Source organism: Trematomus bernacchii, unplaced genomic scaffold (genome assembly GCF_902827165.1).
Source record: "Trematomus bernacchii unplaced genomic scaffold, fTreBer1.1, whole genome shotgun sequence".
In the NCBI taxonomy this organism is placed as follows: Eukaryota; Metazoa; Chordata; class Actinopteri; order Perciformes; family Nototheniidae; genus Trematomus; species Trematomus bernacchii.
Genome location: NW_022987733.1, coordinates 1197189 through 1269277, shown reverse-complemented (window position 1 = coordinate 1269277; position 72089 = coordinate 1197189). Strand labels below are relative to the sequence as shown.

The following is a 72089-nucleotide window of genomic DNA, read 5'->3' as shown; positions in this document are numbered from 1 at the left end:
TCTTTATTCAGACTGATTAACTGCAGTTTGTCAGAGATCAGCTGTGCTGCTCTGATCTCAGCTCTGAAGTCCAACGCCTCCCATCTGAGACATCTGGACCTGAGACTCAACAAGCTGAATGATTCAGGAGTGAAGCTGCTGAGAGATCTTCTGGAGAGTCCAGACTGCAGACTGGAGACTCTCGGGTCAGTAAGGGTTCACTCAGTCTCTGCTGGTTCAGCAGTATTGTAATAAACACAGGGAGATGGATGTGTTTCTCACACTGGCTAATCTCTCCAGTTCCACCTTCCAGGCGTAGCCTAGCTTAGCACAACAAATCAGTGATGTTACCGTTTATCTGCAGTTTCTCCTTTTCTTTCATCTTATGTTTCTGTTCTTGCATTCTTCTACAAGCAATATAATACAAGCTGACTATGCAAAGCCACATGTCAGTCAGGTGCAACTCATTAACAGACAAATGGGATTTTACAGTTAAAAAGGTAGTCTGTTTGTTTTTCCTATGAAGTTTTTTTGTTCCTGGACTAATGCCTAGTTAACTCTCTAATGCAGCTGAGATCTGCGGACAGTCAGTCAGTCGGAGTGTTTGCAGAGAAGATATGATGTGATGTGATAAAGCATTCGATCAGTGAGGACTCTGAAGCTGACTAACTCAAAGAACAAACACTTATTTTAACTTGATCTATAACTGTTGGATTGTGTTCATCCCTACAGGATCAATGACGAGACAATCACAGCCAAGATGCAGAAGAAATGTGAGTATTTAACCCATGTCCTCTATTCATTAAACTATCGTACATGCAATCAAATATTTATGTATCACTTATTTATGTATTGATGAAACCTGTGCCTCACGTTTATGTCTAACAGTGGCTAACCTGCTACAACAGTCTAAAACACTTACATTACAAATACGATGCAATATAAAAATACAAATGTGCCAAAACACATGCAAATGAAGAAAAATCTTCACCAACTTGACAACACATGCACAGCATTTAGAAAATATTTACCAACTTAACCCTTCTCTTGCGTTTCGGGTCAAAAGTGACCGAGTGACTTTGTTTTTGATCATAAATATTGTGTTTTTCATCCAATTGCCTCAAGACCTTATGTTATCCTCCACACTAGTGATTTATTCAACAGTGAAACACCCATGATGTTTTCGGTCAGAATTGACCGCCATAGGAAATGAATGGGTTTGAGTGTATTATGTTCATCCTGCAGATGGAAAACATCTGCACGCACGCACGCACGCACGCACGCACACACACACACATAACATACATCCATGGCTCCTCCGCGGATGTATTTCCGGCAACAGTGATGTTTAAAAGAGTCGTGACGCACTGCCGGACTTATCTCAGCCAATGACAGCTCTGCATGCATCCCCTGGATATTATTTTATCAAAGAAATGAATAACCTAGTCTATCCGTCTGAGACACAGCAGTATATGACTTTCAGCACAAATCTTTTTGTCTAATTAATAAATTAAAACAAAAAGGTGGCTTAGTAAACTTTATTTTATTTTTTAGTACATATAAAATAGGTTTTAATCAGATCATAGGGTTAGGGCTAGGGTCGGCAACCCGCGGCTCCCGAGCCGCATCCGGCTCTTTAAGCCCTCTGCTCTGGCTCCCTTGAGTTTAGACAAAAATAAGGAGGAAATAAAATAAAAGTATTTGTAGGACTATTTAAATGTTGTTGCATGGTTGAAAATGTTTCATAAACAAAACGGTTTTAATTAGGTCAACTGATATATGCGTCATATCCTGCTACAGTCCCGCACCAGCGCCTTTTCTTGCAGGTGAATAACCTGACCCCCGGCTCGATGAGCGAACTATGGATAATTCAAAGAAAATAAAAGTATCGGAGGAACACAGAGGGTTTGATTCTGCGCACCTAGCACGGTGCAGAGAGCATAATGAATAAGGGCTATACAAAGGTTCATACTGGGTAGTTTATTTGGTTAAAAAAAATTATCCAACGATTTACAGACCACTCTTTTCCAATGTTAGTCAATGGGAAAAAGTATTTCCGGGCCCAGGGACATCACGGACTGATACGGAAGTTGCAGTACTGCCGTTTGGACACAACGAATATTTTCATCAGAGTCCGGCGCACTTCCTGGGGGCTTGGCAGGGACCTGTCCGACTTCCTCTAGTCATGTCAGTGTATATCCGTAGTTAGTTATACAGTGTAACTCAATAAGAAATAATTTATCAAAAAAAATAACGTCCTTTTATGTAATCAAAATATCTGTGGTTAAAAAGGTAAGCTCTTTACATTCATTCATATGCAGACCTTTGAACCCTCCCTTGTGCTTTCATAACAATTTAATATACGAGTTAAACACGCATTAATTGAACATTATTAAACGTACAATTTAGCACTAAACGAGAACTGTGGACTTTGTCTCATGATAAACATTAAAAATGTGTTAAGTCATTAGGACTCTCATGCCCAAAACCAAGCTCTGAAATTAGAAAACATGACAAACCTCAGGAAACCTGTATGTCAAACTGTAATTTCATTATATTACTTTCTAACTTCGTTTTCTTTGTTATTTCAGTGGCAGTTGGTCAATGCTCAGAACCTGGATCCCGTAACAGTGAGTTGATTTCCTGTTTTACACAAACAAACAAACAAACATCCTTTTATGTATTCAAAATGACCTTGACAGTGCCAGTATAAAAAAGGAATCTTACATTTCCACATTGATTGACCATATTTTTGCTATGTTGCTTTGTGCAGGAAAAAAAAGAAGCATAAACACCAAACCTTTTCATTTTAATTTAATCGTTTATTTGAACCGGGACAGTGCACATTGATGAACACTTTAAAACAAAAATAATGCTTACAAGTGTAAATGAGCCGGATTTTAGCTTTGAGCTAATTTCCATGTAAACATTTATAAAAAAAAACACATACTTTTAAAAGACTTAAAATTGTCAAAACTCAAGAAATTGTGTTTATCAAGGATGGTAGTGGTGGTATGAATATGGCTTTCTGTCAAACACCTTGATAGCTCTCTTGTACAGCTGTTCTATGGGTTTCAGGTTTGTGGCACAAGCAAACGACCAGTTTGTAAAACAGTATTCAATGTGGGATAGAATCATACAGTGGAGGTATGACTTTGCAGCATTGACAGTTAAGAAAGGTCTAATTTGTTTAAAATGTTGCAAGTTGAATTTAACGGTATTGGATACTTTCTTAATATGTTTCTTAAAAGTCAAGTTCAAGTCCAGTATGACTCCAAGATACTTGAAGTGGGAGACTACTTCTATTTCTGCTCCGCTTAAAAACACATTGGATCCTTCGATTTTGACTGGTCGTTTACTGAACATCATGCATTCAGTTTTTTCTGCATTTAACTTAAATTAAAGTAAATGTTGTTCAGCCAGTGTTGAACCTTGTCCAAAGCTTTTGAGAGACAGGATGAGATAATTTCAGTGTTTTTCCCATGTACAAAGATGACCGCATCATCGGTATACATTTGCACATTCAAATCAGGACATACATTAGGCAAGTCATTCATGTACAGAGAAAACAGTAATGGTCCAAGAATGGAACCTTGTGGAACCCCAACAGGGTTCACAAGGAAGGGGGATTTGGCACCGTTGACCAAAACACACTGTTTAAGTTTAAGTAACTGTAATAAATAAGACCTAACCCACTGTATTGAATCTGCAGAAAAATTGAAATGAGTCAGCTTTGTAAGGAACACTTGGTGGTCAACATTGTCAAAATCCTTCCTGAGATCAAGGAAGACAGCACCTACATATGGGTTTGTGTCCAACATAGATTTAACCTTTTCCACAAAGACACAGTTAGCTGTCTCAGTGGAGTGGTGAGCACGAAAACCAAAACTGCATTGGGTGGAGTGGAGCGAAACCTTTGTCTAAATGTTTGGTGATTAGTTTTGACACCCATTTCTCAGCTACCTTAGAGACACAGGGGAGGATGCTGATTGGTCTGTAATTGGACATTATTGCCTTATCCCCAGATTTAAAGATCGGTGTCACCTTGGCCACCTTCCAGGACGATGGAACTTCCCTCGTGCTGATAGATTGATTTACTAACATAGTAATTGGTTGTATTATATATGTGTTTTTATAAAGTTGGTGTCTAAATCATCTGCATCCCTAGCCTTAGAACCTCTTAACCCTCTTTTTAAAAATGTCCTATATAAATAAAACTTGATTTGATTTGAACCCTAAGATTATATGTTTTACCTCAACCTCTGTGATTTCCTCCAGGTCAAAAACGGGGTGTGTATCCACAATGAGATGGCGGGAAGAGCTTTGTAATGTCCAGAGCACTATTTATGAAATACTCATTTAGAGAGTTGGCCAACACTGCAGGGTCTTTTATCAGCGCATCATTGATTTTTAATTCTAGAACATTATTTTCCTGTTTTGTATGTTTACCTACTGTAATAGTTTATTTAAAGTGGACCTATCATGCTATATTTAAAAGATATATTGTAGGGCCATACCTATATAAGGTATATTTATACGTTTCTGTTTTCAAAATACCAAACAGATCATGCATTTTAGCCATGCCTCATTTCGCTCTATGTGCTGTTTGCTGTCTACGGGTCTGATTCTGCTGACCACGCCCCCCTGCAGGAGAGGTGAGCCGTGCTCTGATCAGCTGCTGGGCTGTCAGAAGAGGGGGAGAAAAAGAGATCTCCGTGTTTTATTATATAGAGTCGTTATTCATTTGTTTTAAAGCTCAATAAATAACAAAGAAGACCTTTGACCGGCACTTTTCTAATTTTGTCCGGAAGATTTAAACTTTAACGGACATCTTGACCGGCGAAACAAACTGAAACTGAAACTTGGTCCCCTCGTTCCTTGGAAGAGGCGGAGAGGTGGGTGTTTGTCATCTGCTGGTGGACTAACCGGAGAGAATTACAGTGCTTGCCTCGACGGGGAGGGATTGCATTGAATTAAAGCAGCGGGAGCAAACGCTTGCCTCGGGGAGGGAGAAAAAAAGCCACAGCGGAGAATAAACAGAAGGGTAACCATGGTAACTATGGGCGGGAAGTCTTCTTCGCTGCTTTTGTGGCAGACTACAGCGCCACTTACAGGCCTGGCATATGTACTACAGCGTCTCCAGCGCTTTCGAACGGCAATGGCTGTGGCTGTCTCCTCCTGATTGGTGGAGTTGGCCCAATAGCCGTAGCGCCACCGTCCTGACGTCAGGACAGTGTTCAAATCTGGATCAGTTTTTATCAGATCCGTTGCAGCCCCTTTTTTAGAGATTTGGGTATGGAGGAAAATAGAGAGGGTTGTGTTTTCTGACACTTGGTGAGTTCCCTGGAACACCAGGGACACATATTCATGTATAAAAGACGTACAAAAGTGCATTTTGCATGATAGGTCCCCTTTAAGATTTGCCACACTTTTTTACCATTACCTTTCGCACCTTCAATTATATTGATGAAAAAGTTTGCTTTGGCCTGTTTGTGTTACCTTGTTACGAGCATGAGTGAATTCTGCCTGTCAGTGGATAGTCCGGATTTCAAGCTCTGCTTTAATAGTTGGTCTCTAGATTTCATTAAATTCCTGCACTGTAGATTCAGCCAGGGAAGATGACGTTCCTTCCTGTCCCTAACTGACCCTCTCCTTGAGAAGGAAGACATTGTATCATTAATTTGAGATATAAACAGATTACTGTTTTCACCAATATCTTCAGAGGACAGAGTGTCCCCCCACTTAATAATGTTCACTGCCTCCATAAAACGTTGTTGCAGGTTTTTGGGGATGAAGCGTGAACCGAAGGCAGGGGTTTTAGGTGTGGCCATGAACCTTTTTTTTGTGAGTTTCCTGGCAAAAAGAACAAGATTATGGTCAGAAAGACCAGTCAGGAAGTTGTATGTTTTAACTATTCTGTCAGCTTTGTTAGTAAATACTAAATCTAGGTTTCGGTTATTCTAGTCGGTTGATCCATTAGTTGTATTAAGTTGTGTTTATCCGTGATCCGTTTTAAGTTCTTTCTGTTTTGTTTGTCATTCCAGTTTATGTTAAAGTCTCCTAAAATAATTAGCTCTTTGTTGGTGTCACAGGAATTCAGCATGAGTTTTACCTGGTCATAGAAATCCACCTTATCGGTGGGTGGTCGATATCGGCAAATCATGGTGAGGGACATTTCCTCAGATAGTGTGATTTCCACACCAACACAATCAAAATCAACATTAGCTGGAAGAGCAATCTCCCTACAAGTAATGGTATTCCTCACATAAAGCAACACACCCCCTCCTTTTCCCTTCAGTCTGTCCTTCCTAAACACATTATATCCTGACCCGCTGGTGGTGCTAGCTGTCCAGCTAGCCAGCCTCTTCGGAAACTGGCCGGAGGCGTGTGGAGCTGTGACAGCTGGCCGGGCCGCCAGCTGTCAAGTCGATGGAAGCGACGCCGGGACCCGGGTGGATATCTCCCGAGAGCAAGAGACACAGTAGAGCCAATAGCCCAATATTCTCCTTTTTTCGTTTGTGTCCCTTTTTTGTGTTGGAGAGAGTCTGCCAGGAGTGCCAGATGAATGTACTGTATATTACTTGCCGACCATGGCCGAAGTGCTTGATATTCAGCCATGTTGCTGGTGCAAATAATGATGTATCCCCCGCGTGTGGTATTTATCAAGGGGGCAAGATGAGTGGTGTAGCCAAACAGAGGCCCGAGATTCAGAGCAACCATGCACAGATAGATCGCTGCCACTGCGCCCGAAATGCCCGCCGCCATCTTGCCACGTCACGTCAACTTGTCCATCATTAAGCAATTTAAATGTTCCCTCAATTTGTTTCGGCTGCGAGACCCTCAGCTAGAGAGACAGCTCAATACACCATTGTAGACGGCGGGTGCACACCTGATTTTGGTTTTGTGATCCCCGTGGATCAGTCACTAATCAGATTTTACTAGGAACCCAGACTCTGACTATAAAACATACACTGTAAAATGTTTTACAGTAAATTAGAATAAAAGTACAACTAAATACTGTGACTTTACAGTTGCCATGCCCATGGAAGTACTGTGATATAGCAGTATAGAGCTGTGGTATTATGGTACCTTGCTGTACATAAATTACAGTAATTACCTGAATTTTCACACTTTTACTGTAGAAGTAATGCAACACAGTAGCCAGTAATTTACTGTAAATATAAAAATGTAAATAATACGATAATATATTGTAAATTTGACTAGTTAACTGGGATTTTACCATAACTACCAATTCAATCAGCTCAATCAACAAAGAAAAACAAAGAAAATGCCCATTTTAACTTGTTGGACATGTTGTTTCGGCCCTAACCTCTACTCCGCGGTAGTGGCTCGTGCTGAGACCCGCAACATGAAAGGATACATGCAATAACCGGTACTTGGTAACGAGCATTTATTGATAATCAGCCGTTTGCTCACACAAGCGAAACGGGAAACAAAAAGAGGTCTGGAGGACTGGCCAAAAGGAACAAACAGAAGGAGGGAACCCGAGCCAGCCACACCACGGACCGTAGGACCCAGAGTTTCCCTCCCCTAACCAGAAATCAAATATAAACCCTATGGGAAACAAAATAAAGCCGCGAAAACTGGACCATCAGGTCCTCCAGGCTAAACATAAACACATCTGCAAAAATATGGCCTACAGCTCAAAATGGCAAAGAGGTATTCTGAGGAGAGTGTCTCCCGGCGTTAGGATAGGCGAGACATCCTTTTCCTCCAGCTTCTCTTTATATATACACGGCTGAGTGGAATTTGGAACACCTGGGCAGAGGAGGAGCCAGGGGCAGACCAGGGGCAGACCAGGTGCACCTGGGCAGAGGCGGAGCCAGGGGCAGACCAGGTGCACCTGGGCAGAGGCGGAGCCAGGGGCAGACCAGAGGCCTGTACTACGAAGCCGGATTTTCGCTTAGCCGGCTAACTTCAGGGAAAACTCGGGCTTTCCGGTCCTACGACGCTGGTTCTCTTTTTAGCGGGCTAGATCTCCATGGTAACTTATGCTGAGCGGCTAACCTCCTCGGGAGGAGGTTAGGTTGCAGGCTAAGAGATCAACTCAGTGAAAGCACCGCCTGCTGACCAATCAGAGCTCCGTGTGCGGAGTTTAAAGCTATCAAGTCATATTACAGGATAGAGGAAATACAGAAAAACTGCCGTTGCAGGAAAGACGGCCGGCCAAAATCAACTGACTGTGTGAACGTGAAAATTAATAGAATATCCCCTCCCATCTTCAGAGCAATCTGACTATTATAACATTAGCGTTAAGAAAGCTTAATTAAATATCTGCCACAACATAAGTAACCGGATCAGAGTAACATTAAGTACAGTCCGCGGCACTGTGAGTGCAGACGTCGATGTGTCCCATTATCATTCATATCATATCACATCATAATGTATCATATATTTCCTTATCTGAGTCAGCTTCTTGAGCCGTATCTGGCGTGCAACACTCACAGTGTCACATACTGTATGCAGAAGTATTATTTTAAGCAACACATTAAGTTGACGAAACACTCGAGTCAAATTTAATTAAAGTCAGATCCACTCGTGTCTTAGACGGGGCAGTGATATCATAAACCTGTTAATGTACGCATTCAAACACTTTTTCTTTTACCAGCTGTATTCACCTTGCAGGTGCAGCTATGTGGCTTTTATCCTGGATAAAGTGTTTAAGTCATGGATGTTTAAAGTTTAACTTCTTCATATTTGACTAATATTAAAGTTCACTTTTCATTCAGGAAGTATGACGCTGCGCTGTCAGTACGCTTGTCCGTGTTTGAGATTGGTCGAATGCTCCAAATACCACCCCTTTCATGTGAACGCGCACCTAACTAGATAGGACACGGCTGGCTTGAGCGATCCACTTGATATCCAGCGTCGTAGTACAGCTTAGCGAGAGCGCGTATGTTTTGGATTGGGCCAACCGGCTAACTCAAACATATCCAGGTTAGGTTGAACCAGCTTCGTAGTACAGGCCTCTGGTGCACCTGCAGCAGGGAGACAGAAAGAAAACAAGGAGGGGAGCACGTAACACATGTCTACACAGACATCCACTCAAAGTCAACAAGTTTTCTGAAGAATGTGCTGACATGGGGGTTTAAATTGCCATGCCTCTTTTTGGCTTTCGAGCCCGTCTCAGGATTAATGCCCAGGAAGCACCTGAAAACAATAAGCCAAGACAACACTTTCAATTTTACATAGATGTATATTTTGCATCGTTTATTTTAAGGCACATGCAGCGGTGCCCCTTTCAATTTAAGTAAAACCTGCACCAAAGAAAGAAATTAGTATTTAAAGCCAAGCAAGAGCGATAAAAGCAAGAAAATCACTTAATTTGTTGTGTTATCACAGAGGATGGTCTGGATACAGTAGTTTACTATGAAATAATACAGTAACATGTTGTGAAATCCTGGTAATCATTTATCCTGTACATTCACAGTAATTAACTGTGCCTGCATTGCAGTGGCGAGCCGTCAGGGCCCTCTAGGCCCTCTGTGAGGGCCTAAGATATTCCACAAAAAAATATTTAAAAACATTAAAAAAAAAAATATTTTTTTAAAATATATATTTTTTTAATATTATTTTTGTTATATTTTTCATTAGTTTTACCGAAAAAAAACTTGATTTAATAAAATAACATTTCCAAATAAATAAATCCTTCGAATCTGCCTGTTCAGTCTCTGTTTGAATGTGGGTTACATGAAAGAAGCTCATCTGTATGGGCTCAGAACAGTCTCATAATACACACATGCACACAGAAGGATTCACACTTGTATTTCATGATCCGCAAAAGGATTCACACTTGTATTTCCGGATCCACACTTGTGTTTGTCAATGCACACACAAATGTGTTCCGTTTCATATACATGTAAATAAAATCCAAATACAGAAAAAAGTTTTACATATGTATTTTTGATCCTCACATATTTGTTTTCCGTTTAAAACCGCTGCACCTACAAACACAAACCGCTTTCTGTGCATGGATCGCTGTGCATTCGTGTGTGTGTTTTTTGAGACTCCCCTGACGGTCACCCGATTCGTACTTGTAATTTTTTCTATCTATAGCCAATCAGATGTCTCCTCAATTCTAAGCCAATCACATGAGCGCGCCCCCACGAGGGTAGATTTCTTGCGTTCATGACGTAGCGCTTCATGTACGCATTTTGCGCTGTCCGGAGCTGACAGGTCCATGGAGCCTGCCTGCAGGCGCTAATCTCAGGACACTTCCACTCTCAGTACATTGCCACTTTCCGAGCAGGAAATGCACGCAAATACAAGCCTTTATATTATTAAGGTACAGTGCCACTTTCCGAACCATTAATGAATGCTTGTGTACACAAAAACGGCAGGCAAAACCGTTTTAAATGTGTGTTTCCTGTATGGCGAATACAGCTGCTTTATGTATGTCTGTATGAAGTTGTTGTGAGTGTGGAGGGAGCAGCTACAGGTTAGCTTAGCCTAATCGATCAGTGCACTACGAAGCCAGTGCTAGACAGTGAACTGTCAACGGGGGGGAGCCCCGCCGGTCATTATCGGCCGATATTCACTCTTAATAGTTTGATCGGTGCTCTCTATAAAGGCCGATCAGGAGAGCTGGATCTGATCGATATGGACATATACGCGAGTGAAGTTTTAGCGAGCTGCATGAGAAACTGGCGGGCTGTCAGGAGAGAGGGAGGGAGAGAGGAAAAAAGAGATGATCCTTACTCCCGTGTTATTAGCCATATCCGGTCATAGTCCGGTAATTACCTACTAACGGAAACTCTGCTTCTTCTTCTTCTTCTTATTATTATTATTGAAACATGACCGGTAAGTTTCAAATTTGTCCGGTAAAATAAATTCTGTCCGCGGAAACCCTGCTCCGAGTCCGGACAGCGCAAAATGCGTATATGAAGTGTCATGAACGCAATAAATCTACCCTCGTGGGGACGCGCACATGTGATTGGCTTAGAATGAAGGAGACATCTGATTGGCTATAGATAGAAAAAATTACAAGTACGAATCGGGTGACCGTCAGGGGAGTCTCAAAAAACCCACACACGAATGCACAGCGATCCATGCACAGAAAGCGGGTTTGTGTTTGTAGGTTCAGGGGATTTAAACGGAAAACAAATATGTGAGGATCAAAAATACATATGTAAAACTTTTTTCTGTATTTGGATTTTATTTACATGTATATGAAACGGAACACATTTGTGTGTGCATTGAAAAACACAAGTGTGGATCCGGAAATACAAGTGTGAATCCTTTTGCGGATCATGAAATACAAGTGTGAATCCTTCTGTGTGCATGTGTGTATTATGAGACTGTTCTGAGCCCATAAAGCTGGCCCTCTCTGCGATTCACAGAGGGCCCGCTATAGGAACTGAACGAGAGAGTAATGTCAAATGACAGTACAATTGACCAATCATATCTTCCCTCTAAATGGGTGGGTTTTATTATCGCGGACTTTATGACAAGTTCCGCCCGCTGTGAAACTTTTCTTGTTTCCATAGCAACAACAACTTCCTGTCAACAGCGTGAACTCGCCTTCAAAATAAAAGCATGCCAAATTACACTTAAGACATACAACTGCAACGAAAGTAACAAACACAATGCAATATCATTTTCAATGTCAAAGAACACAAATGGGGTTCACAGGTGTTGTTTTGTGTGGTAGAGGGTCGCTGTCATTGATGCGTTTTGCACCCTGGGCCGTTGTTTTGATATTCCGCTGAAGTATACGCTGTGACGTAATAACTCTTTTTTCGAGGGAAGGGGTGGGGGTCAGAGGGCCTAGGTATAAAGCTCACGGCTCGCCACTGCTGCATTGATTTCACTGTGAAATTCAAAATTACAGTATTATATTGTGAACATTACAGGTAAAGACTGTAAAGTGGTAAAACAGTAATTTATTGTAAAATATTACAGCTAAATATTGTGAAATCATGGTAATATTTTACAGTGAATGTATCAAGTTGGCTTCATGGTATCATCAACACTTTACTCATTATTCCCTCCTTCCTCAGGTGAGCACTTTGTGGATAAACATAGAACCGAGCTGATCAAGAGAGTACACTACGTTGCAGACATTTTGGATAAGCTCCTTGAGGAAAAAGTCATCACACCACCGATTTATGATGAAATCATGGCAATCCGGACCACTCAGATGCAGATGAGCGAACTCTTCAGTGGTCCTCTGAATGCAGCAGGGCTTCGTGGCAAAGAAGTCTTCTACAGAATCCTTGAGGAAGAGGAGAAATATCTCATTGATGAGCTAAAAAGCTTGGATCTTGAGGGTATCGAAATAATTACGGTAATTCCTTACATTTTTTGTACGTGTTCAGTTATTTGTTGATCATTTATGTAATTCTTCCAAAAGTCACGTCTTCACTTATTTGTAAAAATTATTGTCCTCTGCAGAAGGACTCCAGTGGCTGGACTGAACTTGAACCTGAGGTGAACGGTACAGATGAAGATGAGGCATCAACTTACAGGTACAAAATAAATTCCTAAATACTGCATATTATCAAACTGGAAATATAGTAAACACTGAAGCTTCGGTCTTGGGATTTCTTCACAGAGAGAACACAAAGATCTGCTACAAATATTTCCCCAATAGTATTAATGCTACATTTTGTACCAAATACAAACTCTGTATTTTTTTCATTATATTTTAGCCTAAAGTCTGAAGCGGGAAACTTTGAATGTAGTGTCTCTGGCTTGCGCTGGGTCTGTCAGGAAAAGGTCAGCTTTAAGTACCAGTTTTGCTCTTCGGAGGAACCCATGAAGAGGATGGAAATGATGAAATACATGCCTGCAGGTCCCCTCATAGACATCACAGTGATTTCTGGGAAGTTATTTGAAGTGTACCTGCCACACTGGATCTGCATAGGTAAGTGATCATGGAGGAAAATAACAAAATAATCAATGCAATTGTTTTATTCACATTAATTTCTTGTGCTTTATACTATGCAGATGACATCCCTGAAATATTGCAAAAGTTTGCAGTCCTGCACATAGATGACTGTGGAGATGTTGTGGAAAAAGTGTCTGAAGTCACATCGTCCCATGTCAAGCTGTGTGAACCAGTTTTCTCTCAAAGAGCCGTCCTGATCAAAAATGGCATTCCAGTCAAAATACAGTGTAACGTGTTGATTTATTCAAAAGCCTACGCATCCTGCACCGTTCTTCATGTTTACCTGACCCCGCTCGATCCTGCTCTTAAAGAGGTTACTGAATATCTTACTGTCACACATTCAAAAATTAAAGAAATGTTTTCTCGAAGGTATGACTTCTTATCATGACCTTTTCCTCAGTGGCCATTCTGAAATAACAAAATCTAAAAGAAATATTTATTTTTCTAGATACTGACCCTAATACTCTGTTGATAAAACCTTATTGTTTCATGAATGCATTTTAAACACAAATGTTTCTTACTGTAAACTTGTAGCAGGGTTGTGCTTAGATTTTTTTTTTTTCCAGACCATCGACAAGGACAATAAAGAATACAAATTCATCCGAAAGCCACGCCCAAACGATTACCTGACGCTGCACAAAGATTTCAACCTCAAAGCAGACATAGAAACGGACAAGATTTGCCCAGAGGTACAGTTTGCATTGCCAGTCAGCAATCTGATCTGTTCATTGTGTTTTATTATGGTTCATGTAGATGGGCCAGGTTCCTGGTATTGTTAATGCTGACTAGACTAGAATGGATGTGACACTAATTCAAATGGGACAGTTATTCATTTTGTAAATAACACCTGTGTCAACCTTGCAAGAGACGTCAAAATGGCTACAGTTTAATATATCAATATCAAGGGAACTCACAAATAGTCAGAACCTCAAGATCTCCACTAGACTTAAACACCCCACTGAGGTGGATTACATTTGCACCATCAGCTTTTTAATTACCAACCACCAGGCATTGGAATATGTTTCGAGCTGAGCGTAAAATATGCTGGTATTTGTATTTTACAGATCAGCACTTTTGTTGATTTTTATATATTTACCTATCATGGGACTGCAGATAGAAATTAGCTAATAGCTACTGTAAATGTTACCATACGTCATCTCTTCCCTTTGTATAATTAATGTATTGTTATGTATGTTCCTTGTTTAATAAAGATATAATAAAAAGATTTGCCATACAGACAGAAGAATTAGCTATGGTTCAGTAGCCAAAATGTGTTAATCCAGAGGAGCCAATCTGAGAAAATTGATGCTTGTAATTCACCAGTGGCATATCAAATTGTGGATTTAGTAAAAAACTGGCATGCATATACCATCAAACTTAAGTTAAACAATAAGGACTTCTCCATTTGAAATAACCAGCATCATTGTTTCTGTTGGCCATGTGACTAATTCACTTTTTTTTAACAACTGAAATCTTGAGTTTATTCAATATTGACCCTCACATCTAATTTTGTCATCTCTCTGTTATTTCTTTTTTTTTCTTTTCACACAGAAAATAACCCTCACCAATGACAGCCAAGAAAAGCAACGCTCAATATTCTTTGACGTTGGCTTTGAGAATCCAAACAGTAACTTCCATCTTACACTCTCTCAACTTAACAAAGGGAAACGCAAACCACAGTGTGAACCAGTATGGAGCTGTGTGATTCGAAAAGGTCAGTGGGCATTATTACTTACATTAAAATCTGTCTTTTACCTTTAATTAACTAAGGTGTTATGCAAAAGGATTATATTAAATTAAAGAGAGCCCAATCCCATTGTATAACCAAACATATTAGAATAGAATGGTTGAGAAACAACCAGACGTGCAATCACCGCTAAATGCACTTTAATACAGGGGTATCATCTCTTGCACTTTATGTAGCACTTTTATCTTTTCTTGCACTTTATATTTCGTTGCTGCTACATTGTATTACCATGTGATAAATACTTGTGTATGCTGCTCTTGCTCTCTTGCACTTTTTGCATATCATGTATTTGTTTCTGCTACTGTATATTTGTAAAATGTCATTTTCTTAAATGTTTTATGTGAGAGACTGCGGATGGAAATTAGCTCAAAGCTAAAATCTGGCATATTTACGCTTGACACATTTTATTGTTTTAAGTGTTCATTGATATTGTCCCTGCTAAATAAACGATGAAATAAAAATAAATAAATAAAATAAAATATTAAAAATTAACTTTATTTTAAAGGTGGGGTAGGTAATTTTGGAGAAACCAGCTCGAGATCGCTAGAATTTGAAAATACACAGCCGGAAAAAATCTGCCATTTCCTTATAGAGCCCCTCCTAGAACACACGAACGCGCACATGAACAATGAGGGCACGAGATAAGTTTGTGCGCAGATGGAAGGCTGACAGGCAGGTAGGCCATCCAGTTATTTTAGCCAGGCCGGCTAAAATGATTGGTCGTACTTTTTACAGTACTACGGCTTCCACAGATGACATTTTTTTATGGATTTTTTGTCAAAGCACTTAAGATATTCATTGCTATCGGGATGTTAAGAGCATTCCATGGAATATAACAAAAAGTGTATCTCGAGCCGGTTTCTCAAACTTACCTACCCCACCTTTAATGTGTTGATGAGAATACAATACATGAAAAAGAAATATGAAAAATCCATATTTTGTATTTTCTGTATTTCAGTTGAGTTACGAAACTCTGGTGATTCAGATGGTAAGATGCTGCGTATTAAAAATAAGTTTTTCAAGAATGTTTGTTTTTACAGTTATTGAAATTATATTTCCATTACATCTATAAGAATCTTAACATACCAGTTTTTTTTTCTTTGTATTAATGCAACACTGCATATTCCTATTTCTGCAGTGAAAGAGACAGGTGGACCACCCTCCATTACTGGTAAGTTATTTTCTGTTGTCTGACTGTGAAGTGCTACAGAAAAGCTGTTTTTAAAGCAACCTTTGATTCAAGATTCAAAGGTTTATTTTCATAACATATACACAAATATGGTGTAGTTGAGGATGAAAAACTTAGATCGCAGGTTCCTCAACAGTGCAATTACTATATATAAAAATATATTTGAAAAACAACAACAAAAAAAAAAATTCTGCAAGCTCAGGTGTTGAATATTCTTATGGCATCTGGGATGAAACTGTCTCCGAGTCTGGTGGTTTTGTCCTGATGCTGCGGTACCACCTGCCATTCGGGAGCAGACAGAACAGTTTGTTGCTGGGGTGATGGGGGTCTTTGATAATCCCGAGGGCTTTCTTCCTGAGCCGCTGGGAGTAAAGGTCCTCCATGGATGGCAGCTCCGTCCTGGTGATGTGCTGTGCAGTTTTCACCACCCTCTGTAGAGTCTTACGGTTGAGAACGGTGAAACTGCCATACCAGGCCGTGATGCAGCCATTCAGGATACTCTCTATGGTGCACCTGTAGAAGGTCAGGATCCTCTCCTGTCGAAGGTCAGGATGCTCTCTATGGGGCACCTGTAGAAGTTTCAGAGTCTCCTTGAACTTCAGCAGCCAGCGGAGGAAGAAGAGCCGTTGTCGAGCTGTTTTGGTGATAGTCCATGTCAGGTCCTCAGTGATGTGGACCCCAAGGAACCTGAAGCTGCTGACTCTTTCCACAGTAGTCTCGTTGATGGCGATGGGGGCGTGTCCCTCTCTCTGCTGCTTTCTGTAATCCACAATTAGCTCCTTGGTTTTGCCGACGTTAACATGGAGGTTGTTATCCTGGTACCAAGATATCAGGGTTTCGACCTCCTCTCTGTACACCGTCTCGTCGCCGTCGGTCATCAGGCCGATGGCGGTCGTGTCGTCGGTAAACTTCACGATGGCCTTGGAGCTGTGTGTGGCCACGCAGTTGTTTGTGAACAGGAGTAGAGGAGAGGGCTGAGCACACAGCCCTGAGGGGCTCCGGTGTTGAGGATCAGGGTGGAGGATGTGATGTTTCCCATCCGCACTGCCCGGCGTCTGCCCGTCAGGAAGTTCAGGATCCAATCACAGAGGGCGCTCTCTGAGCATTCTCACATATGTGTTCCTGTTCTTCGGGTCCAGGTGTGAGAGGGCAGTGTGGAGGGTGAGGGATATGGCGTCGTCTGTGGACCTGTTTGCTCTGTAGGCAAACTGCAGGGGGTCCAGAGAGTCAGGGAGGGAGGAGGTGATGAATGATTTGACTAACCGCTCAAAGCACTTCATTATGATGGAGGTGAGTGCTACTGGGCGGTAGTCGTTGAGGCTGGTGGTTTTTGTCTTTTTGGGACAGGAACAATGGTGGAGTGTTTGAAACATGCGGGGACTACAGACTGCAGCAGGGACCTGTTGAAGATGTCTGTGACACCTCTGCCAGCTGAACTGCACACACCCTGAGAACACTTTTGAGCAATTCTACTTCAAATTAGCCTGGATTAATCAATATAATATGATTAATGAAAGTAATTTGTCTGCTGTGTCAAAATGGAGAGCAATAAATCTGTACTGGCTCCTGAAATGTACGCAATCCGCTAGAGAGAAGATGTGTCTCTGTTGGAGTTTTTAGAACTACAGAAACACAGGACAGGAAAGAGAACATAAACACAACTAGCTACACTTGGGGTTTTTATTAAATTCCTCAAAACAAAATTAGTGAAAGCTCAACTGCTGTGAAAATTGTTGATAATTCTGTGATAAAGTCCTTGTATTTTGTTTATATGAATGAAAATAGTCTGATACAACGTGTTTGAAGTAAGATGTCAATATATGCACAAGAGAGGAATTACAAAACCCAACAAATTATTATCATACATTTCCTTTAACATGTTTTAATTAGCGTACCATAATCCCCTTGTGTGCAATTTTAATGTTTAGACATGCAAATCAAGCTCCCAGTTTAAAAAGCCAATCACAGCATACAGTATTAGTGTGTCCTACATTAAAATTGTATGTCAAATTGTCATCCGTCATATTTCTTGCTAACCATATCTGTCTATTTTGCAGTGGAAGCTACGGGTGGACCGTCCTCAGAAAATGGATCAAGGGACAGTGAGTTGTTTATCTACATTAGGTTTTCTTGCTATTATAAAATAGAAGACTTGAAAAGGATACAATTATTTTCCACCAGAGCGAAAAGTCTTTAGTCCACAAAAACCTAAAAGCCCTACACAAAAGACATTGGAGCGATAGAGCAGGGTTTGCAGCTTGGAAAAAATAATAGACCAGCAAATATTTTCTACAGAATTTGCAGGTTAACATTTCTCCTCAAACTGCACCCTTCACATTGACAACGACACTGTCTTGACACTGAATTGTGATTGCGTTATCCAAAATGTAATACAAAGTGTAGTCTGACATCATGATTTCGCTATGATATCCATATATGGCCCAGCCCCAATTCATTCACTTGAGATAGGAATTACCTTGGACACAAGCTGGTGTGCTACAGCACATAGCATAGACTTAGGAAGCTGAACAGTATTGAGAGACGTGGAGTAACACATTGTTGCTTTTAATCTTTTAATTTTGTTGAATATAATAACATCAGTCTTATTCTTAGGTATTCTATTAAACTGGCAACCAATGACAGTGCATGTATCATTGTCACATTGAATGACCGTATTTTGCTATGTTGCTGTGTGCATAAAAAAAAAGCATAAAGACTAAACCTGTCCATCATTAAGCAATTGTAATTTTCCCTCAATTTGTTTCAGCTGCTGGACCCTCAGCTGGAGAGACAGCTCAAAACACCATGGTAGACGGTGGGTGCACACTTGATTTTGGTTTGTGATCCCAGTGGATCAGCCACTTCTCTGAATCATTCAGATGTCCATTGGCAAACTTCAGAGGGGCCTTTCATGTGCCTTCTTGAGCAGGGGGACCTTGCAGGCGCTGCAGGATTTTATGCATTATGGTGCAGTGTGTTACCAATAGTTTTCTTGGTGACTGTGGTCCCAGCTGCCTTGAAATCATTAACAAATTCCTCCCGTGTAGTTCTTGGCTGATACCTCACCTTTCTCATGATCATCAATACCCCACGGGGCCATCTTGTGTGGAGCCCCAGACCGAGGGTGATTGATGGTCATTTAATGTTTCTTCCATATCCGTATAATGGCACCAACAGTGGTCTCCTTCTCACCAAGCTACTTTCTGAGTGTCTTGTAGCCAATCCCAGCCTTGAGCAGGTCTACAATCATGTCCCTGAGGTCCTTAGACAGCGCTTTAGTCTTGCCCATGGTGGAGAGGTTGGAATCTGATTTATTGATTCTGTGGACAGTTGTCTTTTATACAGTTAACAAGTTGATATTAGGAGTACTTTTTTAAAGGAAGAGGACTTATTTAACCGGTCTGTGGGAGCCAGAATCCTTGTTTGTTGCAAGGGGATCAAATACTTATTTCCCACAGTTAAATGCAAATCAATTTTTATCTTTTATATAATGTCAATTTCTGGATTTTCTTTTTGATATTCTTACTCTCACTAAATAAACCTACCATTAAAATTATAGACTGTTAATTTTTTTGTAAGTGGGCAAACTTACAAAATCTGCAAGGGATCAAATACTTATTTCCTCCACTGTATTTAAAATAAAGAAGTCACTGTTATAGAAAATAAAATATTAGTTTAGAAATGTATCAAGTTGGCTTCATGGTATCATCAACACTTTACTCATTATTCCCTCCTTCCTCAGGTGAGCACTTTGTGGATAAACATAGAACCGAGCTGATCGACAGTGTGCACTGCGTTGCAAACATTTTGGATAAGCTCCTTGGGAAAAAAGTCATCAAACAAGCGATTTATGATAAAATTAGGAAAATCCCAACCACTCAGGAGCAGATGAGGGAACTCTTCAGTGGTCCCCTGAATGCAGCAGGGCCTCGTGGCAAAGAAGTCTTCTACAGAATCCTTGAGGAAGAGGAGGAATATCTCATTGATGATCTAAAGGGAAAGAAGTGAATGTTGTGGAGAAATCATTTTTTAGACTAAACGTACATTGTGCCTCAAGAAAAAAACAGTCTTAAACGATTACAATGGGGAAATAGTAATGTAAATGTCTCTGTAGGGGTTCTATCAAATATAGCTTTTGCACCTTCATGTTTGATCATAGCTCTTGCCCTTTTTTTACTCTTTGACCAGTCATATTTTTAAAATGTATACGTTTTCCTGTAAGGTTAAAACCAGATTCAGCAAACCATGTAAGTCATTCATGTAATGTAATGATGTAAGAAATGATTTAGCGTTCTCACCTGACATGTAATGTTTTAATCCAGCAAATCCCAAATGGATTGAGTCTGCTTTTAACCTATTTTTTTATAAATTAAAGGATGCTTGATCATGAATGATTATCCTTAGGTTTTGCATGCAGATTTTAATTTTGATTATTGTCTTATGTGCTAAACGATTCTGTTGTTGTTTTTTCCCTCATGAAAATATGTTTACTTTTGGAGGCCAATGTTTTCTATTTTGAAATACATTTTCAATAAACTCTTATAAATATTACACATGTCGAGTGAATAGAGTGTTTTAAAAGTTGAAGCAGACATAATGATGTAATAAAGTTAACAGATTTAGGAACGTCGCTTTCCTCCTAGATTTAAAAAAATGTTTACATATTATTCTTATCATTTATAAGGTTGTTCAGAGGGATACTGGAAGAAGGTAGTATTCTTTTGACGTTATCCACAAACTTTGCTTTATTAACCAACCTCAATTTGTATGAACTAATTGTTTAGCCTTACCTTCTTGTATGTTTGGATGAAGGGAGGCAGGACTTTACTTGGTGATGAAAGTACAGTTCATACATTTAAAGGGGAACTACAGCAATGTTTAGATATCCAGTCTGTTTAGGAGTCTTGTAAAGTAGCTGCCCCATGAGTAAACAAAGTTATACAAAGCCTTTTGTAGCTCTAGGGAGTTGTCTGAGAGAATGCCTGTTGGAGTTCAATACTACACATTTGGAAATGTTATGTGTTTGTGTTATGTTAGATTTTCTCATTTCAGTTGTAAATTCACGTGTGGGATGTAGGTCATGAAATGCTTTTTAAGGATTCATTTTAAAGTGTGTTGATCCCCTCTGAAGCACTCCAGTCACATGGGGCTCTGAACGCGTCCCTCCGTCCTAACCACTGCACACCCAGATGTTATAAAAGCAAAAGTGCAGCTATGTAATGTCTGTGTGACGACTGAGTCTGGCAGAGTCAGTGACATTCTTTAAAATACTGGTAAGAAATTATCTGTTTATTTTGTTGTTTTGAAAAGTGCTGTATATTAAGTTGATATTAAGTATTTGCTGGTTAAATTCAGTCCACAATAGCTCTTCTTTAATATAGGAGTTCACGGCTTCGGCATTAAAGACAACTCACCTGTTTTAAACTTCATGTTGAGTATGATAAATATTGTGAGTCTGTATAATTGTTTTCTATTGTTTTAATTTTGTCAGAGGAGTACTCACAAGATACACAGTAATGGTTCTTCATAGCACTTGTGGGAGTAGTCTAACTAGTACTGATTCCTACAGTATCAATATCTTTAAGAATGTATGGCAGAATAATTTTTCATCCCTCATAATTTAATATCATTTTTATTGTTAGGAAAAAGGGCGATGGTTTGAGGAGTAAAGAGAACCACGTGACTTCAGAGAAAAGGACACACACGTTTAACTTCCTCTTCAGGGGCCTCATTTATAAAGGGATATACGCTCAAAAAATGGCGTACGCCAGTTTCTACGCAATGTTTGCGATTTATAAAATACTAACTTGACGGGAAAATGTGCGGTCCTCCACGCAAACTCTAACCCATGCGTACGCACTAAGCACAGAAACGGGAGAGACGAGAAACTGCGGTTTATCCGAGCGGGCTGGGGCAGCGCCGGCGGCGACTGCGGCACCGGGAGCGGTGCGCCCAGGAAGGCACCCGTAGGAACGGCGAGGTCAGAGGACGCCTCATCAGCAAGCGCCGGTGGGGAAGCGCCCATAGCCGAGTCGCGGGGACCATCAGCCGGCCGCTGAGCAAGCCCTGGGGCGTCGCCCAGCCCGGGCGGATAGGTGGGGGCTGATGTCCCAGGGCAGCGGGCGGCGGCGGTGGCGACGGCGTGGTCGACTGCTCATGGGCGCAGGATGTGGCCGGCGTGTAGGCACGGAAGAACCGCCGGTTGCGCAGTGTCAGACGTCCCGAACCGTCAACCCTGATCCGATAGTGGTCATGGTCCAGCGACTCCACCACGATCCCTGACCTGTCCCATTTGCGGGGGCTCGGGCCTTGCTGGTTCTGGAGGAATACCCTTTCGCCGAGCGCCAATGGGCGGAGCGGTCTTGAGTGAGTCCCCAGAGACTCGGTGGTACGGGACATACGGGTCCGAAGGGCGTCCTCCTTCGCCGCCCATGCCTCGCGCCATAGCGGGCGGATATGCGGGTTCGAGAACTTCTCGAGGCGGTTCACGAAGGAGAGCGAGCCACGAAGGGGGCGGCCGAAGATGATCTGCGCCGGCGAGAGGTTGCAGTCGGGGTCAGGCGTGTTCCGCAACTGCAGCATAGCACGCAGGAAGCGGTCCTGATCAAGGCTGCCCGACGGGCCGGTGTTGGACATCAGGAGGCGCTTAGCAGTCTTAACCGCAACTTCCGCCCTCCCATTCGACTGTGAAAAGCTAACGGAGGACACACGGTGTTTGACGTGCCATAAGCGGAGGAAGTCCTCAGTGTGGCTCGCCTTGAATTCCGGACCACCGTCGCTCGAGAGCTCCTGCGGTACGCCGAAGGTAGCGAAGAACGAGCGGAGGTGTTGGACCAGGCCAGCTGAGCCCGCCAGGGCAGTACCCGCCGTAGAACTCAGGACCTCTACCCAGCCCGAAAGCCGATCCCCGACAACTAGGTAGTGGCGGCCCCCATAGTCGAAGAAGTCAGCAAACACCGCCTCGAATGGCGTGGACGGGGGTGGTGACGGCAGGGGGGGGTGTAGCCGCCTGTGACGGAGCATTGCGGTTGCAGTCTGCACACCCGTCCCTGGTGGCCTGAATGTCCCCGGACATCCCGGGCCAGTAAACTATGGCTCGGCCATGCTGCCCCATCGCTGAGGTCCCCTGGTGAGCGGCATGGAGATGCCGAAGGACTCTCCCACGGAGGGATGGGGGGACCACGACGCGGTCCCGATAGAGCAGGACGCCGTCCTGTGCGTAGACGGACTCACAGACCGATGACAGACTCGCCAGGGCAGGGTCGTTAACGTCATCCTGCTCGATGAGTTGGAGGAGGTGGCCGAGGCATCCGTCAGCCGCTGTCTCCCGTGCGAGGAGGGGCCAAGAGACGGCTCCGATCTCCCGTGCGTCGTCGCGGATGGAGGCCATGAGTGCTGACTCCACAGCGTCAGGCCCGCTCGGCAGCCCCAGTGAGAGGCCGTTCGCTGAGCCCGAGGGGGAAGGATGCCTTGATGTGGCATCAGCGGCATAGTTGCTCTTGCCAGGCAGATGCACAATGTCGAAGCGCCATGGGAGGGTGCGCTGCTTGAGTCTAAACAGACGCGAGTTTGTTATCTCATCCAGCGTACGGTCACCAAAGATCTTCACCAATGGCTTATGGTCGGTGACCACGACGAGGTTGTCGGACCCCTGCGTGAAGTACCGCGTCTGTTCCAGACCCCAGGCCACAGCTAGGGCCTCTCCCTCGACGGCCGCATAGCGCTGCTCCGCAGGGGACAGGAAACGCGAACCCGCGAGGGTGATCCTCCATCCTCCTGGACAGCAGTCCGGTATGCCCGAGGCACAGTGACAATGTTGCTGGAGCAGGAAGTAGCCAATGCCACGCATGGACCAGTCAGGGCGGAGGCAGGTACGCTTCTGCATGTCGTAGATCTCCACGCCCTCGCGGATGGCCTCCATTATGGCTTGCTTGGACGTCTGGAAGGCCTCCTCCAGAACGGGGGACCATAGGAACACACAGCGCGGGCTGAGGAACGGCTTAAATGGGGCCATCGTGTCACGCAGCTGGGCGTAGTTAGCCACCTGGTTGACGAGGCCAAACCAACTCCTGATGTCCGTCGTGGAGCCTGGGGTGGGGAAGTCCCGGATGGCGTCCAAGTATTTCGGGAGCGGTTCGATGGTAGATTCCGACACCCTGAAGCCGGCGAAGTCGACGCACCTCTCCGCGAACTGAAGCTTGTCCGGGTTCAACACGATGCCCGACCGGCCGACACGCGTCAGGAAGTCGATGGTCCTCCACCATTGTTGCTCCAGGTCGGTGTCATAGTGGATGGTGTCATCCACACAACGTTCCTTGCGTTCATAGTCCGAGAGTACGGCGTCAAACCGACGGTTGTAGCCATCCCCTGATGACAGGAAACCCTGTGGTGCCCTGGTGTAGCGCCAACGGCCGAAGGGCGTGATGAAGGTAGTGAGGTGGCGATCCGACTCACGCAGGGGGACGCTGTGGTAGCCGTTCCAGGCATCCGTGACGGTCTTCCAGGTGCCCTTCGGGACGCGGCGTGCAAGGTGGAATGGGGACTCAGTGGCAAAGGTCTCACGTTGGCAGAACTTGTTGAGGGGGGAGAGGTCCATGGTCCTGCGGGGGGAACCGTCGTGCTTCCGAGTGACTACCACGCCACTGGCTCGCCGTATGGTACGCGTTCAATGACCCCGAGGGCTTCGTCCCGCAGGAGGTCATCGTGGACCCTCCGCTGCCAGTGTAGAGGCACTGTAGCCGCGGTGTGGCATGCCTTAGGCGTAGCTGCGGGGTCCACGTGCATCTCGATAGGTGGCCCCTCCATGCATGGTAGTGCCCGATGGGGGCAAGTATTGAATGTCGACGAGGCATATCTCCCGAGCAGCCAACCTTTCATCCGGCTGTTGTTCTCTGGCGTACAAGGGAACGGCAGAGCTGCGGGGCACGCCGGGGGGACCGTGCGCTGAGGACATGAGCACTGGGCGTCCTGGGGGTCACCTGGCCCCACGCAGCCGCCGTTGGTTGACCTCGTCGCATTGACCTCGTCGCATTGACGGATAAGGGCTGGTCTGGCGTGTCAGCCATGGTGTCGTCATGAAGAAACATACTCCTCAATGTCAGTTTCAGTGTTTTAATGACAAAGATGACGACACCCTGAAACAGAGTAATACAGCGAGGTAAGCTGACAAAGTATTACATACATGCATGTCATCATTAACACAACACAAATATATGCTACGACACCACGTATATATACACCAACAATAGTGGGAACAGTCTTACATGTGTGAGTGGATGAACGTCTCGACACGAGGCGGAGTGAATGAACAATGTTTGAACTAAAATGGCCGCTCAGTACTACCGGGTCAGAGCGCGGCATATCCGGTGCGACAGCAGTGAGACGCTGCCCTCTAGTGGCCGGCGATAAACTCTTCAGAAACCTCCTTTCCTTTCATTTAGAGAATTCGAACGGCACTTATCATGGCTGCCACTGAGGGACTTCCGGGTCATTTCACTCCGTTAGGAAGGTTCCTAAGCTAAATGGACTATTCAACCGCAACCCGAGCTGTCCGACTTCAGGCGAGCTTTTTGAGACCTCCCCCGGCTGCAATCGGCTATTCTCGTCTACTTTGGAGGCGAGCCGCAGCTCGTCTCAAACAAGCCTACTGTCTCACTGACAAATCTCTTACGCTTCTGTTTTTTTAGGGTTTCAATTTCCTGCCGCCTAGTTTTACAAAATAGTGTCTGAAACTGTTATGACAGGTTTCATGTGTTAGAAAATTACAAAAAGGCTACTTTTAGTATTGTGGAGTTTGTGCTGTGTGGAAATGACCTTTTCCTGGGCTGTAAAGCTTTTAACCTATAAATACATAGATTCAAAAAGCAGTTTTTAATTGGAGAATTTGTAGGCTACTTGTTTGAGCCATTTTTAAATAACAAAATGGCAAACAATCTGTTGTGTCAGCTTCTCAAATGATTTCCTAAATAGTTTTATATCAATGGAAATTGAGCCTCTTTAGATTTGGACTGAATTAGCTCAAAATTGTTCGTTAAGCTACCACAAACTGATTTTAACCTTTCATGATGGCTCAAAGCTGTGCATGAGAAGTTCTTAATGAGCCTTTAACTTTACTTGTAGCTTATCTTTTTTGTTTCAATGACTTGTCTGTTTCTGATTCACACATGTATTCATAATACTTTTTTTCTTGGGCTGAACATTTGGAGTTGTCATTAACTGAGCCTCACAATATGTAGTGTAGACTAAGCAGGGGCGGATCTAGAAAAAATATTCATGGGGTGGCAGGAGAATTTCAGGGGTGGCATCCCCTGGCAGAAGTATATGCTGATTTAATCGCAGTCATATCAATTCATGTTAACTTGGAAAGCCACAATATTTATATTTTAACTCAATAACATTTGGTGACATTATTGTGGCACATCAGTAAAGCCTTAAGGCCCTGACACACCAGGCCGATATCGGCCGTCTTCGGTTGTCTAGCGACAACGCGTTCCTTGTCGCCCAAAGTCAATTTGGTGTGTCCCGAACCCTCGGCCGTGACACGCCTTATTTGGCCTTTCACGATCGACACATGGCCGATTCAACATGTTGAATCGGCCATGTGTCGGACACAAGCTATCGGGCCAAGAAACCACTCTGATCAGCTGTTCAGCTAGCAAATGAGAAGCTAAACGGAAGTGAGAGACGTAAACAAACGATTTAAGAAGGCACAGGACAGCAGCTAAACCCCAGCAGGTGATACTTAAAGACATCAAACATAGCCCTTAAATGTCCTCTCTTACCTCCCACACATAGCAGGGACATCTCTGATATCGGCGGGAGCGTCCCCGGCTGTCCTCTGCTGAGAGCTCCGTGATTTGTTTGGTCAAGTCCGGTTTTTCATCTCATCAGTTTATTTGTCAGTATAAAGTTGCAGGATTAGTCTCAAGTACCTCAACATTGTCCTTAAGTACAGTGTCTAAGTAAATGAGATACTGTCTACTGCTGTTCATTTACCTATTGTGAGTCGCCTCGGATAAAAGCATCACATGGAAATGTAAATTTAGCAAGAAGTGGCCATTATTACATTGCATACATTACTACATTGCTGACTCAATAAACTACACACCCGCCAGAACACTGCGATCATCAGATGCAGGTCTATTAACTGTGATTTTATAGTATGTCTGCACTTTATGTGCTCATTTCATCATTCATGTATTTTATATTCTAAAACATGTTTTCGATGGACGAGAGTGAAAATGGAACGCACACGCTATTTGCTGTTTGTTTATATCACAGTCTGTTCTTCTTCTCTTTCTTCCGGTTGTTGCCTATTTTGAATGACGAATACACACTACCGCCGCCTGCTGGTAAGGACAGTAATTGCCACTCACGCATGCGCAGTTCGTACGTGCTCGGCTGAAGTCTTTGTGGTGTGTTCCAGTGCGACACATGGCCAAGACGCAGGAGAACACGGCGATGGAACTGTCTGTGTCGGTGTCGGCGAGTTCTCTGGTGACGGCCTGGTGTGTCAGGGCCTTTAAATAGAAACATATAAGGTGGCAGACATCATTTAATGCATTTTAACTGAACAATAACTGAATGAGTTTGTTTCACTCTTAGACCAGCAGGGGTAACAAATCTATGCAGACTGCTGCAATAAGTACATTAATTAACTGTCTCGTCGATGTTTGTCTAAATGAATATGATACTATTAACAATCATATTATTCCTATCAGCTGTCAATCACTGTTATGATTCACATATTCAGTGTTATTATTAAATAAACTATATTTTTTGGAGGAGTTAATGACGTTTTATAATGATGTTCCTGAAGATGCTTGCTCACCCTCCTTCAAATTTGAAAGACAAGTAATTACTATCATATATCAAAAGATTAAAAGGAACAGTTCAGCGCCCCACAACTTCATTGCAAACAGTTACAACCTTGACTTTACATCAGAAAGAACAAACATTAAAGAAGTGACTAACTGCATCAGTTAGGGTTAAAAAACGTGTATTCAGCAAAAACATATACGTCTCACGGTAGAAATACTTTATTCCTTATCGGATCTGCACAAAGAAGATATCAACTAGCAAGCTGAAATTCTACAGATTCTAGATATATAAGTATCATCACTGAGCGATCAAAACTCGCGACAGGGGAAGCTAACCCAGACAACACACAATGTAGCTTTATGGAGCAAAAACGCTAAATAGTCTTACCTTTGCTATTCTTCTGATCAAAAGTTGTGTTCAATGGCATTACAACGCATAAAACGCTGCTGAAGGTTAATCCATAGGTTAATCCATTGGTTAATCCAATGTGTCTGTGTGACTTTCAAATGATTACTGACGTGAGTTCTGTGCTAAGTGTGTTAGCATTCTTTCGCTCAGGGCTAATTTAGACGCTACTTGTGAGACTTCTGTTTTGTTTCGGTAAAAATTGTTCATATCGTCAGTTAGCTGAGTTTCTTCCCGTTAAGTGGGTATGACACATTAATAGGTTGTTAAATGTTAAGAAGCCCTGAGACACAGTTTCGGTACCTGGGGGCTGCCGGGCTTAACCGAGGATTTGAGGTGTCGTCCCATAGACACTGCACAGCATTCGCACTAATAAGTATGTCGAATTCTAGACTGTGTGTCTTCGCCAGTCACACAGAATAATAAAGATGGCTAAGAGTTTAGCACAGAGCACGAGTCAGTTCATTTATAGACCAACAAACAAAACTTGTGTGTGTGTGTGCTCACTTTTGTATTCTCTGTGGCGCTGCAGCAAACAAACAAACAACAAACAACAAACAACAAACAACAAACAACAAACAAACGGAAATAAATGAATACTTTAGTTGAAGTTAAAGTGAACAAAGCGGAAGTGGATCCGCGCAGCCGTGGCAGAGACAGTTTCTTCCCGCGGGCAGTGAGACTGTTAAAAAATTGAACTGTTGAAACAACTTCAAACATTCATCTGCTACTCAGTAGTATGTATCTAATACCTAATATATATATATCATTCCAATAACTTGTATATAGACTCATACTGCACTATTCCACATCATCACTTTATTTTATTTTATAACTATTATTCTTTTTGTATTGCTCTTGCTCTTATTGTTATTATGTTGCATTGTTGGAGAAGCCTGTGACATAAGATTTTCAACTACATAATTACTCTGTAGCTATGTCAGATTGACAATAAAGAACCTTGAACAATCCCTTGAACAGAGAAACTTCAGAAACTGTGTGTTTTGTGATATTTGGCAGAATAAATAGAAAAAGAACGACATTAGGTAAATTGTATGTGCGGTGTTTATTTTATCGTGAAGGTGTGTTTTATTATTATTATTTTATTATTATTATTGTATTATTATAATTGTATTGTTATTATTATTGTTGAATTATTTGATTTATTTACATTATTAATGTCAACACAGGTCAGTTTCTTATTGTATATTAATTAATTGAGAGAGGGTTAAATAAAACTTTATTGACCGATTAAACAAATAGACAAATAGCAAATCACAGAGCTCCGTTTGAGAGCGTCACTTATTGCTAACAATAATAATGAAGCTAATGATGTCACTTCCTGCCCGGTCCGAAGGCGTCAGAGGCCGCCCCCCCCGCCATCTCATCCCCACGCTGCAGAGAGGAGCCCAGGTTAGCAGTGAGACAGGTGGAGAGGAAACATCCTCGTGTGTTGAACCGCCTGCTGGGGAGAGACAGGTGAGAGACAGGTGAGAGACAGATGGGAGACAGGTGAGACAGGTGAGAGACAGGTGTGAGACAGGTAAGAGACAGGTGAGAGACAGGTGAGACAGGTAAGAGGCAGGTGAGAGACAGGTAAGAGACAGGTGAGAGACAGATGGGAGACAGGTGAGACAGGTGAGACAGGTGAGAGACAGGTGTGAGACAGGTAAGAGGCAGGTGAGAGACAGGTGAGACAGGTAAGAGACAGGTGAGAGGCAGGTGAGAGACAGGTGAGACAGGCGAGAGTCAGGTGAGCAGTGAGACAGTACGTACATGGGGGGGATGAAAGCGGTAACCATCACTGTGGAGTTCATCCTGATTCTGCTGAAGAAATACATCATTATAATAATAATAATAATAATAATAATAATAATAATAATTGTATTATTATTATTATTATTATTATATATATAGCTGATTATTATTATTATAATTAAACATTATTATAATTCATGTGCTATTTAAAACTATTATTTTAGTTTGATTATATTATTATTATTATTAATAATGATTAATATATATTCACCTTGACAGTGTGGAGTTTATTTCCTCGGTTATGTTCTGCAGGCACAACGTCTCCGTGCTGTTCCCATCACACCTGTGTCCGGAAAGAAATCTAATTATATATCCTGTTTTTATTATTATTTTTAATTGTGATTATTCTTCCAAACAGCTTTAAACTAATAACAATAATAATAATAATAATAATAATAATAATAATAATAATAATAATAATAATATTATTATATATATATATGTATATATATATATGTGATCAGGGAATAATTTCCATAGATGTTTACCTTTCACCCTCTGACGCAGATGCCCAGCCTTGAGCAGCCGCTATCTCCCATAAGGAGGGGCTGCCCTAGCATTTTGTTGTTGTTACCAGTTTGTGACCGGGCAACTCTCTGTCAGAGATAGTTATTGTTGTGGGACACCTGGAACACATCCTTCTCGGGGTGTAGATGACCCCGAGCCATAAGCGACAACAAATGTGATTCAGTGTCCTCAGCTGTTTTGTCTAACTAATGAAGAATGTTGATTACCCTTAGCGAAACTAGTTAAAACATCATACGAGAGGAAGGTTTCTTCAGAATTGATTGTGGCATCTCAACCGTGTGGTCAAACTGTGGCCCGGGACATGTCTTGTGAATTCTCCGGCCGAAGCTCCAAATAAACCATCAGTGTTTGCCATCAAAGCTCCAGCTCTCCATCGTGTTTCTCTTTGAGTCCTGACTCCCATTGCTTCAGAAGTTTCCCCCACAATATGTATATATATATATATGTATATGTATATATATGTATATGTATAAATAAAACTAATGATAATATATTAATGTGTTCACACAGACCTGGGGGGCGGAAGGGTGGGTTGTCTCCTGAGTTCACATCAGGGAAATATATTTATAATATTTAATGACATATATATATATATATATATATATATGTATAAATGACATTAATATATATATATATAAATGAATCAGAATACCTTTATTAGTCCCACAGAGGGGAAATGTACATTGTTACAGCAGAAAAGAGCCAAAGACAGCTTAATGTTGGCGTGCATAACATTTACAAAATACACATACTGTAACAAATGTTACATAAATATGTAAATGGCACTTACATATAATACAAATGACATCAATAAATAATATATTAATGATAGAGCTCTACAGGATAGAGTTTATTTAACTTTATCTGAGAAGTTAATATTTAAATCTCACCTGAGGAGTGAAGGAGGAAGAGGAGCAGCAGAGACCATCATTACCATCATCACCATCACCATCATCATCATCTTCATCATCATTTTAATTTTCTTCATCATATTGTGGTCTTCCTCAGCAGGAGCCTGTCAGACCGCGTGCAGGGCGCCCCTTATATAGCGTTGGAGTGACGTCATCAGACCTTCACCGGTCAGGCCGTCAAAACAGAGAGTTTAAAATAAATACATATAAATATAAAGAAACACAAATTGGTTATTTAATATTCTAACAAGGTTTATTTTAGTTTATTAATGAGGTTTATTTTAGTTCATTAATGAGGTTTATTTTTGTTTATTAAGGTTTATTTTAGTTTATTAATAAGGTTTATATGAGGTTGTTTATATGTTTAGTGTTGGCTGAGCTGCCTCATGGTTAAATAAATAAGATAAAGACTGAAGGTCCTCTCTATATTTACATGCTCTTCATCACCTCATCACCTCATCACTTCATCTCTTCCTCTCCTCACCTCTGACAACATGAATAATGTTTTATATATAATGTATATAGTATACATTATTTTATATCTACTGTAACTATCGCATAATTGAATGAAAAAGACGGCCCAGACTACTTCCAATTTGAGGCCTTTCATGTAATCTGAATTACATCAAATCATTTGGTGCAACTTCCAATTTGATTAAACCAAGAACACAACATAACTAACATGTCAAAAAGGATACATTTATATAGTTACATCATACCTATCATTTTAAGTTTAATTAATTCCTTCATTACAATCCTAAATATAAATGTATGTAGCTCATTTTCCATTTGTTAGAGTGAATTAGTAAATGTTCTTGTTGACAGCAACAACAACAAAGAAAAAAACAACATCTTGCTGTGAGCAGATAACAGAACGTGCCATTTGAACTGTGAGGCTTATCCAATGAAGCTTTATGCAAGTGCAACATTTAACTTTAATATTAAAACTAGTTATTTTAACACAATTCTTAACAAACAACATTCTTTATCCGTGCATAGAGCTAAGTGCAGTGAGTTCCAAAATATGCAGCATCACTTTTCACAATGCCAAAGGGAAAAACAGTCCTCTTAGAGCGCCATCTACAGTGCACTCTGCATATCAAATACTGTGTTTGCACAGGGAAACTACCACAGGGTAAAAAGGTGTAATTGATAGTCATGACGTTGGATGGACTGGATGTTATTCTGGAGGTGCCATTTATTCAGAAACAAATATCTTTGATACTCTCGGTTCAATTATTGCATTGCATTCTTTAAGTGTATCAATGTAATGCATTATTATAATGTATTGTAGACTAAAATCTATAATTCTGCATTTACTTCTCTGCCCTCTGGCCATTTTGTTTAATCTGTTTATACCAACAATTATTCTATTATGTTTTCCCTTATCCGTATTTAATAATTACATTTTTTTATTGTTTTTATATACTTATGTCATTTTCCATCCTCCATGGAGAGCACCCCATCGTAAGCACATAATTTACTCCCAGAATTTCAGTCTACTCACGAGACAAACTTGCCCACTTCCACCTGGATGATGGCGTTTTTAAACTGGACCTCCAGCAGCAGGGCGTCAGCTGGACCTCCCTCGCTGGTCTTGTTGACGTTTGGGGAGAATATCCGCAGCATCCCCTTGTAGCTGCCCACCACCACCTTGTCTATTAAGGCAGTGGTTCCCAACCTTGTTTGTCTCATGTACCCCTTGAGCTGGTCACCATTCTATAAATACCTCCTCACTCATCTGTTATAATTTGATGAGGAGAAGACCCCTCCCCTCTGAACAGTCACATTTCAGTCAGACAACTCACGTGTTTCTTAATATGTTTATTAGAAGCAGCATATAGTTTGAGTTTGGCGTCTAGGCTCGGGCCTCATCACTCCACAGATTTACAAAGAACATTGAGTGATGATTAGATAACTATCCCCCGAGCCTACACAGGTGGAAGCTGGGGTGGAGCTGGGGTGGTGGGGGGGCAGGCGAGCAGCAGCAACATGAAACACAGCAGCAGGAACATGAACGTAGCAATAGCAAGTGAACACAGCAGTGGCAGCAGCAGCATAGCGAGGCAGAGGCAGGAAGACCTGGCAGCTTAAATAGAGCGGCATGTTTAGGAGAATGTGTTTGGTTGGTTGTAAGAGGGACGAGGTGTTAATGTCTGATTGGTGCTCGAGTTGACCGCCTGAACTAGCTCGCAGAATTCGCCCCATTTATCCGTCATATTTGAAAAGAAACATTGTTGTTTTCTGTATTCATGTAAGACAAAAGTTATTTATTTATTTGGCGATGACTTGCGCTAATTTTAGAACGCACCCTGCGGGCAACCAGGCACCTGCTTACCCCCTGCGTTCCCCTCAAGAACCCCTAGGGGTCCCCGTGCCCCCGGTTGGGAACCACTGTATTAAGGTGTAAACACAAAGCGTGACAGATGTTATATCTGAGATAAGTCAGGGTGGAAGTTATTATTTCTGACAGCAGGCTGTCATTACTTTCCCTTTGTGTGGTGCTAGCACTCTCACTGCTAAGGTAAAACAAGATTTTTCTTTAACAACAAAAAGTTAATGTGACTAATTAGTCTAGTTTACTCAACCTGAAGTAAATTGTATAAAAGAAGGCATTTGGTGGGGGGGGAGTCAGCTCAGCATTAAGTGTCAAGGTTTTCAGGACATCATTTAGTTATAAACATCATGTTTTAAGTAGGTGAATTTTCTAATGTAAAAATGTATAGTGTAAAAGGGTATAAAACATTCGGATAGAAGTATATAATGGTCATTCCCATGCTCTATTTAGTTGGTGCTAAATTTAAAAAATGTTTACCACTTGGGGATTAGAAAGAAATCAGAAATCTTAACAAAATAAATCACATAAAGATTGTACGGGCCTCCTTTCCACATGAACATTGAAGAGCATGTCAGTGTCAGAATGCAAATGGTGCATCAGTAAATAATATAAGCATTAAGCAATATTGAAAACTAATTAACTCAATGCAAACCGTCCCATATGTTCAATCTTTATTCCAGATAAGAAATGACTTGTATATATCGGAGCAGAAAATACTGTCACCTAGCTACCATGTTCTGGCTGTGGCTGGTTAGCTTGTTTTAACTCTAGAGGGAACTGGTTTTGTAATTAAAGTATGGTGTCAAAGTGGTTTGATTTTCAGATGGAGAAATGTGGGGGAAATGTAACACAAAGCAGAGCGGCAAATGAAAGTTAGCACACAGTAGATCTTTTGGATCTTTAATATATATATATATTTGTTATTTTCTTGCCAACATACATCATGATATACATTGTATATATGTGCACAACCATATAAACTACAATGAAAAGACACATTTAACTCTGTTGTTTATCCACAGAAGTGTAGAGTGGTGTGATAAGACATCTCAGGAAAGGTCTGTGTGTTATTGGTGCATCTCTTCCTCTCCACAAACTGACCGTGTCCGGTGCCACTGTTGTCCACGTCTCCCACGTCTCCGACACAGAGGCATCCCTGGTCGAACTCCTCCCCCTCGCCAATCGCTGCCGACCACCAATCACGGGCCTTGAACAGAGACATGCTGCCTCTGATTGGACGGAGAGAGTAAGTGAAAAAAGACAGGAGGGAAATGGTTAGAAGTGACATGCAAAAATCTGTCTGCATCAAACTATAGTGAAAGTACCAAAAGTAAAAGTAGTCATTGTGCAGATTGGTCCATTTCAGAATAATATATATAATATGTTTTATAATGATTGATCATTAAAGTGTTCTCAAAGTTGGTAAAGGTGCAGCTAGTTTGAATGACTTTGTATACTGCAGGGTAGCTTGTGGATTTACTCCAGGTGGAACTAAAGTCTGATTTAACACTTGATTAGATTTCACATCATTCATCTAGATCTTTAAAGTAACTAAAGGTATTAAATACATGTAGTGGAGTAAAATTACACCATTTACCTCTGAATTGAAGTGGAGTAGAAGTACAAAGTAGTATGAAATTAAAATACTCAAGTAAAGTACAAGTACCTCAAAATTGTACTTAAGTACAGTACTTGGGTAAATGTAGTTAGTTACTTTACACAACTGCGAATAGAGCAACTGAATCACAAGAGGATAACTAACAGTCCCATCTTATAGAAGACAGAAAGCAGCCGACAACTACACTATAGCTATTGTACATACATACGACAATAAAGCCTCTGTATCTTTGAAGACCAAGCACCTGTGGGTTCATTGTTCTATAACTAAGAACACTCTTGTTATTGTAAATATGTCCATTATGACCGAGCATACAAACACTTAAAGTAATCACACATGCCTTCAGAAGCTGTATACAGACGGTTACAAATATTATCTTGCAGCTAACGTCAAGCCGGCAGAATTAACTTTAGCTTAGCTAATTAGCTAGCTCTCCAAGTTACCTGGATACTGAGCAGATATAAGAACAGCCTTATATATATAAATATAAATCCCCGCAGCTGGTGACTAAACACACTCAGGTTTGTTCCCGAGGTTCTCTTACCTTCACGTACACAAGCCGGTCCGTAAAAGCCGATGTGTTGTTCCTCCTCACACACAAATCACATTTCTCACCCTCTTGCTTGCAGCCATCGTCCTGTTGTCATGACGCTCAACGGACAAGCAGGAAGTTTGTGCGCAGGACCGGAAATGAGAACCGAAAAGACGGCTGGGAAAATGAGTTTCTGGACTGAATCAGAATACACTACACATAGATATCTATGACACTACATGTACAGTCACTTCCGCATTGTAGGTGGAACTGCTCAGCTGTTTCCGGTACAACAACAACAATGGCAATGTTCTACACCCGGTGTTTACAAGAGCTCCCGAAATTGGAAATTACCGATGTTCATCGAATTTGCCGGACGACTAAATCCCCAGCCAGCAAATTGGACAAAGGGTTCAAATGATATGCTGCATCATATATTCATGATTACGAAGGTAAGAAAAAAGTATAAACGGAATGACTAGTTAACTAGCTAATGCTAACTTAGGCTACCATGTTAATCATTATGTTTTTTTTACTTTTGTTTTGAAGTGAAAAAGAAGACATGATAATGCAGACGAGAAATGAAATGGAGAGACGTGGGCTTCTGCTCTGACTTTCTCAATACAAATGTTGACAAATCTATTTTCCCTCAGTTGCATTTTCACAAGTAGAATTAAAGTTTCACAAATCTAAAACTGTGTTATAAAGAATATTTAGCCTCTCTGGGATAAACTAGTCCAGATGTAATGAGTGTAGGTATAGTGGTTTTGGATCAGGACCTGGTCTAATGTGGTTAAGATGTGAAAAAAGCACTGAAATCTCCCTTTTTTGTATTTTCACAAATATAATTAAGGTTTCACAAATCTAAAGCTGTGTTATAAAGAATTTGAAGACTCTCTGGGATAATCTAGTCCAAATAAATCGGCTATGCAGCAACTTAAGAGGTACAAACACGGAGTATTGTTCCCTCAGCGCTGTAAATTAAATGTCCCTTAACTTTCCCCTTAACTGCTGAATTGGAAGCCAACTTCAGCGTCGTTAGGAATACTCTGTTACAGTAAAAGTCCTGCATACAAAATGTTACTAAAAGTAGAAAGTATAAGCATCAAAATATAGTTAAAGTAGCGACAGTAAAAGTAGTCATTGTGCAGATTGGTCCATTTCAGAATAATATATATGATATGTTTTATAATGATTAATCATTAAAGTGTTCTCAAAGCTGGTAAAGGTGCAGCTAGTTTGAATGACTTTGTATACTGCAGGGTAGCTTGTGGATTTACTCCAGGTGGAACTAAAGTCTGATTAAACACTTGATTATATTTCACATCATTCATCCACATCTGTGAAGTAACTAAAGGTATTAAATACATGTAGTGGAGTAGAAGTACATAATTTACCTCTGAACTGTAGAGGAGTAGAAGTACAAAGTAGTGAAACATTGAAATACAGTACAGGTCCCTCAAAATTGCTTTTAATGAAAAGTGCAGTACTTTGAGTAAATGTATTTAGTTACTTTACACCACTGCTGATGTCCAGTGGTCTCCAGTCAGTGCAATACATGTAGCTTGTGCTGTTGTGTGTTTGGTTCAAACTTGGTGATATGATTAATTTGTGTAATCTTTTTTTTAATACATTAAGGTTTTCATAGTAATTGCAAGTGTTAAAAACTTTTGTTGACAGCCCAAATTTAAACCAAAATGTATAATTAAGAAGGTTTTGATTGAAAGGTTTGCATTAGTAAGTGTATGTTTATGTGTTTTTCTCCAGGGTAAGTTCAACTCTCAGAATGGAGAACATGAGAGATTTGAATGATGAGGAAGAGGACAAATCTTCAGTCTCCAGCTGTCTGTCTCTGAAGAGTGACCGGTCCAAAGAAGAACCTCCACTCTTCAGTGATGAACCTGGGCCCTCAGACACAAAGTAAGAGTCTGTTTCTACTGTAATCTGACCTGAAGAGGATTCATTTTATATGCCAGGGGATCATCTGCACTGTTCTTTAATATTTACATGAGCGCAGTAGATAACAGTACAGAAACACAGTACAATACTGTAAAGAAATACAGAAAAGTACAGTAAAAAGCACGGTACATTTTAGTAAAGAAATGCAGTAAAGTAGAGTCAAAACATGAGCCTATATACTTCAGTAATGAACCTCGACCCTCAGACACAAATTAAGGTCGCATTCACACCTATAGTCCGCTTCTCTGGTGCGCACCAGACGACAGTTTGTTACATTGTTTAATTTTTCAGAAGGTTTGGTTTGCGTTCACACGGGCAAAACTCAAACGGACTATAAACTTTAAACACAAGTCATGTGCACGGAAATGCTGTTCAACAATTGGTCAGACATTAAGGGGGGGTAAAACGCACATCCTACCGTAGCCTCCACCATGGAGCATCGGCAGGTTATTTTCATGCTGCTGTTAATCTGGAGAGCATATCATCAACAGACTCTAGCGGCCCGCATATGATTATACAATCAGACAACTTGCGATAAAAAACATTACAACACATATAATGAGAGACGTTCTGCAGTCAGGAGGAGGTTTCACCGACGACAGGTGGTTCTGACTTTTATGTATAGTTGACGGAGCATTTTTACTTTACACGACACTGTTCAACACTTCCTTCTGCTTCACTCTTTCGCTAAAGATTTTGTAGAGACATCTGCGTTCTTGTGACTCGTAAATACTATGCTTCCTGTGTTTCGGTGCGGACTGCGTTCACACCAGCGATGATCTGCTCCAGAGTTCACTAGCAAGCGGTCCGAGACCACCTCTTTTAAGCGGACCAGAGTCCGGTTGTTTAGTTCACGTCAGAAGTCTCGGACTGTGTTCACACCGACCCAAACAAATCGCACCAAGCGGTTAAACACACCAGGGTTCGATTCAACCGGACTATACAAGGCTGGTGTGAACGCGACCTAAGAGTCTGTTTCTGTGATCAGACCTGAAGAGGATTTAGTTCGAATGCTATCTGACAATTTAAAATATAATTGTATATTATATGAGTGAAGTAGATTACAGTACAGGAACACAGTATAATACAGTAAACATCTACAGCAGAGTTCAGCAATGAAACACTGTAAAGTGCAATAAAGTAACGCAGTAGGTAACTGTCTTTATTAAACCTTGAATGAATATCTTAAGAAGTAATATTGTTTTCTAAACTTACATCATGTGTTCTTTATTCAGACTGGTTTGCTGCAGTTTGTCTGAGATCAGCTGTGCTGCTCTGGCCTCAGCTCTGAAGTCCAACCCCTCCCATCTGAGAGATCTGGACCTGAGTCTCAACGATCTGCAGGATTCAGTAGTGAAGCTGCTGAGTGGTCTTCTGGAGAGTCCAGACTGCAGACTGGAGACTCTCAGGTCAGTTCTCCATCTTTAACTTCTGTGCTGAGATTAATATGTGAGAGTTGTGTTGACTCTGAGCTGCAGACATCAGGCTGATATTATCCTGATCAACACTTAAAGGGGACCTATCAACATCTTGCAAGAAACAGCGTCTGAGGGCTTCTTAACATTTAACAAACTATGAATGTGTCATACCCACTTAACGGGAAGAAACTCAGCTATCAGACAATATTAACCATTTTTAGCTAAACAAAACACAAGGGTAATAACAAAGGCTCTGAATTAGCCCTGAGCGAAAAAATGCTAACGCACTTAGCACAGAACTCACGGTAGAAATACTTTATTACTTATCGGATCTGCACAAACAAGATATCAGATTCCACAGATTCTAGAAGTATTAGTATCATCACTGAGCGACCAAAACTCGTGGCAGGGGAAGCAAACCCAGATAACACACAACGTAGCTTTACGGGACCAAAACGGAAAATAACATTACCTTTGCAAACTGGGTGCGCATCACTCTCACTCCTCATGGTAACGTGTAGATGTATTTAGGAACTTCCCCCTAGATTCTATTGGCTCTAACGGTTAAAAAGAGATGTCAATTATCAAAATCGACCAATGGGTTCCAGAGAAACGGCAAATCCACCCAAGTACACCCAAATGACCCCAGAGGTGTTTTTTGTTTGTTGCTAAACCTCTCTAAAAAGGTCAAATGTCACTTGTTTTGCCTCAATTTGTTCTGGGAATGTCATTTTCGAGCCTGAGACCTTAAAAACAGGCTTGGGGCTTAACTGGTTAAACCTTTTATAACAGGAACATTGTTTTCTAAACTTACATCATGTGTTCTTTATTCAGACTGAGGGACTGCAGTTTGTCAGAGATCAGCTGTGCTGCTCTGGCCTCAGCTCTGAAGTCCAACCCCTCCTATCTGAGAGATCTGGACCTGAGAGAGAACGATCTGAAGGACTCAGGAGTGGAGCTGCTGAGAGATTTTCTGGAGAGTCCAGACTGCAGACTGGAGACTCTCAGGTCAGTTCTCCATCTTTTACTTCTGTGCTGAGATTAATATGTGAAAGTTGTGTTGACTCTGAGCTGCAGACATCAGGCTGATATTATCCTGATCCTCACTGAGTATCTTAATGCTAAAGTCTATTTTCTTCTTCTGTGCTTTATATGAGTTATTTGACTGTTGCAGAGCAATGTTGATCTTTAAATTGAAATATCCTATGTTGCATAATTCACTCTGAACCTCTTAAACACCTGACATGCATCTTATATTCTCCATAATGATTTTAACAAATTATATTAAAACATAAAATACCATAATTTTGTATTTGTCTGGCTGCACATCATGAGTTAGTGTAGATGGAGCAGAATTTCAGATGTGAAGTCAGCACTTTTTCATTGAAGGAGAAGCACATTGTCTTTAATATTAATAAGAGGCAAGTTTATTTATACAGCACCTTTAAACACAAGGCAATTCAAAGTGCTTTACAATAATGAAAGACATTAAGAGCATTAAGAACTAGTGCAGCGGAAACAAGTTATAAAATGGCATTTCAAAACAGTCATTAAAAAGCAAATGTAATAAAATAAACGTAAAAAATTCATGAATAAAAGTTACAGTGCAGTTTAACCTGTTGAACCCCATCCCCCCGCCCCCGGGCAGAAAAAACGCATCATCTGCAGGAAACAGCGTCTGAGGGCATCTTAATATTTAATAAACTGAATGTTTTATATCCATGTAACGGGAAGAAACTCAGCTAACTGATCTTTGTTTTTGCAAAAAAAAACACAAAGCTAACGCTTGTCGCCTCGCGTCTCTGCGTCTTGGCCATGTGTCGCACTGGAACACACCGCAAAGACTTCAGCCGACGGCCAAGAAGCACGAACGAACTGCGCATGCGTGAGTGGCAATAACTGTCCTTACCAGCAGGCGGCGGTAGTGTGTATTCGTCATTCAAAAGAGGCAACAACCGGAAGACAGACTGCGTGATAACCGAGAGAAGAAGACCAGACTGCGTGATATAAACAAACAACAAATAGCGTGTGTGTTCCATTTTCACTCTACAACGAGAAGCTCATGGGGCTTTCCCGAACCTGTGTCGAGAGCTGGAGTTAAATGAAATCTCAGATTTGCCTTCTTAATAGTTTGTTTGGGTCCCTCACTTCCGTTTCGCTTCTCATGCACAGATTCGCTAGCTGAACAGCCAATCAGAGTGATTTCTGTTGCCGACTGCCCTTGAATCGGCGGGTTTTTGGCCGAAAAGGCGTGGCTGAAAAGACCCGGCGGTGTGGGACACACCAATCTGAGGAGGGCGTGTCGACGCTCATCGTCGGCCTGACGCCCACAGATGCCGATAATCAGCCTGGTGTGTCTGTGCCTTAACCTGTTACGCACCGCCCCCCCCGGTACCGGGCGGATAAACGCGTCATTTGCAGGAAACAACGTCTAAGGAATCTTAATATTTAATAAACTATGAATGTTTTATATCCATGTAACGGGAAGAAACTCAGCTAACTGATCTTTTTAATTTTTTTCCCCAAAAAAACCCCACAATGCTAACACTCAGCCTCTGAATTAGCCACGAGCGAAATAATTTAACCTATCACTGCACCTAAACTCACTCATAACTCCCTTATTACTTATCCTAGATGCACAGCCAACCCCTCGATTAGCATCTCCTGGAGACACAGAATCGTTTGGTGCCCACCTCAACACTCCGTGATAAACATTTGCGACGCTATAAACGAAAACGTACTTCAAAACATGTGGTGCTAGGTAGCTAGAAATGCTAACATGGCTTACCTTGGTCAAAACTGGTCTTCAATGGCATTAAAACGATAAAAAAACAATGCTGCAGTTAATCCATAGGTTAATCCAATGTATCTGTGTCCTCTTTGAAATGATTTCTGATAATCCATAAGCAATAAAACTGCTTTTTCGTTTCCAAATGTCAGAGCGAGAGATCGCTTCACTCTGGTGCAAACCTGCATGCGGGAAGCCCCCACCGTTTGTTTTCACAACGAGTGTGTGTGGGGGCCTCCCCCTTCGATTCTATTGGCTCTAACGGTCAGAAAGAGGTGTCAACCATCCAAATCGACCAAGGGGGGCCAGAGATATGGAAAAAAAACCATTTTCACCCAAATCACCTCAGAGGTGGAGTGGTTTTGGCTAAACCTCTCTAAAAAGGTCAAATGTCACTTGTTTTGCATCAATCTTGATACAGGGTACTTATTATATGTTGTACTTTGGATTCCTAAAGCTTTTCGTCTACTAACCCATCATCCAAGGGTAGTTTTCACTATAAGTAAAAAAGAATTTTTGGACGGACACTATAATTTACAGTTCTTTAACTATGTAAAATCTGAATTTTCTTTAAAATAAAAAACATCTTTATTGATTCTGACACTTCTACATCCAACTCACAGATGTAACCTTGCTTTGATAAAAGAAATGATTCATATAACCCTTTTAGAAGTTAAGTTGTAGTCATTTGTTTTGGGCATGTCATTTTCGAGCCTGAAACATGAAAAACAGGCTTGGTGCTTAACAGGTTAAAATGCATGATCTGTTTGGTATTTTGAGCAAAACACATAGACATGTTTTTTATATATTTGTATATTTCTGAGACCCATAATGTAGGCCTAAAAATTGCATAATAGGAGAACTTTAAAGCTAAAGTCTATTTTCTTCTTCTGTGGTTTAGTTCATTGACTGTGGCAGAGCAATGTTAAGGAAAAATTATATTAAAAATATCAAACACTAACAAATATTTTCAGTGTTTGCTGTTTCCAACATCTTTATAAAGCTACATGATGCGTATATAGTTTAAACTGAAGATGCTTTGGATTTATGGCTCCACTTTTTCTGAAATATATATTCTCTCTTAATTTTGATCACATTTCTTCAAAATTCATCCTGAGATATTTTTCTTCTTTGTAAACTCTGTGATCTTGAGTTGAATCAGTTTATGCAGGTTTTTATTTGTCTGGCTGCACATCATGAGTTAGTGTAGATCAGGGGTGCCCAATACGTCGATCGCGATCGACCGGTCGATCGCAAGGGTAGTGTGGGTAGATCACATGGCATTGAAAAAAAAAGAATTTTTTTTTCCTTTTAAATATTATTATTTATTTTTTAAAGTGAGCCTATCATCCATCCTTTCTATGGCATTTGCCACTTGATTGACGTACAGGTAAGCCAGTCTGAGTTGTATTGTGCCATACGGGTTCATGCAGTTATGAGGGGGCCTCAACTCCTCATCTGAAGCGCAAATGCGGCGCACTATTATACGCTTATGCGGCGCAATTAGTGTAAGCGCGCCACAGTTTATCCGGCGTTTAGTCCACTAGCATCCCCCCCCCCATCAGGCGTTTAGTCCACTAGCACCCCCCCCCCCCACCCCCCCACCCGCTCACGACACAGATTGGACAGGGGCGGCCCTGTAGGTAGATCATTTGGGCTTGGTCATTTTAAAAGGAGCTCCCAAGCTGAAAAAGTGTAGATGGAGCAGAGTTTCAGATATGGAGTCACCACTTTTTATTGTAGTAGAAGGACGTTGTCTTTAATATTAATGAGAGCTCTTTTCTCTTTCTGTATCTTACAGTTTTTAACTTGTTGGCTTCTACATTCTCTACTTCTCCAGCTATAAAAAGATTATTAAACCTTGAATATTTTAAGCATGAACATTTTCTTCTAAACTTACATCATGTGTTCTTTATTCAGACTGAGTGGCTGCAGTTTGTCAGAAATCAGCTGTGCTGCTCTGATCTCAGCTCTGAAGTCCAACCCCTCCCACCTGAGAGTTCTGGACCTGAGAGAGAACGATCTGAAGGATTCAGGAGTGAAGCTGCTGAGAGATCTTCTGGAGAGTCCAGACTGCAGACTGGAGAAACTCAGGTCAGTTCTTCATCTTCTACTTCTGTGATGAGATTAATATGTGAGCGTTGTGTTGACTCTGAGCTGCAGACATCAGGCTGATATTATCCTGATCCACACTGACTATCTTAAAGGGGGACTATCATGCAAAATGCACTTTTTGATATATTTTATACATAAAGATGTGTCCCCGGTGTGTCAGGGAACTCACAAAGTGTCAGAAAATAAAACCCTCTCTCTTTTCCTCCGTACCCAAATCTCTAAAAACGGGGTTACAACAGAGCTGATCCAGATTTGCGTCCGATATGACGTATGCAGACCCACGGCCCTATCAGAAACGTTGCTATCAGAAACAATGCTGTTCCAAAAAATGACTGTTTTGGACGTAATATGATCGTTGTTTACATTAGCAAGCATCGCTAACACTCAGAGCTAACCTGCACTGGAGAGAATATGTGTAGAAAAGCAGGAAATAAAAAAAGGAACTCACCTTGTGGTAAACCCGCAAGAGAAAATGTATTTGAGCTCCATACTGTTTCAGAAATACTCCTTGATGTGGTTTGGAACATGACATGGCGTTTAATCACAGGAGCATTAGGCTGAATCTGCCGGGTAATTCTGAGCAGGCATTAGCTCCCCCTCCTCTTTTATTTTTGTTCAAGCTAAGGACCCCGAACCTGCAGTTCTCTAAGAGGGCTGGAATAGAGGGATATGAGGGATGTCTAAAATGCATGATCTGTTTGGTATTTTGAGCAAAACACATAATAAACATTTTTTTCTATATATTTGTATATGTCTGAGACCCATAATGTATGCCTAAAAATAGCATGATAGGAGAACTTTAAAGCTAAAGTCTATTTTCTTCTTCTGTGGTTTAGTTCATTGACTGTGGCAGAGCAATGTTAAGGAAAAATCTAACTCTGCATAATTCACTCTGAACCTCTTAAAAACCTGAAATTCATCTTATATTCTGTCATGTATTTTTTAAATAAATGACATTATAATCACGTGAATACGATCATTAATTATTTCTATTAAAAATATCAAACACTATTTTCAGTGTTTGCTGTTTCTAACATCTTTCATCCTGAGATATTTTTCTTCTTTGTAAACTCTGTGATCTTGAGTTGAATCAGTTTCTGTGGGTTTTTATTTGTCTGAATGCACATCATGAGTTAGTGTAGATGGAGCAGAGTTTCAGATGTGAAGTCACCACTTTTTATTGAAGGAGAAGAAAGTTGTCTTTAATATTAATGAGAGCTTTTTTCTCTTTCTGTATCTTACAGTTTTTAACTTTTTGGCTTCTACATTCTCTACTTCTGCAGCTATAAGCAGATTATTAAACCTTGAATATTTTAAGCATGACATTTTTTTTCTAAACTTACATCCTGTGTTCTTTATTCAGACTGAGTGAATGCAGTTTGTCAGAGATCAGCTTGTCTGCTCTGGCCTCAGCTCTGAAGTCCAACCCCTCCCATCTGAGAGATCTGGACCTTGGTCACAACAATCTGCAGGGTTCAGGAGTGGAGCTGCTGAGAGATCTTCTGGAGAGTCCAGACTGCAGACTGGAGACTCTCAGGTCAGTTCTCCATCTTTTACTTCTGTGCTGAGATTAATATGTGAAAGTTGTGTTGACTCTGAGCTGCAGACATCAGGCTGATATTATCCTGATCCTCACTGAGTATCTTAATGCTAAAGTCTATTTTCTTCTTCTGTGCTTTATATGAGTTATTTGACTGTTGCAGAGCAATGTTGATCTTTAAATTGAAATATCCTATGTTGCATAATTCACTCTGAACCTCTTAAACACCTGACATGCATCTTATATTCTCCATAATGATTTTAACAAATTATATTAAAACATAAAATACCATAATTTTGTATTTGTCTGGCTGCACATCATGAGTTAGTGTAGATGGAGCAGAATTTCAGATGTGAAGTCAGCACTTTTTCATTGAAGGAGAAGCACATTGTCTTTAATATTAATAAGAGGCAAGTTTATTTATACAGCACCTTTAAACACAAGGCAATTCAAAGTGCTTTACAATAATGAAAGACATTAAGAGCATTAAGAACTAGTGCAGCGGAAACAAGTTATAAAATGGCATTTCAAAACAGTCATTAAAAAGCAAATGTAATAAAATAAACGTAAAAAATTCATGAATAAAAGTTACAGTGCAGTTTAACCTGTTGAACCCCATCCCCCCGCCCCCGGGCAGAAAAAACGCATCATCTGCAGGAAACAGCGTCTGAGGTCATCTTAATATTTAATAAACTGAATGTTTTATATCCATGTAACGGGAAGAAACTCAGCTAACTGATCTTTGTTTTTGCAAAAAAAAACACAAAGCTAACGCTCAGCCTCTGAATTAGCCACGAGCCAAAAAATGCTAACGGTGGTTGCACAGAAACTCTCATAACACCCTTATTACTTATCATAGCTGCACATCCAACCCATCAATTAGCATCATGAGAAGACACAGAATCTATAGGTACCTACATCATCACTCTATGATAAGAACTCGCAACTTTATAAACAAAAACAGACATCACAACACTTGGCTAAAACGGCAATATGGCTTACCTTTGTCGTTGTCTGATCAAAAGTTGTCTTCAATGGCATTAAAACGATAAAAACGCCGCTGAAGATTAATCCATAGGTTAATCCAATGTGTCTGTGTCCCTTTGAAATTATTTATGATAATCCATAAGCAATAAACCTACTTTTCCGGTTTCAGATGTCAGAGCGTGAGATAGGTTCGCTCTGGGCAAAACTGCATGTGTCAAGCCCCCACTTTTTTTTGGTAACGTTGGTGTGTATGTGGAAAATCCCCTTCGATTCTATTGGCTCTAACGGTTAAAAAGAGATGTCAATCACCAAAATCGACCAATGGTTTCCAGAGAAACGGCAAAAACCCCCATTTCCACCCAGAGTTTTTGTTGCTAAACCTCTCTAAAAAGGTCAGATGTCACTTGTTTTGCATCAATCTTGATACAGGGTACTTATAATATGTTGTACTTTGGATTCCTAAAGCTTTTAGTCTACCTTACCATCATTCAAGGGTAGTTTTCACTATAAGTAAAAAATAATTTTTGGACGGACACTATAATTTACAGTTTTTTACTGAATTTTCTTTAAAATAAAAAACATCTATATTGATTCTGACTTTTCTACATCCAACTCACAGGTTTATCATTACTTTGAGAAAAAAGATTATTAATTTAACCCTTTTAGAAGGGAAGATATGGTCATTTGTTCTGGGAATGTCATTTTCGAGCCTGAGACCTGAAAAACAGGCTCAGGGCTTAACAGGTTAATCCTCTATATATTCTTAAGGTGATAGTAGGCTGATTTAGTCATTGTTTTAATGTGACTGTTGAAACTCAGGTCAGAGTCCATGACTACACCTAGATTTCTGGCTTCATCTGTTGTTTTGAACATTGCAGACTGAAGCTCAGCGCTGACTTGTATTCGTTCCTCCTTGGCTCCAAAAACCATTACCCATTCTTATCTTTGTTAATTTTGAGCTCTTTTACATTTGTGTATCTTGCAGTTTTTAACCTGCTTGGAGTTTCCACTTTCTAAACTTCTACATTCTGTACTTCTGCAGCTATAAACAGATTATTGAACCTTGAATATTTTAAGCATGAACATTGTTTTCTAAACTTTCATCATGTATTCTTTATTCAGACTGTGGGGCTGCAGTTTGTCAGAAATCAGCTGGGCTGCTCTGATCTCAGCTCTGAAGTCCAACCTCTCCCATCTGAGACATCTGGACCTGAGTGGCAACAATTTGAAGGATTCAGGAGTGAAGCTGCTGAGTGATCTTCTGGAGAGTCCAGACTGCAGACTGGAGAAATTCACGTCAGTTCTCCATCTTTTACTTCTGTGCTGAGATTAATATGTGAGAGTTGTGTTGACTCTGAGCTGCAGACATCAGGCTGATGTTATCCTGATCCTCACTGAGCATCTTAATGCTAAAGTCTATTTTCTTCTTCTGTGGTTTTAGTTAATTGACTGTGGCAGAGCAATGTTGATCTTTAAACTGAAATATCCTATATTGCATAATTCACTCTGAACCTCTTAAACACCTGACATGTATCTTATATTCTCCAGAAGGATTTTAACAAATTATATTAAAACATCAAATACAATAATTAAATATTTCTATTAAAACTATCAAACACTAACAAATAAATTCAGGTTTTGCTGTTTCCAACATTTTAATGGGTCTACATCAGGGGTGCCCAACCTTTTTTGAACCAAGAGCTACTTTTAAAGTTGCCAGTCTGCCGAGATCTAGGGGCTGGGGTGCTAGCGAACTGTCAACTGGGGGGAGCCTCGCTGCGGGGAAACGGCGGACCTCTGTCGGTGCAACTTCAATGATGCCTTTTAAAAACACATTGCAGACTGAAGCTCAGCGCTGACTTGTATTGTATTGTGACTTGTGTTCCTCCTTGGCTCCAAAATAAATTACCTCAGTTTTATCTTTGTTTAGATTGAGCTATTTTACAATCAATCAATCAATCAATCAATCAAAACTTTATTACAGACTCAGGGTCCAGTTAAAAGACAAGACATTACATATAATAAATTACATACACAGCATAAAAAGAAATTCATTCTTTAAGAATAATTTAAATCAGTGTCATACAAAGAGACAACTATACCAATGTCTCCACAGCTGCGATTGGTAGCGTGTAGTACTAAACCTTATGTTTGATAAGGCCAAGATGATTTCATTATCAGAGTCATTAAGCCGGCAAATACATGTATTCATGAGATTTCTTAAAACAGCTTGTAGAGTATTGACTCCTGCAGCCACAAACATTTCACTTGCACTAGACTATCGAGGTCTCTTCAGCAATATTCTCACAGCATCATTATAAGCTACTTGAACTTTCCGTAAACTTGCTTTTCTGTAGTTTGACCACAAATGTGCAGTATAGAGTGGTGTACAATATGCTCTGAACAGAGACATATTCACTCCATCTGTACATGCACTAAACTTACGTAGGAGAATGTTTGCTTGTGCATACATCTTCATCATCTGTAATTTGTTCTGTAATAAAGTGTCCAAGATATTTTTAACTTATTACAGACACTAAGATTAATATCAGACAATTTAAAATCAGGACATTTTAGACATTTATCCTCTTTGGTTCTAAAGATCATGACAGCACTCTTACTGGCGTTGTATTTGATGTCATGTTCCACACCATACACAGAACAAACAGTAAGGAGCTGCTGAAGACCAGCGCTAGATGGACTCAGCACAACAAGATCATCTGCATACATAATATGGTTCACTAGAGTACTACCAATCATGCATCCAGTATTACAGGCTGTCAGTCGCTTGGACAGATTATCAATATAAAGATTAAAAAGAACTGGGGACATAATTCCACCTTGTTTGACACCATTACTAACCCCAAATGGGGCTGATACCCTATTGCCCCATTTTACTTGCATAGTCTGGTGGCCATACCAGTAGACCAGAATTCTCACAATGTATTTGGGCACCCCTCTTTGATTCAGTTTAACTAATAACTTCCTATGATTAACACGATCAAAGGCTTTAAAAGCATCAATGAAACACATAAGAACTGATGAGTTATTACCTCTATATTTGTTAACAATTTCCTTTAAGGCGTATACACAAGTCAGTGCCATGTTTAGCCTTAAAGCCAAACGGGTTATCTGTTGAGTTAATAAAGTCATCTAATCTGTCCAGCAGAATTCTTTCTAGGACTTTTGACAGTATGCTGGCTAACGCTATGGGCCTATAGGTATCTAGGCTTCCCACTTTACCGGCTTTGTCCTTAATAACTGGCACTAACAGAACAGACAACATTGAGTCTGGTAACAAGCCATGACTCATAAAGGCAGTAAAGCAAATAGAAAGGAGAGAAGCTATCTCCATACTGGCATATTTAAGATGTTCAGCAGAAATATGATCTTCACCACTTGCTTTGTTATCAGACAGCTTGTTTATAGCTTAGTACACCTCATGTGACATTATCACCATTGACTCATTGCTATCAATATCATCTACCTTATACAGTTCACTTTGGACACAGTTGAATAAGGTACTATAATGCTGTCGCCATAACTCTGCAATATTGTCTGTTCCGGATGTTCCATCTACAGTGCATGGTAGAGATATTTTGCAGTTATTAATAACCCTCGCTTCTTTCCAAAAATCAATAGCATTGTTACTTAGCAACTTCTTAGCCATGGAATCAGCCCTCATAGCTTGCTCATTTTTACAGATGAAGCGAATAGCATACTTGTATCTTGCATTAGTAAGCTTCTTGTACTCAAATACAGACCCTTGTCTGGGTCTGCCTGCCATAGCCCATGATTTGGTGGCTTCACAGGCTTCAGCATGATACTCAGCTACATACCTATTCCAGCCAGGCCTGATGTTATGTGTCTTATTGTTATGTTTGTAGTAAGGCTTACTGCCTTATTACAGAGCACTTACTATATCATTGTACATGGAGCAGATATCACTCCTATGCTTTGCATCCTTACAATTAACATCACTACACATAATTGCGTCTCTAGGTAGATGAATATTAGTTAAGGATGTATCCGTCTGAGCATAATAGGATGTAATGTCTTCCTTTGTGAGGGTTGACCAGTCTAGTTTTGAACACTATTTACATTTCTGGTTAGCCCAGGTAGATGTTCGACATTTATTGACATAGCAACAGGTATATGATCAGTCGTTGCTGTCCCATACAGAATGCTCATACACTCAAGTGAAGCATGCGCATCAGCTGTACTAATACAATGGTCAAGCCATGACGCAGTATGCCAGGCCTCACTAATGTAAGTATAACTATCTGCAGGAAAAAGCACCTTGCTTGACAATATACAATTGTTTTCGTGACAGAACTGAGCCATATGCTTGGCAAATAATGAGTTCCTGTCTGTTTACATTTATGTATCTTACAGTTTTGAACCTGTTTGGAGTTTCCACTTTCTAAACTTCTACATTCTCTACTTCTGCAGCTATAAACTGATTATTAAACCTTGAATATTTTAAGCTGAATATTTGTTTTCTAAACGTACATCATGTGTTCTTTATTCAGACTGATGGGCTGCAGGTTGTCAGAGATCAGCTGGGCTGCTCTGATCTCAGCTCTGAAGTCCAACCCCTCCCATCTGAGAAAGCTGAACCTGAGTCACAACGATCTGCAGGATTCAGGAGTGGAGCTGCTGAGTGATTTTCTGGAGAGTCCAGACTGCAGACTGGAGACTCTCGGGTCAGTAAGGGGTCGACTCAGTCTCTGCTGGTTCAGCAGGATTGTATTAAACACAGGGAGGTGGAGGTGTTTCTCACACTGGGGAATCTCTCCAGTTCCACCTTCCAGGCGTAGCCTAGCTTAGCACAACAAATCAGTGATGTTACCATTTATCTGCAGTTTCTCCTTTTCTTTCATCTTGCGGTTCTTTACTTTCATTATTATAAAGCAATATAATACAAGCTGGCATTGCAAAGCCACATTTTAGTCAGCTGCAACTTCTTAACAGACAAATGGGATTTTACAGAAAATGTGTTGACTGTGGCAGACTAATGTTGAGCTTTAATTTGAAATATAACAAGAAAATCCTACACTGCATAATTCACTCTGATCCTTTAAACACCTGGAATTCATCTTATATTCTATATCAGGTTTCTTTCATAAATGATATAATAAACAGATTAATACAATTAATACACATTTGTATTAAAACTATTAAACACTAACCAATCATTTCAGGTTTTGCTTTTTCTCAAAGATTTTTAAGAAGCTAAATGATGCTTATACTAACTGAATAGTTACAACTGAACATGCTGTGATCTATGTCTCCACTATTCCTAAAATTATTATCTCTATTTATTTTTGATCACATTTCTTTAAAATTCATCCTGAGATATTTGTGATCTTTGTAAACTCTGTGATCTTGAGTTGAATCAGTTTCTGTGGTTTTTATTTGTCTGGCTGCACATCATGAGTTAGTGTAGATGGAGCGGAGTTTAAGATGTGGAGTCACCACTTTTTATTGAAGTAGAAGCACGTTGTCTTAAATATTAATGAGAGCTCTTTTTCTCGGGAGTGTCCACTTTATAAACTTCTACATTTTCTACTTCTCCAGCTATAATCAGATTATTAAACCTTGAATTTTTTCAAACAGGAACGTTGTTTTCTAAACTTACATCATGTGTTCTTTATTCAGACTGAGGTTCTGCAGTTTGTCAGAGATCAGCTGTGCTGCTCTGATCTCAGCTCTGAAGTCCAACCCCTCCCATCTGAGAGATCTGGACCTGAGTAACAACAAGCTGAAGGATTCAGGAGTGAAGCTGCTGAGAGATCTTTTGGAGAGTCCAGACTGCAGACTGGAGACTCTCGGGTCAGTAAGGGTTCACTCAGTCTCTGCTGGTTCAGCAGGATTGTATTAAACACAGGGAGATGGATGTGTTCCTCTCACTGGCTAATCTCTCCAGTTCCACCTTCCAGGCGTAGCCTAGCTTAGCACAACAAATCAGTGATGTTACAGCTTATCTGCAGTTTCTCCTTTTCTTTCATCTTATGTTTCTTTTCTTGCATTCTTCTACAAGCAATATAATACAAGCTGACTATGCAAAGCCACTTGTCAGTCAGGTGCAACTCATTAACAGACAAATGGGATTTTACAGTTAAAAAGGTAGTCTGTTTATTTTTCCTATGAAGTTTTTTTGTTCCTGGACTAATTCCTAGTTAACTCTCTAATGCAGCTGAGAGCTGTGGACAGTCAGTCAGTCGTAGTGTTTGCAGAGAAGATATGATGTGATGTGATGAAGCATTGGATCAGTCAGGACTCTGAAGCTGACTAACTCAAAGAACAAACAAATATTTTAACTTGATCTATAACTGTTGGATTGTGTTCATCCCTACAGGATCAATGACGAGACAATCACAGCCACGATACAGAAGAAATGTGAGTATTGAACCATATCCTCCAAATACATCCAAACTATCGTAAATGCGATCAAATCATACGTTATATATTTATGTATCACTTGATGAAATCTGTGCCTCCTGTTTATGTCTAACACGGAGGGGCTAACCAAGCCTGCTACAACGGCCCAAAAACACTTCCATTAGGAGAAAGGCGCTGATACTTCAAATACGATGCAATATAAAAACACAAATGTGCCAAAACACACGCAAATGAAAAAACATCTTCACCAACTTGACAACACATGCTCAGCATTTAGAAAATATTTACCAACTTGAGGAAACATGCGCAGCGTTTGCTAAAAGCCCTACATTAACGAAACGCTGTAAAAGCCCCAGAAAGCACATGGCTACTTAGCATGCAAAATGATGACATTCTGCATGTTAAGTAGCCATGTGCTTTCGTGTTATCGGCTGAATCTTTATTTATTGATTTGATCACATTACTGTGATGATAGTGTTCAAGACAGCCCACCTATATGTCTGAACTCGATCCTTAGAGTAATGTGTTACGTAGCCTTCTCTTCAATCTTTTTTCCACATAATGAGCATTTTGCGCTGCTCTTTTCTGTGTGAAAGCATACAGCAGGATGCGGGGTGTGTCTCTGGAAATCTTTAGACTGGAATAGCGGGGGCGCGCCACGTGCGTGAACTCACCTCGCATGTGCACACGCCAGGACAGAGTACATCTGACTCGTGACAAAACTTGCTCGAATCCAAGTCCAAGTCGGAGCATCAATGTACAAGTCGAGTCCGAGTCATTGTGGCTGAAAAATTCACGAGTCCGAGTCAGAGTCATCGTGCACGAGAATCCACGAGTCCGAGTCATCGTGCACGAGAATCCACGAGTCCGAGTCCGTGCAATCAGTGAGCGAGTCCGAGTCGAGTCACGAGTCCCGAAAATCGGCACTCGAGTCCGACTCAACTCGAGTACTCCATCTCTGTTAACATTAGACATACTTATATCCAATAAATACCACACTTCTGAATTTTGAGGCTTATATGCGTCTGTAGCGGCCAAAATCATATAGAAATAAAACAGATAATTCACTTAAAATAACACTGCAGCTGAGGCACCAGTTATTGAATCTTACGCAGGGCAATGATCCAAGTCCAGACAAGAATCTCCGTTTGTGCATTTATTTCCATGGTCCAATATCATTAACAAATGAACAATTAACAGGTTTCCTATTTTCCTTTCCTTCATCCCTTTTTTTTGGCTTTCCTTGTGGCTTGTATCACACTGTGGTAAAAAAAAACATGTGCCTACTACCTATTTGGGTCAATATCAACCAGCAGCAGCCGCAGCAAGACGGTACACGACACGCCCCCTAGATGGTACACCCCCTACACGAAACACCCCCTACACGACAAACTCCCTACACGACACGCGTGTCACGCCCCCCACAAAATATGCCCACTTGACACGACACTACGGTGGCTGAGAGACATTGATACCGTACATGGCAGATTAAAAACGAATTGCAAATGTTATTGTAGCATTTTAAGCAACTATTAGGCAAAGAAATGAATAACCAAGTCTATCCGTTTGAGACACAACAGCATGACTTTCAGCACAAATCATTTTGTCTAATTAATCAATTAAAACAAAAAGGTGGCTTAGTAAACTTTATTTTAATTTTTTAATACATATAAAATAGGTTTTAATTAGATCATAGGGTTAGGGTTAGGGGTTCATTTCATTTCATTTCAAACCTTTATTTAACCAGATTGGTCCCATTGAGTTCATAGATCTCTTTTTCAAGGGAGACCTGCAGCATATAGGTTCCACATGAAACATAAAACAATAAAGGACATCATACATTATATTTACAGGATACATTTACATAGTTATAGACATTTACAAGTACCCATAGTATCAACGAGCATTTCATTTAGCCTAGCTTTAAAAACATGCAGAGGAATGAGATTGCTCAGTTTCAATTCTTGCTGAAGATTGTTCCAAGCAAGTGGAGCTGCGCACATAAAAGCTGTCTTACCTAAGACAGTCCTTGCTCTTGGCACATCTAACAATACTACATCATGCGATCTCAGACAATAGCTGCTTGCAACTCTCTGTGTTATCAGAGAGCAGATATAATACGGGAGTTTACCCAACAAAGCTTTATAAATAAACGTGTACCAATGACTGAGCCTCCGTACAGTAAGTGATGGCAAACCTGCCTTGGCATACAGGGTACAGTGATGTGTGAGTGCTTTACAATTTGTGACAAATCTCAGTGCGCTGTGATAGGCGGCATCTAACTTGTTCAGGCAATGGGCAGGTGCATTCATATACAACAAATCACCATAGTCCAGCACAGGTCAAAAGGTCACAGAGACTAGCCTTTTCCTGGCCTCAAGTGAGAAACAGGACTTGTTTCTGAAAAAGAAACCTAGCCTAACCCTCAGCTTTTTAAGCAAGTTATTGACATGAAGTTTAAAAGTAAGACAATCGGGTTAGGAACGTTAATTACCTGTACTCGGTGCGCCATATTGTCTGTTCTCTGTAAACCTCCATGTCTCTTTAAATATCCTTGCGTCAGCATCTCATGTTTTGGGCGCGCTTTCTTTTGACCATATTTGGAAGTACAACTTCCTACAGGTTCAACCTCCACCGTCTTGCTGCGGCTGCAGCTGGACCCTTCTCATTTGGGTTGCCATATGTAGCTGTCCAATATGGCGGACCATCTCGCGCTTGCGCAATGCAAATCGGGCAGAGATGCAAATCGGGCAGAAACTCATCTCCTCATTGGCTGTGATGTTAAATCATGTGACTGTGATGTAGTTCCTTTATAGCCTAATGCTAGCTTTTCACTTGTGTGAAAGAACAGGTATTTGATGTTCACAACTCAAAAAGAATGTATAAATACCATAGGTGTAATCCTTTTTAGACATTTTAATGAGAAAATGTTACATATTATATATTTTTAAATAAATAAACCCACCACTGGGAAAGTTGAGGAATATAAATATCTCTGTGAACATCACATTGAACTTTTGTGTAACTTGTTAGTAATTTTTTAAGAGATCTCTGTTCAAAGTGATTGTTGGTTATATAACAAGAGGGAATAGTGTACTGTTAACCATCAGGCAGTGCATTCAGCCCCGTAATCCTGCATTTGGTTAGTTTCCTTCAGTTTCTGTCCCTCAAATCTTTGGAAACAGTCAGAAAAACAGCGACGGAGAACACGAAGAACAGTTTTAAATGATGACTTTTTTTGCGTTAATCACCCCGACTGAATTAATCACACGTGACTATTTTTCACTCATGTTCCCGGTAATACCTTACACTCTGTTATTGCTTAACTTTTATTCATAAAAATAGTCGAAATAAACTGCAGTGAGTAACATTTCCATGAAGATATTCCAAAAATCCAATACCAAGAAGCACATGATGGCGTTTTTCAGTGTCTGACAGGCTGTTGTAGACAAAGTATGCTGCAATAGCACTGAATGTTATTATTGTTATTATCACATGTTTTTCATGTATCTAGTTTACATGAATTTTTGGTTGTTTTTCGTATTGCACATTTTGCTGATTGTGTTTGCTGACACCTGACTATATGGACGGAGACAACATGAAGCTTTCACTCCTGAGGGGACTGACAACAACAAATACCCAACACCTGGGCAGAGATAATACATTTACAATTGTGAATAATGTTTGATATCCTGATGGTAAACCCTTCTTACCCATGTTTGTTTCTTTGATCGGTTGAAACACAGGTTCTTCCTCTCTCTGAATCCTCCTACCACAGGATAAAAAGTTGTAATTGATAGTCATGACTACGTTGGATAGACTGGATGTTATTCTGGAGCTGACATTTATTCATAAATAAACATCTTTGATACTCGGTTCAATTCTTGCATTGTATTCTTTAAATGTAATTTATTATTATAATGTATTGTAGACTAAAATGTATTATTCTGTATTTACCTTCCACCCTCTGGCCACTTTGTCAAATGTATTTCTATCAACAATTATTCTGTTCTTTTATTCCCTTATCTGTATTTAATCATTTATCTTTGCATTTTTATATATTATGTCATTTTCAAACCTCCATGGGAAAGCAAATAATGTACTTACATTTTTACCAGTAGACTCTCCATTCATCACCTAAATATATATATATATATATCACAAAATATGGTTGCACAGGGAAACTCCCATAGTGCTGATAATACATTTAACGATGTAATATAATATTATAATGAATTGTAGACTAAAATGTGCTATTCTGTTTTGTTATACACCAAAACCTGTGGGCTGAGAAACTAAAACTAAAATGATTTTATGATAAGTTGGTATCAAACACATCTGAGGTGCAACTTTTGCAAAAAGGAGGGCTCGTCTGGGATTTGAACCCGGGACCTCTCGCACCCTAAGCGAGAATCATACCCCTAGACCAACGAACCACACAAATAGGCGATAACCATCAGTTCATGGCTGTACTTTACATGCCACGTCGCATGACTTCTGCTGCTCTCCTTTAACCTTCAAAGGTAGATTTCCTGGCGATTCAGCGCCCTCTAGAGGCGCTTTGTTGACCTGCAGATACAACCTGATACAACCCTGCAGAAGTGATCTTTATTACATTACATTACATGTCACTTGTTAGACGCTTTTATCCAAAGCGACTTACATACTCAATACTGTGGGCAATCCCCACAGGAGCAATTTGGGGTGAAGTGTCTTGCCCAGGGACACAACGACATGCTGACTGCAGTGGGGTTTGAACCTGATCCGAAAACCAACACACAACCCACTATACCACACGCCTCCCCTATTAAATCATCTTTATCTCACCAGGGCCACAGGAATGTTATGGAGGAAAGAAATTGACACAGGTAAAAATATATAAATAAATGCATGAATAAATATATATATTAAACCGCCTATGCCAAAAACCGGCCCTGTCAGGAGTTAGTCATATATATTTATGTAGCATTGTTGAGATTTTCATTGCCATATCTACACTGTAGCTATAAGACAATAACGCCTCTTGAACCCTCGAGTATCTAAACCAGGGGCTTCCGAACTACGTCCCGGGGGCCATTTTGAATCGGCCCTCAGCACATTCAAAAAGTATAATGGAGAACGGCCCACAGATGAAACTTGTGCTGGTCTTGTGTTGTACTTAAATATAGATGAAAACAGATATTACACAGTAGTATTCATGTGTTAAGAAGCCCACTTTTCAAACAAATTCAGTCAATTAAAGTTGAAAAATGTTTCTATCAAATCTAAGTTGATAAGAAAAAAGCCCAATAACTTATTTTCATAACACGCTTGAAATAAACCCTTCATATTTCCTCTTATGATAATCAATCTGAGGCTTCTGTTTTAAGGAATGAGCTGCTAACAAGATAAATGAAACCCTCTGGAGAGCTGGGATGTAGGCTGTTTGTTTTCTTAAAGTATTTTCAAGTGTTAAACATCATTTACCTACATTTGATTTATTTTGCTGACTTATAACTTAACTTATGAGGCATTATACCTCACCTCAAGTGAGGGGCCCAGCTCTTCGTATATATATTTTTCTGTATTTGGCCCTCGGTGAAAAAAGTTTGGACACCCTTGATCTAAAGGAATAACTGCTTCTGTCAGACCCTGAGGGGCATAAAGGAGGGCTCGTCCGGGATTTGAACCCGGGACCTCTCGCACCCAAAGCGAGAATCATACCCCTAGACCAACGAGCCATGAAAACTAATCATAACCATCAGCTTCTTCCTCTACTTCAAATGCCACGTCGCATTACTGCTGCCTTTAAAACTTAAAAGGTAGATTTCCTGGTGGTTCAGCGCCCTCTAGAGGCGCTTTGTTGACCTGCAGACACAACCTGATACAACCCTGCAGAAGTGACCTCTATTAAATCATCTTTATCTCACCAGGGCTGCAGGAATGTTATGGAGGAAAGAAATTGACACAGGTAAAAATATATATATATTAAATAAAATGAATACTTAAATAAATACATAAAGGAAGTGAAACTCAAATTTTAAATATATTAAATAAATATATATTCTTACTTTTAATTATCATCTTGATTTTTGTATTTATAATTAATCTAATGACTACCATATATTTAATATTTTCCTTTCACCATTTTCTATTATACTTCCCCCCCCCCCGCAATTCTGTATTAATAATATTCCAACGTCCGAAGAGAGAACCAAGATGTAAGATATGATTAAATGGATATCAGTAAGTATGAGTTACCCACATATATATATTTATGTAGCATTGTTGAGATTTTCATTGCCATATCTACACTGTAGCTATAAGACAATAACGCCTCTTGAACCCTCGAGTATCTAAACCAGGGGTGTCCAAACTATGGCCCGGGGGCCATTTTGAATCGGCCCTCAGCAAATTCAAAAAGTATAATGGAGTATGGCCCACAGATGAAACTTGTGCTTGTCTTGTATTGTACTTCTTAACCCTTATGTTGTGTTTGGGTCTTCCGTGACCCGTTTCAAGTTAAAATTATATAATAACTACGCTCTAGTTTTTTTTATCTGAACAAGGCTTCATGATATCCTCCACAACAGCTATATAAACACTACAAAACTGATTTTGACAATTCTAGCCAAGTCTGAAGGTCTCTAAAAAATTGGTGTTCGGTTTCGGGAAGACCCAGCAGAATTGTTTTGGGTGACTCAAGTTTAAATTTGGCCCAATCAAGACTCATCTTTGACTTTAGATAAAGCCCAGCCCCACCCCCTTCATACACTGTACACAGCAAATTCTGTAGTGTGAAATAGTGTTAATGTTTCAGTGTCAATTATTTAGAGTTGATACGTGTTGATTTGGGTGTTCTTTTAACACTTGCAGTGCTGACAAAGCTCTAAGGCCGGTGTTATTTAAGGGAGTTGATTGCATGCACTCTAGTTGGAGTTAATTACACTTCCGGTTTTAGTGCGCCTTTTTTTCTTTATCTCATGGCGGAGAACAACCTGTGTCTGGAAGGGGAGCCTACATTATTTAGCAATGAATATTTTAAGTGCTTTGACAAAAAATCCATAAAAAAATGTCACCTATGGAAGCCGTAGTACTGTAAAAAGCACGACCAATCATTTCAGCCGGCCCGGCTAAAATAACTGGATGGCCTACCTGCCTGTCAGCCTTCCATCTGTGCACAAACTTATCTCGTGCCCTCATTGGTCATGTGCGCGTTCGTGTGTGTTGGAGGAGGGGCTCTATAAGGAAGTGGCAGATTTTCTCCGGTCGTGTATTTTCAAATTCTAGCGATCTCGAGCCGGTTTCTCAAACTTACATACCCTACCATTAAGAGAATAGTCTGAATATTAAAAAATACAAACTCTTTTGGCTCCTTCCTGTCTTTCTACTGGGTCTTTCTTGGCTTTGTACTGGCTATCTTCTAGCTCTATTCAGGTTTTTGGAGTTTTTTTTCTAGCTCTGTCCCTGATCATTATCAGAACCTGAAGGCTCTATACGGACTATCTTCTGGTTCTTTTCGGGATCCATCCACTATCTCTTGTCTCTGTCCAGTGAATTACACTTTTGTTACTGGAGCAGGTAAAGCATACAACAGATACTTTCAGCATTATCGGAGCACAAAGTGGAAGCTTGGATGAAACACAGCGGACTTCTAAACAATGAACACCCGCAACTTGGTAGAAATAAAGTTGGGTTTTATGCGTTCTAATATTGCAATGCAAACCCATGATGTAAGGACAGTAATTAAGAATAATTTAGTCATTGAATGCTCATTTCAGTAGATTTAATCAAACATAAACATATTGGACATGGCCTCAAGACTGTAACCTCTTCACATTCTGTTGAAATGGTCAATTACTAGCCATATCTTACACATTGCTGTTTTGAATCATTAATATGTGGATGACAGTTGAACTGGATGATGTAACATGTATGCCATCTGCTGGAAAGAAGACGTATCGCTCTGTTGACGTTGTTTAGACAACAAAAACAGAATGAAGCTCTCATTTCATAAACAACATTTGAGTACAGACCCCGTCCTGCAGAGAGCACACAACCCAACAGCACGTTTTTGGTCTAGCATCACTTTACAAAACATTTGCATTAAGACACTAAGACTAGCTGGTCCCTTGTAAAGGTGAGTCCACCTTAAATGAGCAGTGGGTGATCAGCAGGTGAAAGGCAGGACACGGGAACTTGGTCCTGAGGAGATGTAACGATTATTAAACAAGAAATAGTCGAGTCAAGGGGTCAAAGAAAATGAACATTTGTGATTATTAGCAAATCGGTTGCAGGTGGGTGAAATCAGGCTTAGGGAGTAACGTATTACATGTAACGGCATTAGGTCATCAGGATACAAAATAGACAAATGTATTCCCTTACAGTTACAGAAGCAGCTGACGACCAACACACTTATGTCTTTTGAAACGATTATGCCATTTAAATCTTTTGTCACAAACATTGCAGCTCTATTTTCCTCTCCTGTGTGGACTCTCATGTGTTTCTTTAAATACTCACTCCGTGAAAAAGCTTTCTTACAGACTGTACAGGTGAATGGTTTCTCTCCTGTGTGGACTCTCATGTGTCGTTTTACATCACTTTTCATTGTAAAAGCTTTCTTACAGACTGAGCAGCTGAATGGTTTCTCTCCTGTGTGGACTCTCGTGTGTGCCTTTAAATGTCCACTCTGTGAAAAAGCTTTCTTACAGACTGAGCAGCTGAATGGTTTCTCTCCTGTGTGGATTCTCATGTGTAGCTTTAAATATCCACTCTGTGAAAAAGCTTTCTTACAGACTGAGCAGCTGAATGGTTTCTCTCCTGTGTGGATTATCGTGTGTGCCTTTAAATGTCCACTCTGTGAAAAAGCTTTCTTACAGACTGAGCAGCTGAATGGTTTCTCTCCTGTGTGGATTCTCATGTGTAGCTTTAAATATCTACTCTGTGGAAAAGCTTTCTTACAGACTGAGCAGCGGAATGGTTTATTTTCAGCACTACGTTGTGGATCACTGACAGATTCATGTCTATTTTTCAGTGAGTTTGAGCCTGATACAGGTTCTTTGGTCTCGTTCCAATCAGCACTGTCTTCAGTGTCAGGTTCAGAAGAATCTTCAGTGTCAGGTTCAGAAGAGTCTCCAGTGTCGTCCTCAGTCTTTGGTTGTAAACTGCTCTCTGGATCTGAGTTCCTGGCTGGTTCTGGTCCTCGACAGTCATCTCCATCAGCTTCTGTTTCCATGTGTTCAGTTTGTTTTTGATGAGGCTGTGAGGACTGAGGTTTCTCTTCATCATCTTCACTCTTCACAGGGTCAGGAGTGAAAGTGGACTTGGTGATATCAGCCTCCTCCAGCTCCTGAAGCTGCTCTCCCTCCTGACTGATCCTGAGTTCCTCCTGTTCCTGCTTCATGTGTGGGGGGGGGCACTGGGTCCTTCTGGTCCAGACTGGTGCTCCACTCCTGCTGGTCAGGGAGAACCTCTTCTTTAACCACCACCAGCAGGACATCTGCACGAAACAGGAAACACACAGTCAGAACAAACTGTTAAGTGTTAGCATTTAAAAATCTCATCACCATTACAATGGGAGACATTTTGCAGCCCTAATTAATGCCTTTGTTTTTATATTTTCACATTATCTTTCTTAGTCCCACCTATTGTGTATTTGTGTTGGCTCAATTCACCTTATGTAGCCCCGCCCCTTTCCACTTAAAAATGAAAACGTTTTTTTTCTTCTGGCGTAGCACTAGCTGCAATGTAAACAATGAATTGTATTTGGGATTGTTCACAGATACACTACGCCTACAGTATAGAATTAAAATACTCTGTTACAAATAAAAATCCTGCATTCAAACCTTATTTAAGTAAAAGTATGCAAGTATTAACAGAACATTTGACGGCACCTTCTTATGTAAAAGTAATGATGGTGCAGTAAAATGTTCCCTGTCGGTGTTTAATTTATGATGTTTCTTGATTATTTTGTATGTTGCATTTTACTGCTGTACATGTTCAAAGTTGCGCTTGTATAAATGATTATAGATGAGGGAACCTGCTAAATATTAAAATGTGTGTTTTATATACAGTACCAGTCAAAGTTTGGACACACTCTCATTCAATGTTTTTTGTTTATTTTAATTTGTTTCTACTTTCTAGATTAATACTGAAGACATCAAAACTATGAAAGAACACATATGGATATATATATATATATATATCAGTGACGTGCGGTGAGGTTCATGGCTGGTGAGGCACTGACTCACTGAGTCAGATTTACAAATATTATATTTTGACCTTAATCGAAATATTCGGTTATTTTCAAAAGCTTTTTTAGTCTGATGCTTCGATTCATTTTAAACAGACCGTTCAACAAAAGGATACCCAAAATCTAAATATTGGATTGTTCTTTCTTAGTAAGATCCCATTTTCATTACAAATGTGGTCTTACCTTGACTTGAAGATGAAGTCCATGCTATCCTTCTGGACAACAATCTCTATTACTTTTTTGTAAAAGTCCTCCTTATCTTCCTGTAGTTTCAAAAGTCTAGTTTGTTGTTACGTCTACCGTCTCTGCGTAGAATTACAGTAGCAACAAGAACCTGTGGGCTCACGTGCGCCCCCTTCAGTGCGGCAGAGGTTATGGCTGCCTCCCCTGGTGCAATTTCATTGCCGTTGAGACCAGCGAGCCTAAATATCATATATACGTGAAATAAGTTATTTAGAGACTATGGATGGCGAGGATAAATGTAATAAAGGGATCTACATACATTACATTGGTGACCTACAGTGAGATGGTAACAGGCATGCGCTTAGGGCCCGCTTTCCAGCCAGTTTCTGTGGGGTGACGCATTCTGAGGTGAGGCAGATCTCATCTGTGCCTCACCTTACCCCACAGTAACTGGCTTGAGCGCGCTCACAAAATAAGTGCCCGCGCTAAATTAGTGCCCGTGCTCCAGCAAGTTACTGTGGGCTTACGAGAGGCAGAGCACATCCCTGCCTGACTTGTCATCGCTCCCGTAGCGGAGCTCGGCAAATTTGCTGATTTTGACTATAAAAAGCGATTAGAATCATACATAAATCACACTTACAACACAGATCAGTGGAGACATTTTATTATTATTACTATTTCGTTTTTCTTTAGTTGTTTTTCCGTTACATTGGAGTATGACAGGTGAGGCTCTGCCTCCCCTGCCTGCACGTCGCTGATATATATATATATATATATATAAATACAATGTTGGCAATAATTGATTGATGAGATTTTACATTAATTTATATTAACGTTTTAATTACTTAATGACCTTTGTACTAGTTCCCCTATTCTTTAATAAGTAACATTTTAGATGTGTTTAATTTATTATTGAACATATTTATTCATTGATTTCTTTATGAATTATTCTCGCGCAATTTGAATTAATCCAAAGTATTTATTTTTATTTGCTTTTTCACATTTAAAAAGAAAAGGTGAATAAAGAAGCACATTAAAACTAAATTATCAAATTATGTCACATTTAACCAACTAGTGCCTACATGTATGGGTAATATTTAAAATCAGTAAATTAAAGGTGGGGTAGGTAAGTTTGAGAAACCGGCTCGAGATACACTTTTTGTTATATTCCATGGAATGCTCTTAACATCCCGATAGCAATGAATATCTTAAGTGCTTTGACAAAAAATCCATAAAAAAAATGTCATCTGTGGAAGCCGTAATACTGTAAAAAGTACGACCAATCATTTTAGCCGCCCGGCTAAAATAACTGGATGGCCTACCTGCCTGTCAGCCTTCCATCTGTGCACAAACTTATCTCGTGCCCTCATTGGTCATGTGCGCGTTCGTGTGTGTTGGAGGAGGGGCTCTGTAAGGAAGTGGCAGATTTTCTCCGGTTGTGTATTTTCAAATTCTAGTGATCTCGAGCCGGTTTCTCAAACTTACCTACCCCACCTTTAAATGGCATATTATTCAATGTATGTATTTTTATAAATATATTTATTTTTGGTAAGTTTGCTCTTCCGTAATACATTTTAATTATCATAATAAAGTACATGTGTCTAATAATACTTACATACTTTTACTTAAATAACATGAATGCAGTACTTTAACTTGTAATGGAGTATTTCACAGTGTGGTGTTTGTACTTTTACTTCAGGATCTACTACCTGCAGCAAGTGCTGATAAAGGGTCTAAAGTGTTATTAATGTGATAATAAAGTGCTACTGAAGAGTGTAAAGTGTTAATTAAGGGTAAAGGGAACATACCTGCTCTGTGTATCCGAAGCTGAGGCTGTAAAACAGCGTCCAGAAGTTTCTGGAGTCTCTTGTTCTCCTCTTTGGAAAGAGACAGCTCCTCCTCGTACTCGGCTATCGTTTTTTCAAACAAAGCAAATATCTCTTCAGTAGCGAGTCGCTGCTTCTTCAACGACAGCAGCATTTGGACTTTACTCATGTTTACTAGATCACCTTTTCCTGCAAGCTCCGTTAAACACACCGTTTCTCTCTCCATCAAACTCTCAATCTGACTAGCGTTGCTAACGTGTTTCCAGCTAGCATGCTAAGCTAGCTCCTATAGTCCGAGGTAAACGCTCCAGAAAAAAGAGCACACAGTCCATTCAGAGGTTTATCCAAACACACAGATGATGGATCGTAGTAGTGCTGGAGCTCACACACACTTTCTCAGGAACACAGAGAGAGAGAACCGTAGCGACGAGACGGGCCGTTACCGAATAAAATGTGAGACGAACAACTGGTGATATTCTATAGAGGCTTTGCATATGACGTCACGGGTAACGTGACATCAGCCCAACGGCCATACTGGAGTACCAAAACAGACACCGTAATACGTCAGCGCTGTTTTTTTACCGGACATATAATGGGTTAACTTCTGTGCCATTGTTGGCTGCGGCAACAGAGGTGATCGAAACAGGGGGCCGAAGTCATTTTACAGGGCTGCCGGCGGTTTATAACACACCAGGGTGAAGCAACACATGAACTTTCAAAAGCGTCGCCGGGAAAAATGGCTCAATAGGATCGGACGGGAGGATCTCAAACCATCCAACCACAACTATACTCGCGTTTGTGGGGATCATTTCACGTCAGGTAAGTGTCGGGTTTTACATACAAACATTCAAAATGAACATATAACCCACGTACTAAGACATGTATCTTAACAAGGAAATAAGAATCCTGGAGTCTGTCATCGATCGACATATCAGATTGTGGAGTATCTTCAAAGTAAAGTCATCCCTTGGCTCAGGTCATCTTCACACCAGTCTGTCAGTCCCCTGCAGTGCTTCGTTTAACTGTAATTTAAAGTAATTCCTCCTCCCCCTACTGGCCATTTGATTATGTAAACAGTAAAGGCTGTACAGTCCCTGGGACCTTTTCAGAGGCTTTTGGTTTCCTCAATTATTTGTCATGTTCCTATGTCTTGACACCAGCATTTTAAATATATCTAAAGTCTGACTTCGCTTGTCAAAAGAGGTCAAATTTGTATTAATTAACAGTTCACCCAGGATATAACTGACCTACAATCTGATTTATTTGCAGGTAAACCAGTTGCACTTTTTGACAAAAAATCATCCTGACTGGGCACCGTCTGTCAAATTGGGCCACGAGAAAATTACAGCACCTTCCCTGCTACACATGCCAGGTATAAACGCGCCAGAAAAAGGTCATCCATCGCACTACTTGATCTCTACAGCATGGTATCTGATATACCATCTCTAGAAGAGCCCGCACCAGTCCTGGGAGCCACTGGGGAAGAAGAAGGACTGATTGAACCAGAGACTGGCACTGCAAACTCAGACTGATTTGACTGGTGAAATGATTGACAAAATGTCATTTGAAATTAATAATGTAACAACAGAAAATGTTAACTTAAAAGAAAAGCTTGTAAAGTCCACCATTTCAGAGAGTACATTTAAGGGGCGATGATGACCATGTGCGGTTCTACAACGGGACTTCCTACTTTTGCTATTCTAATGATGGTATACAATCTTGTGGAACTGCACATCAGTGTGAACGCTAAGAGTTCACTGTCTACATTTCAACAGTTTATACTGACACTAATGAAATTAAGATAAACCAACCCCTGCAAGAGCTGGCTTATAAATTCAACACATCCACGTCTACAGTATCCTGAATAATTTGTGTGACACTGTAATACCCGTTGATTGAGCCTTTACATTCTGTTACACCCCAATCAACCCATATCAGATTAAAAAATATGACATGTTTGTATTGTAATTAGTATTACATTATTGTCAATGTTGTACTTCGTCAATTAAATGTCTTGATAATCAGAGCAGTGATTTGGGGTTTGGTTGTGTAGGGGAATGTTTGAAAAAATATTTAGAGCTGTTTTCAGGCATGGAAGATTAATGTTTTTCTCTGAAGTTTTCTATTGTCAGATTGGACACATCCCAAATTGCTTGAATGTGGTTTCAGACCTGCACTGCACACTGTAATAGTACTGGTAGAATATTTAAGCTTGGGTAAATACATTTTGAAAAAAACAATTGAAAGGGCAAAGTATTATATTTATTACAGGTTTCCAATTTACACATTGAAAAAGGGTGAAAAACAAGTACATGCTCCTTTAACTGTAAGCTGCAGAGATCACCTCACATAACAGAGATAGATTAACATTGTGTCCATATTACGGTGTTTTTCAATGCTAAAACACATTTTTTGAAAGCAGGGCTTATTTTCTCAAAACACTAAACACAATTCACAAAACCATACACACAAAGTGCAAAACACCTACTGCAGAATGAAGCACTGCACCCAGAACTACCAAACTTTTGCACCAAATGGCACACACTTCATTTATAGTACAAGACATTTTGTAAAACCAACTACACACCATCGTGCTCAAGCAAACTCATCTTTTATGGGCGTTTGATATAGAGAATTCTGCAAATAAAGATTGTTCAAGTCTCCAAAATATGTGCAGAAACACAAATATACTGTTGTTATACTTTTACTTTTCAAAAAGTGGAAAGTTGAATTGCAAATTGGGTGCAGAGCTGAACATGTGTTTAGAGTTTTGGATATTTGAGCTGAGGTTTTGCACTTTCAATGTCAGTTTAAATAATGATGCTTTGTGTCATTTTAGTGTGCACAACTTTTTTTGATTGTTACACTTACATGTTCTTTATATAGATTTGATGTAAAAGAAACATTTTAATCAAATAAATATATACACTGTCATTCAGATTGATTAGTACTTCTGTTTCTTTGAGAGGGGACATGCTGATGACATTTGTCACAATACCAGCTTCCTTTGGGGGCAACTGTTATAACCAACACATTCAAAATGAAACCAGGTAGTTTATCACAATTTGGTGTTATCACATCCTATCATGGGAAGCTTTTCCTCTCCACGACAAAGGCACCACTTGGGTATCAGTGGTTGGGTATTGGTTGGCTGAGTCAGAGTGGCACATAGAGCAGGGTCTGGTATCAGGCAGAGAGGCCTTTTTGGTGCAGTAATGGAGACTGGTGTAGTTTGCACCTGGAAATTCTGGTGAAGAATTGCCCACTCAACTCGAGGAGAATGACCATCTGAAAGAATTCATGAGCTTTGGGGTATACCTTCTCCCAAAAGTCAATATCTGGGGTTATGCGTTCAAGATGAATCTTTCCATTCACCCACAGAACAAAGTCAGCATATTCAACATCACATATAAAATAACTGGGTCTGCACTTGATAGAAATAGGCATGGGTCTTCTTCAGCCTGTCCTGTCCATCACGTGATTCCAGACATGTATGATCTGACGGTGCAGCCAACACAGTAGGGGCATTTAATTTCCAAAACAAACCTACCACCACAGCACTTGCAGGACACAACATCATCTGGAGTAGCACCTAAATATGGAAATGTTGGCAATAACACGAACCCCAGAGTCCTGGCAAATGAAACAGTCATGTTGATTCAATAATTGTAATGTAATCTTCACGTGCTGATTTCTCGTGATTACATCCCCATTCAGTAGCTGCAGTTTTAAATTGTGTGGCTTCTGGGTAACAAATAGCTTTAATCAAGCTAAGCGATGGTTTAGTTGCACTTGTTGAACATGCTGCCTTCATACGAGATGCTGTAATCCGCCCAGCTCTGTATCGATGCCAGAGTTTGGATTTGGCCTGTGTTTTTGTGGGCCTTCTCAATTACATCCGCCTCCGCTTGGTGATAGCTACATTGATCCCTTGGCAATGTTCTGTAAGGGCTTTATGGTCCATTTCTAGGCAGTTCTCACTTTTTAAACTAGAAAGCGGCTTAGGTGACAAAAGTCACTTTTGGGACAAAATCGGCATTGTGTGGAGCTGAGATTGTCAATATTGCACACTCCTTCCTTCCAGTAGATTTCAGTGATGCCAGGAAAGACTGTTGCTCAGCATCTGTCGCTTTTTGGAATCTCCCTCGAGTGACGTAAAAGTGGTGTTGTTGTTGTTAAATTAGCTGCATCGCCAAGGCTGTCAATTGCTTGGCTTAAACGATTCCTTCTGGTTTAGCCGAAGTAAAGTCAATGTCAGCAACAGGGGAAGGTGTTACATCCTTCACTGATCCAGGTAGAAGCCAATACGCCTGTCTTGGCATCACGTATCCGTATAGATGTTTCTATGTAGAAAAGGAGAGATGCAACATGGGTACATGTTGATACCCAAACAGCCTTGCAGTTGCAGTTAGCTGTGATGACTGCACCATCCTTCTTCATCAGTACCCCACGGACATGTTGGCGGCAGCCCAATCTCTGAGAATGCAATACCTGAAAAATAAAATACAAAAATATTATTGATTGTTGACTTTTTAGAACCACCAATATTTTGGTCCAACTTTACTTTAAAATACTGATTGTTTACACAACCAGTGGGTGGTCAGCTCTTGTCATATTCCTATGCTAGGTAGCACATAACAGAAGCTGACAACCAAGAATAGGTTTACAACTTTGTAATTTAAATATATTGCAATATATAATAAAGCTTATTTATAAAGCCCTTTTCATAAAGCACGTGTAGCTCAAAGTGCTTTACAAAATGGCACACATCACAAGTTAAAAATAAACCACAAGAAATTCCCCTCAGATCAGATGTTAAGACCTTTACAGGTACATGCAGCCATAGCAACAACATATAACATTTTAACAGGTTAAGAGACACGAGGAGGTAAACGGTATGATAATAAAAATAAATAATAAGACACAAGACTAAGTTAATTGATGCAACAATATAAAACCCTATAAATAAAGTACAACAAAAATAAAGCTGGTGTTTAAAAATGTCCACTGAGTTGGCCTCTGATATTTCTTGGTAGCGTAGTGGATAAAAGCAGCCTCACCCATTTTATTTTGGGGGACTTTAGGGATATTTAAAAAGCCAGCTGAAGAGGCCCACACGAAATATTTACTCACTTTTCCAGCTATTACAACCACATCTCCTTGATATGCAACGCAAACGTCACGGATCCACCCGGATGTGACTGGTTATATGCCTCGAGTCCTTTGTACGCTTTCATTTCCCTCCATGGTGTACAATGGAATAGGCGAAAAAAAAACAGGTAGTTCATGATATCACAGTAGGAAGTGAAGGCCATGAATGTATATCAGTGCCTGTAAATCCTGAAACGGGAATCAAATAGGGTCCACCGAACCAATCGACCACATTTTCTCTGTAACGGTCTTATCCTCCCGGGTTTAGTGATTCGTAGTAGTCTTTCATTTTCGCCATTTTTGAACGCTCATCCCGCCAGTAGAGGTGGTACTCCAAGATGTCGGACGCGAAATCCCGTGACGTCATTAGGAAGCCTTATAATGGCGAAGTCCCTCCCCTTCCGTGGACCTCCATGGACCTTATTTCGGAAAAATTATGTATTGAAGTCAATGGAAAGAGAAAGAATTATCTTCGATCCCGTTTGAATTGTGCCACGAATTACACATATGATGTTTGTCAATTTAAAAGATAATTTTGCAAGTCAAAAAAAAAAGAAATGTGTCGTAAACTGTGAAGTAACACAATTTGTTTTGTGTGAAACGCTCAATGAACTACGTCTCTGGTCCAACAACACACGTCACCAGATGGCCGTCACTACTGTCCTTGTCAACACAACGATTGACTATCCTCACTATCACCACAATGGAAACACGTCCTGAAGAATGTCATGCAAAGCTGCCTGCCTGCCTTCCTTTGATTCTCTCTGAACTGCCTGGTCGTTTTAATGTTTAATGTCAACCATTTGTGCAGATAGCATGAAGTAGAGAAGATCGCCGATGCTAACGTTAGCGTTAGCATTTCTCTCTCCCCGGGCTTAAATTGTGTATTATAGAATGATCACAACCGGTGACAGTACTATTCAAAGGGTTGCACGAAATATGACTACTACTCTTACTGTTACATGTTGGGTTACTTAATGTTACTTCATGTTAAGGCTAATAAAAATGACAAGGCTGTAATGCTAACTAACGTGCTAGCTACTAGCTAGGTAGCTAACTTGATCAAGCCACTCCTGGTCGTTTCATCAGACGGGAAGCAAAAGAACGAGCAAGACCCATTGCTGGTATATAACAACCTGGTACTAAGCACACAGGCATCTTGTTAAAGTTATCTTATCTAGCCAGCGCCATATAGATAGATTATATCTATATTGCGCTGATCTTAGGTATCTGAATGGTGGAGGAAAACAATTGTGACATCACTTACGCGACTCTGGGATTTGTAGTCTTTCTAGTTACGTATTTTCATAGTCTTATATTTCAACAGTTTTTACGACAAACTGTGACTTTTTTGACATGGAAAATTATTTTTCATGAAAAAAATTTCATGTCAAAAAAGTCACAGTTTGAAAAAACAGTGAGGGTAACCGTATGAATACACTATATACACAGTAGCCTAGCCTAGTATGAACAGTGTGTATGAATATGCTAAGATATATAAAGTATGACAACGGTAAGCAGTGCAAGTATAGTATAAAATATATAGATATTAATGTCATGATGATAAACATTGTGGAACAATGATGAAAAATGTGAATGGAAGTGGCGACGTAAAACTGACACAAAACAACAACAAACTTTTGCCGAGCCAATGGAGAGTTTCATCACCAGCACGGGGTAAAAACCACCAA

The 72089-nt window shown here is 40.5% G+C and overlaps 2 protein-coding genes, 1 long non-coding RNA gene and 2 other non-coding genes across 10 annotated transcripts; 2 read left to right on the top strand and 3 right to left on the bottom strand.

Moving 5' to 3' along the window:
• Positions 1-12051: 12051 nt before the first annotated feature.
• On the top strand, positions 12052-20376 carry LOC117494836 (NACHT, LRR and PYD domains-containing protein 1b allele 2-like). Its single transcript, XM_034145826.1, has 11 exons — positions 12052-12286; positions 12394-12467; positions 12794-12865; positions 12949-13202; positions 13456-13578; positions 14441-14603; positions 15595-15624; positions 15775-15807; positions 17883-17927; positions 18593-18640; positions 19568-20376. Exons 2-11 carry the CDS (start codon positions 12443-12445, stop codon positions 19831-19833), a joined length of 1059 nt encoding a protein of 352 aa, XP_034001717.1. The 5' UTR covers positions 12052-12286; positions 12394-12442; the 3' UTR covers positions 19834-20376.
• An 8897-nt stretch (positions 20377-29273) lies between these two features.
• On the bottom strand, positions 29274-35979 carry zgc:193726 (uncharacterized protein LOC561161 homolog). Of its 5 annotated transcripts, none has more exons than XM_034145818.1 (6): positions 35808-35979; positions 34747-34874; positions 31287-31467; positions 30080-30151; positions 29827-29877; positions 29274-29515 (listed from the first exon to the last, which is right to left on the bottom strand). In XM_034145818.1, exons 3-6 carry the CDS (start codon positions 31385-31387, stop codon positions 29386-29388), a joined length of 354 nt encoding a protein of 117 aa, XP_034001709.1. In that variant the 5' UTR covers positions 31388-31467; positions 34747-34874; positions 35808-35979; the 3' UTR covers positions 29274-29385. The 5 variants fall into 5 exon arrangements, with proteins under 5 accessions (XP_034001709.1, XP_034001711.1, XP_034001713.1 ...); XM_034145820.1 differs by having other exon boundaries at positions 29274-29512; XM_034145822.1 differs by having other exon boundaries at positions 29827-29874.
• A 15289-nt stretch (positions 35980-51268) lies between these two features.
• Positions 51269-56888, top strand: LOC117494908. Of its 2 annotated transcripts, none has more exons than XR_004557141.1 (3): positions 51269-51308; positions 52964-53004; positions 56754-56888. It is a non-coding gene; the product is annotated as an uncharacterized LOC117494908 (long non-coding RNA). The 2 variants fall into 2 exon arrangements; XR_004557140.1 differs by lacking the exon at positions 51269-51308 and adding an exon at positions 52394-52437.
• Positions 56889-57371: 483 nt separating this feature from the next.
• Positions 57372-57443, bottom strand: trnap-agg. Its single transcript has one exon. It is a non-coding gene; the product is annotated as a tRNA-Pro (tRNA).
• Positions 57444-58655: 1212 nt separating this feature from the next.
• trnap-ugg lies at positions 58656-58727 on the bottom strand. The gene has a single exon. It is a non-coding gene; the product is annotated as a tRNA-Pro (tRNA).
• Between the last annotated feature and the right edge of the window lie 13362 nt (positions 58728-72089).

Excerpts from the sequence above, each read along its gene's own strand:
- LOC117494836 (XM_034145826.1), top strand. The coding sequence starts at position 12,443 with ATGAAGATGAGGCATCAACTTACAG. Across the intron at positions 15,625-15,774 it reads AAACTCTGGTGATTCAGATG|TGAAAGAGACAGGTGGACCA; the intron begins GTAAGATGCTGC and ends CTATTTCTGCAG. Across the intron at positions 15,808-17,882 it reads TGGACCACCCTCCATTACTG|TGGAAGCTACGGGTGGACCG; the intron begins GTAAGTTATTTT and ends TCTATTTTGCAG.
- zgc:193726 (XM_034145818.1), bottom strand. The coding sequence starts at position 31,387 with ATGATGAAGAAAATTAAAATGATGATGAAGATGATGATGATGGTGATG. Across the intron at positions 30,152-31,286 it reads CTTCCTCCTTCACTCCTCAG|GTGTGATGGGAACAGCACGG; the intron begins GTGAGATTTAAA and ends TTCCGGACACAG. Across the intron at positions 29,516-29,826 it reads ACCGCTTTCATCCCCCCCAT|CAGGCGGTTCAACACACGAG; the intron begins GTACGTACTGTC and ends GTCTCTCCCCAG.